The following is a 72089-nucleotide window of genomic DNA, read 5'->3' on the forward strand; positions in this document are numbered from 1 at the left end:
ACTCAGCTTGTATGGAAATCACTAATTTACTGATACGATTATATTAACCACCTGATTTTTCCCTTAGTATTTAGACAGCTCATTATTTTATTTTCATCTGTCCGTTTGATGGCCATTGATTGAATGGATATGATTGCTTGATCAATGTGATTTTAGAAATGTGCTCTATCCATAATAGGACCCACTATTTGGACGGTCTGGATAGCTTCACAGTGGCGCCACATGTGAGGAGTCTCAGTTACCATCATTTCTTAAATGTTGAACAACTAACACGGGAGTCTTGGCACTTTGGTTTGGACAATAGCTTTAAAGATTCTCAATTTCCTCCGCTTAGGCCGGCAACAAGAGTTATGATATGATCCTCGGTCCAGTGATATGCATTTCATCCTCTGGCCGGCCGGCAGTGGGCCCTGCCAATCAGGTTTCTTTTGCAATCTGGGTCTGTTATTAGGCCCGTAGGTTGACGGTGGGCCTCGTTTAGTTGAGTGGAGTGGTGACCGGGTAAGTGTGGCCCGCTTTTGGCAAGATCTTCTATAGGTGGCTAGAGATACTTATTATGAATGGGCCTGGGCTAACCTTGAATGGGCAAATGATAAATGGGCCTGGGCTAACCTTGAATGGGCAAATGGTAAATGGGCCTGGGCTAACCTTGTGACGTGTTGGAGTCAACTTACTCATCCAAGTCTTAAAACCATTGTCGGTCGTGTTGTGGTAGTGCTCCGAAACGTACGTTTCCTAATAAAAAAACACTTATATGTTCGTCTTTTTCCCCTATTTGTATTTGTTTTTAAATAGTGGGAAGCCTAGTTTGGACGTTGGCTCTCTCTACGGGGCATGTTGTCTTTTTCTCCTATTTATATTTAACTCAAACCTAAGAGGGAGTTTTCGACTCAAACTCATTAAAAACATGACTTACTATAAATGGTAAACTTATTATATTTTATAGACGGTCATGATTCCTATTAGACTTCATGCTTTTGGGCAAAAAATAATAAGTGTCCAATTTGGCCTAACAATGTATTTCTCTTAAAACTTCTAAGCCCTTTTCATATTAGGCACGGTTCCTGAAACTCAAATGATCAAAAGTAATGGTCGAATTAAAACTTACTATTTATAGTAAGACAAATAAAATGGACTTTCGACCATTGATCTGATGGAATCTCACAAATTTAGCATGGGTAACCCGGCATAGCAGGATTAGTTGGCTAAAATAACTTGTCCTACCCTAAAATCATATATGATATGTTGAAAAACTCATTCCGGTTTGCGAGATACGACTGTTTTGAGGTTTTGACAGTCTTGATCACCTTCATCTCCGATCGGACCTTCTTTGGTCCATCTTGGCCATGAAAGTGTCTGCCATTCTACATCAGTCTCATCCACTTCAAAAGAACTCGTCCTCGAGTTCTTGTCCCACTTCGATTCATGATACTTGGTCCGTGACATTAAAAGTACGCGGATCTCCATGTCATTCGGAAGATCAACAACATAAGCATTGTCATTGATCTTTTGGAGGATCGGTACCGGAACAATTTTCTTATTTTTTAACTTGTTGTAGGTCTCAGTTGAAAATCTCTTCTTGCGTAGATGGCCTATAATATGGTCCTTATCTCGAACACCTTTTGTCGTTGATGCTTATCGGCTTGCTCCCCGTACTCGTCATTCAAGGTATGCAACTTGACTTGCACATCTGCATGAATACCCACGATTTGGTCCTCCATATGTTCTGTTGTAATGCTCATGCTCGAAAGTTTGGGCAAAGGGAATAAGTCAAGTGTGTGGCAGGGCACTAGACCATAAACAATCTGAAATGGGGACTTTCCTATCGAGCAGTTCACCATGTTGTTGAATGCAAACTCCACTTGAGACAATGCCAAATTCGACTGCTTCGGTTCGTCACTTAAAATACATTAAAGGAAGTTTTCCAATGTGCGATTCACAACTTCAGTTAGCCCATCGGTCTATGGGTGGTAGGCACTACTGAATTGAATTTGTGTATTGAACCGATTCTATAAAGTTTTTCAAAAGTGGTTAATGAACTTCGTGTTATGGTTAGAAGTAATGGTCTTGGGAATCCCATGTAGCCCCACAACCTCTCTGAAGAAAAGATTCGTCATCTGCGTTGTATCGAGGGTCCTCTTACATCAGATAAAGTGCGTCATCTTTGAAAAATGATCTACCATCATGAACACTGAATCCATGCTGCACTGTGTTTGTGGGAGATCAAGTACGAAATCCATAGATAAGTTCTCCCAAGGGCAGTTAGACACAGGTAACGGGGTGTAGAGTCCCATATTCTAGGACTGCCCCTTGGGGGTCTGACAAACATGATAGCGTTGTACTGCTTTACTCATGTCACGTTCTAATTGTGGCCAGTAATAACGCTATTAAAGAAGAGCTCACGTCTTGTTTCACCCAAGGTGTCTACCAAGGCCACCTCTATGTAGCTCTTGAATAATATGTTCTCTTAGATATCTTTTGGGGATGCACAATCGATTCCCTTTAAAGAGGGGACCGTCTTACATATGTATGTCACTGGAATGACTCTCTTGGCACTTCATTCATGCATCCTTGAAGTCTTCGTCTTCGACATATAGCTCCTTGAGACAGTTAAAGCCGATTACCTCATTGCTCATTTTAACAAGTAGTGACGCAGGTCGGCTAAGTGCACCAACCACCTTATATTTTCGCTGCCCTGACTTGGGCTTCGGAACAAACATAAATTCCTACAAAAATACAGCCCATCTAACATGCAAATGATTCACGTTAGCTTGACTATTAATAAACTTTAAGGCTTGATGGTCAGTATAGAGAACAAACACTCTCTAAATCAAATAATGCCGCCAATGTCGCAATGCTTGAATAACTGCGTACAAGTTAAGCTCATATGTCGACAACTTCTTTCGGGCTTCACCGAGCTTCTCGCTGTAGAAGGCTATCGGCATGCCTTCATGTGAAAGACTCCTCCAATTTCGACATATGAGACATCACTCTACCTCAAATAGTTTGTTAAAACTGGGACGAACCATGATCAATATTGTGGACAATTGATGCTTGATTTCAGCAAAGCTCTTTTCAGCATCATCGGTCTACTGAAACAGGCCTTTTTTCATACAATATGTAACGGGTGCGACTATAGTGCTGAAATTACGCACGAATTGACAATGGAAGGTTGTCCACCTATGAAAACTTTTCACTTCATGAATGTTCATCGGGATCGGTCATTCCCTGATGGGTTACACTCTTTTATCGTCCACACAGATTCCCATGGACATTACAACGAATCTTTAGAACAACATGGTATCCGTTAAAAATCTGCACTTCTTCAAGTTGATTTATAACTTGTTAACTCTTAGGACCTGTAGCACCTGCCTAAGATGTTCCATGTGCTTTGTCTCACCTTGTTTATATATCAAAATGTCATCAATATATACTATCACAAACTGGCCAATAAATGACTTTAATACGTGATTCATCAGATGCATAAAAGTGCTTAGTGCGTTTGATAGACCGAATGACATAACCAGCCATTCATATAATTCTTTCTTGGTCTTGAATGTCGTTTTCTACTTATCATCGGGTCAAATACAAATCTGATGGTAGTCACTCATCGTATCTATTTTAAAGAACACCTTGGCACCTTCTAGTATATCGAGCATGTTGTCCAACTGCGGTATTAGGAACTGATATTTAATAGTAATCCTGTTAATTATCTGGCTGTCAACACACATGCGTTAGCTCCCATCTTTCTTAAGCGTTAACAATGTTGGCACAAAACATAGGCTCATACTCTCTCTTAGAAGACCCTTACAGATCAATTCCTCCACCTACCCTTGAAGTATCTCACATTCTTTTGGACTCATCTGATAGTGAGGGCAGTTGGGCAAGTTAGTCTCAAAGACAAGGTCTATGTGATGTTGGATGTCCCACATGGGGGGGCAATCCATCGGGTAAGTCTTCGGGCTAGATTTTTTGAATTTGTTCAACAATGACCTTAAACTTGGAGGAATGTCTAAGGGCTCCGATTCCTCATCCTTCACCAAAACGTCGTACACATTGCTGGTTTCATTGGATTCCTTCACAAAATTTTGACTTGTTAAGAGAGAGCTCCCCTTTACTTTAAAAGCTTCAGGGTGGTTCTCTAGTGCCATAGGGGCAAGGATCATCTTTTGACCATCCTTGACAAAGATGTAAACGTTGTCTTGTCTTTGGTGGGTTGTATCACAGTCCAATTGCTATGGTCAACCGAGTAACATATGACATGCTTCTATCTTGACCATGTCACAAAGTACTTGATCCTTATAATTCATACAAATTGAAAATGAGACAGTGCATTGTTCGGTTACCTTAGTCTTGTTAACCTTCTTTATATTGTCAATCGAGTACGGAAAATTATGCTTTATTGTAAGTAGCTGCAACTTGTCCACCATCACCTTCGATACAATGTTCTCGATACTGCCACTATCTATGATTACATCATAGACCTTGTCATTGACGGTACACCACGTACGAAATATATTATGTCGTTGAGGGTGCACCTCCTTCCTTGGAGTGTACAATAATCGCCTCACGACCAAGGATTCGCTATAATTCTCGGACAACCATTCTTCGTTAACAACTCCTTCCTCAGTATCTTATTTATCTTCATCAAATTCGGTGCCTTCTTCCCCTGCATCACCTTCAGTGCTCCATTCGTTAATGGATAAGTTAGCTACGAGGCGTTGAGGTGGCCTGATTGGACATAACGGTAACAATTGTTCGACATTGACCGATTTTAAGGATTTGGAATCCTACTCAGACTCGTTGTTGTATGTGTCACAAGTTGAGGCCTAGATGGGCCGCTCCTCGTGTCACAGTTTGCGGTTATAGAAAGTTAAGGATGCCCTCCTATTGGTTCCTTTTCTTTAACCAACTTTGAATCATGCGTGAGACCTGTTATGAGGGGCCGAGTTAAAAGATAAGGCCGAGTAGAGACTCTTGCAAGCTACGTTTTTGCCCTATCTGCCAACTGAACCGCTTCATGCATGGTCCCGACCGGGTGTATCTGAATTTGGTCCTGAATTGTTGATCGTAAATCGCTTATTAACCATACTATCTTCTATGATTTGGTCTCCGAGAAGTCATTCTGCTTCACCAACCATTGGAATTCTTTGGTGTAATCTGTGAGAGTTCGATTTCCCTGTTGATAATTTTGTTATTGCTGGAACAATAACTACTTGTAATCACTAGGGAGGAATTGTGATCGAAGAATGCATTTCATGTATGTTCATGATCGGATGGACGCCTTATTCTATCGGACAAGTGAGAGTTGTAATTGATCCCACTATGCAGAAACATTGGATTTTAATTTGAAAACAACCAATTTCACTTTTTTTATATTCTGACATGTCCATGTAATCAAAATATCATTCTACCTTGGCTAACCAATCGAGGAAGTCTTCTATACGTAATAAGTTATTAAAGCTGGGAAGTTTGGCATTACCTCGATAGTCTCTTTTAGCACGATCTAGTTTATTGTCTCCATGGATTGATAGTCAGGCCATGACGCCACTGATGTTCTCGTCGCAATAACTCGACTCATATGGGGTAGCCTTATGATTCCCCTTTAAAAGTGCTCTACAAAAATCGGAGTTGTGTTATTTAGCGATCACAGACGGTTAAGCATTGCCTTGGGCTCGGGATAAAATTAGCGCATTCGCAATACGGTCGAGGGTTACTTGTAACCCTTGTATGGTCAACTGACTCTTCCGGTGGAAAGCTTTCATTCTTCCTAATTGATAACGAAGTCTGGATTATCATACATAAGATTTTGGTTCATGCCGTCGTTACTTGCCATCAGCTTGGGGGGAGTCCTAGCTCCAATACCAATTGATGCAGGGAAGGGCGTAATGAGTTCGATTGCTATCTTGCTCAGGGATAACTACTCCGAATCCATAGAGCTTCTCTGGACTCCTCGTAAAGATTATTTAAATCCAAGAGTGATAAAAATAGAAATGATTTCTAATATTTCAAAATAAATTGATTGATGATAAAAAAAAAAAAAAACAAAATTGTAATCCTTTAAATAGAGAACTCGAACCTATGACGGAGTTTCAGACTCAAACTCCCTAAAAACGTGACTTACTATAAATAGTAAATTTATTATTTATAGATGATCATGATTCCTACTAGACTTCATGGTTTTCGTCCATAAATAGTAAGTGTCCAATTTGGCCTAACCATGTGATTCTCCTAAAATATCTAAGCCCTTTTCATGTTGGGCACGACTCCTAAAACTCAAAGGATCAAAAGTTATGATCGAATTAAAACTTATTATTTATAGTAAAAATAGAAATAAAATGGTCTTTCGACTGTCGATCTAATGGAATCTCGCGAATCCAGCAATGACAACCAGGCATAGCAGGGTTGGTTGGATATAGTAGCTTCTCCTACCCCAAAATCATATATGATATGTCGAAAAACTCATTCTGGTCTGCGAGATGCAACTGTTTTAAGGTTCTGACAGTCCTGATCACCTCCACTTCCAATCGGGCCTTCTCTGGTCCATCTTGGCCATGAAAATGTCCGTGACCTGCTCTACATCAGTATATTATTCACTTGTTCATCCATTTTATCATTTCATTTTAGGGCATGAGCCCAAAATTGAAGTGTATCCAAAACTTAAGTGTACAATGGAAAATAGATTCCAGACAAGACAAACAAAAGAAGTTAGAGACAGCTCAATAAATGTCTAAGCATCTCTTGGAGCTCTTTGAGAATTACCCAGCGCAAGCTATGACTATGAATGGGATTTCTTTCTTTTCTCTTTTTAACCATCTAGATGATGCAGATAATGATGTCCACCATTGAAACCTTCCTGGGGCTTACAGTGATCTTCATTTATCATCAAACCTGTTCACAAGGTCACACAGACATGGATGAAGAGAAAGCACAAATATCAGCTTGCTCCAAAACTACCGTGGCTCCCAAGAAAATTTCAATGGTAAGTATTCAATTCCCATTATTTCTACTTGAGCTTCGTATATGCTTCAATTTTTAGATTCGCTCCTTAAAATGAGCTAGAAAAATAGATGTACGGCCTGGATAAAACATATGCATCATGGTAGCCCCCCACGAAGCTTACTCAGTATGCAATCCTTGTCCGTTTCTATATAAGGGGGGCACATTTTGAGTGGTTGGATTCGGAATGCATAATCCTAGAATGACTTGATGGGAGATTTGCACATGGATTCGGAACGATCTTGTGGTTGGAAACAGGACAATGGAAGAGGAGTAACAGTATAGCTGTTGTAGTAGGATTAGAAGAGTGTTTTAGAGATGGGGCAATAAAATAAATCTCATGGTTTTTGTTTTTTGATTGAATGTACCTCTAACCGAAAGTTGCACTGATCCATCTGATTCCGACTTTGATCCGACGGCCAGGAGTGACAATGGCAGCTGCCAGTATCAGCTCTATGGATTGGATGGGCCATGAAAGATAAAGATTGGAAGGAATTAGTGCAACTTGTATTCGTATGAATTGTTGTAATCTTAGTGCTTATATGATCTTTATTAGATCTAGAAAGGGCTTAGTGTGTGGTGATTTCTCAGAGGGACATGGGGCCCGACCATGGTTCAACTATCCAGATCACTCATCTGATGAGCAGTGGGTTGCAGACACTTTCATGGCAAAGATGGACCAGAGAAGGCCTGTTCAGAGACAAAAGCGATATGGACAGTCAAAACCTTAAAACAGTCATATCTTGCAAACCGAGATGAGTTTTTTGACATATCATATATATGATTTTTGGGTAGGGAGAAGCTACTTAAGCCAACCAATCCCGCTATCTGGGTTGCCCATGCTGGATTTGTGAGATTCCATCAAATCAGCGGTCAAAAGTCTCATTTAATTTCATTTTTACTATAAATAGTAAGTTTTAATTAGCATATAAATTTTGATCCTTTGAGTTGTAGGAGTCATGCCCAACATAAAAATGGCTTAGAAATTTATGAGAACAATGTAGCTAGGTTAAATTGGACACTTATTAATTTTGGCCAAAAACCACGAAATCTAGTAGGAACTGTGACCATGTATAAATAGTAGGTTTACTATTTATAGTAAGTCACATTTTTAGGGAGTTTGAGTCTAAAACTCCCTCGGAAGTTTGAGCTCATTATTTAAAGGATAATTTCATTTTTTTAAAAAATCATTAATCAATTTATTTCAAATTTATTAGAAATTATGTGAGGAGTCCAGATAGCTATCTATGGATTCGGAGTAGTTATTCCTGAGGAAGACGGTGATCAACCTCATCACGTCCCCCCCCACGTCATTATCCGATGAACCCCTCCATGCCGGAGTGGTGGAAGTATCCATGTTGGATGATCCTCACCCTTGGCCTACAAGTAGACAATTAAAAAAAGAATACAATGGTACACAAATAGACTGAAGATTGGATGACTTGGGTCTTCTAATCGGCAAGATTTGCAGAGCATCCCTCATCCAGATCACCAAAAATGGGCCCTGCTCAGATGCATTAGGATCCTATAGTTCCTCAAAAGATGAATGTGAAAATTTAAAAGCTGGCTTACATTCATTAGAGTAACCTAAGGAGAGTGAACCATGCATTATATGGGTACATTGTTCAATACATGAAGGCCCACTTGATAAATTAAGGGTATGATACCTTTATATATATATATATATATATATATACACTCGATGTTTGGTACTGAGGTTAAAGTCTGTTGGATATGCAACAAGGATGGGCTACACATGGAATAATGTAAATGGGATGCTGACCACATGTTTATATGTGGGCCCATCATATGCAATATTGGGAGCAATTTTACATTGTTTCCATTTTTTGTAATCTATATGAATATTTTATCGGGCTAATATTTAGTATGTATGGTTTAAATAATGGTTCTTACTTCATTGAAATGTAAGACATGATGTACCTGGGCGCCCCTAGTGTTACATGATCTCCTTTTCATGCATAATGGGCGCAAAAAAGAGAAGTTGCTGCTACCAACATTAAAAGAAATTTATCCTATCAGGGGTCTTCTTTTCGTTCATGCAAGAGTGACTTATTATATACAATGGGATTGGAAACTATTCTAAGGGATCATTTGGAACGTGGGATTATGTGGTATGGAATTGCATTTGGTCTAATGTAAATTTCATTTGGCATTTGAAAATGATGGCAAGGGTTAGATTAATCTAAGATGTCATATCATTCAATCCCAATAAAAGACGCAACAAAATTTTGGGTGGATCTCAAAATCCATTACATCTATGGGCCCACGTTGATGCATGTGCTTTATCCATGGCATCCACCCATACATGTTCTTTACATGTGCTGATGGAGTTGCATATGCATGTAGTGACCGGCATTTGTGAAATTTGGTCCGTTGATTATAATCCTATGGTCCACCAAACGTAGGTTTCACTTAATACAATGCTTTACCAAAGGAAGAATTTGATCCCAATAGTGAAATTGGAGGTACTTCGAAATATAATCATTGTATAATATAATGATGTCAATTTCACCTATTACAATTCAATACGATTTAATCACATGTTCCAAACAAGGCCCAAGTCATATATCATAGACGGTTAGATCTTTGATAGGCAATATTGATGTAGAGCGGGTTGCGGACAGTTTCATGGCCAAGATGGATCAAAAAGGGCCTGATAAGAAGCCGATGTGATCCGGACCATCAGAACTTAAAACGGATGTATCTCGCAAACCAGAATGAGCTATTGGACGTACCAATATGATTTTGGGATAGGACGAGCTATTTTACCCACCAACCCTACTATGCCGGGTTTCCTATGCCAAATTTGTGAAATACCATCAAATCGATGGTCGAAATCCTGGTTTAATTTCGTTTTTACTATTTATAGTAAGTTCTAGTTTGAGTATAACTCTTCATCCATTGGGCTTTAGGAGTTGCGCCCAACATGAAAAGTGCTTAGAATAATTAGGAGAACATCATGGTTCAACTAAGTAGGACACTATTTTTGGCCGAAAACCATGCGCACTAGTAGGAATCATGACCGTCTATAAATAGTAAGTTTACTATTTATAGTAAGTCGCGAATTCTAAGAGTTTTAGTTGTAGTTTAATTCCGAAACTTCTTCCATGGCTTAGTATCCCTATTTAAAGGGAGTGTAAACTCGTTTATTCATTAATCAATCAAATTACGAATTTTATGGAATTTATTTTCTAATTTACTTGCTTTTGTCTCATGGATTCGAGAAGTCTTGTGAGGAGTCTAGAGAAGCTTCGTGGATTTGGAGTAGTTATCCTTGAGGAAGACAGTGACCAACCTCATCACCTCCATCCCTGTGTCAAATATTCATTCCATACACACCATTAATTACAAGAGCTTCCAAATAAACGGTCTGGATCATCGATTAGAAGGGAAGAAGGTGCCGGACATAATCCCAAACTTCAAGCAAAACATACCGAACAAGGAAAACCACTCGAACAAATCCAAACGAAAATGCATTAGCATACCAAAACATCCCAACAAAAAAACAAACATTACCATTTCAAACAATCAATTGCTTTTAATTCCTATTTCAAACAATCAATTGCTCTCAGAGCTCAAACTGTCCGAGGATGGTGTATCAATGTAAAATAAATAAGTAAAAATCATAGAAAACTGATAGCAAGGGTCAGATTTTCAACCATGGCCCATCTATAATAGTGCCCATACATGCCCCGGCTACATGTGTAGTTTCTACGTGGGACCCACTGTGATGCCCATGTGACATCAACTCCGTCAATCAAATCTGCCAGATCATGTTCAGAACATGGGTAAAAAATAAAACGAATTTAAAAGTCAAGATGGCCAGACCATGGAAACACTTAGGACCACTGACGAAACCTTAGTAGGGCACAGCATGATGTTTTCATGCCATCCAACCGTTTCATAAGATGTGTCTCGTAAGGATGAAGGGACAACACAAATTCCATCATAATTCAAAACTCTAGTGGGGCACCAAGAGGGTTTCAATGGTGGCCGTCACATCTCTATCATTTCATGTGGTTTTTTCCACTTGAGTTTTAGATCTGACTAGATTTTGTGCCCATGTCCTAACATAATCTGTCCAACTGATGGACCCAGCGAATGTCACACCAGCATTAATGTGGGTTAGTTTTCTACGCATGCTCCCCACAACCAGTGTAGTAGGAAATTTCCGTCCACTGCATAAATAAACCAGATTTGGTGAGGCTAGAAACATGAGATTTGAGTAGGTGCTGTGTTAAGATAAGTCCTCCTGCATGAACTTCCTGCCAACATGAAACTAAATGGAGCACATCACGATGTTGGTGAGAAATCCAATCTATCCATCTATTTTACCACATCATGTTATGATATAGACCAAAAAATGAGGTAGATCCAACTGTAAAGCTCATATGTCATTCTTGCTTTTTATAAGGTTATTCTTATTGGGACGAACTGAAAACACAAAATATTAGCTTGATCTTATGACTTTATGAATGTTTCAATAATAGACATTCAATTCTTATTATTTCTTATCTTGCAGCTCACTTGAGTTTTAAATCTGTCTCATTTTTTAACACATCCTAACATTATCCGGCAAAACAGATGAATAAAAAATAAATTTCTCAAAAATATCATGATGGGCAAGTTCCTGCAAAATGCTTTAAGACGAGCATACGAGGTACAGCCCGACCTCACCCAAGATGGTGCAGCCCTTACCATGGGCCCACCTTGAGTATGTATTCTATATCTATGCCATCCATCTGTTTTGCTGGCCAAGAGCCCAGAAATGAAGCAGATCCAATTCTCAAGTGGACCATACAATGGAAAAGAATGGTGATTGACTATTAATGAGCCATAAAAGTTTTGGGTCAAGCTAATATTTGTATTTTTTCCCCTTAATCAAAGCTTATGTAAATGGAAAATAAATCTTATGGAAACATTACAGTAGGCCTTAGGAAGTTTTTAATAACAGGTCATTCAATCACCACTTTTTCCTATAATATGGAATTGAATCTTCATTTTTGGGTTCATGTCATAAAATAATCTGAGAAAAACGAATAGACAGCATGGATATAGAATACATACATCAAGGGGGTGGGGCCAGGCCGCACCTGACCCTCTCCCTTAGTAGACAATCGGCAGCTCTTGGAGGATATTTGAAGTGGTTTTCACGGTGGGATAGACCAATCAGATCTTGCCATGAGAGCTTGATGTTCTTCAACACCGTGGAATTCAATTCCCTCGTAAACATTGTGGGCCCCACTGGATGGTCGAGCAAGATTTGGTGAGGCTGGAAAAGGAGATGACCTTAAGGACTTCCATTAGTCTATCCCATGTCGGTGGAGTAGGTACTCGATTAAACGACTTTAAAATATGATTTTCTTTGATCAAGAGCAGATTAGGTGAGGCCAGGACAAAGAATCTAATGAGGCTATGACCGTGGAGTCCATTTTGATGTATCTGTTGTATATCCACCCCATCCTAGCAAATTTTCAGCTCATTTTAAGCCATGAGTCCCAAAATGAAGCAAATCCAAATATCAGGTGGACCATACTACAGGAAATAGTGGTGATTGAATTCCCACTACTAAAAACTTTCTAAGGCCCACTATAAGGTTTATTTTCCAGCCTTGGATGAAAGTAAAACATAAATATTAGCTTGATCCCAATTTCCCAGGGCCTACCATAATGTTTATTTTCCAGCCAACATATTGATAAGGTCATATAAACCTAGATTAAAGGGAAACAAACACTTAAATATGAGCTCGATACAGAACTTTTGTGGCCCACAAAATGTTTTTAATGATGGGTGTTTAATCACCATTCTTTCCTGTGGTGTGGTCTACCTGAGATTTGAACCTATTTCATTTTTAGGGTAATACTCTAAATGAGATGGGTGAAATTGATGGACAACTTAGATATACAACACATACATCAAGGTGAACCCCACGGTCACAATCTCACCGAAGGCTGCGTTTCCTGGTCTCACTGTATGACCTCTGGCTGGGCCAGCACGTGGCCAATCAAATCTCGGCCTGCTCTGAACTCAGTGTTTCCTGGCCCCGCCGAATCTGTTTCCCCGTATAGCAATGACACCGTTCTGTAGGTGGGCCATGCTTATCACCACAGCTGTACAGTCAGCAATTCTAATCCATCCATCTCATTGTTTCTGGTGTTAATATATGACATGGATTGCATGCAAAAGTCGCATGAACTTACTGCAAAGGGTAGCTAGGTGGGGTCCACCATGATGCTTGTGAGATATGCACTTTGTACATCAATTTTTCCGGATGTGTCAAGACACGGGCCAAAATTGAGGCAGATTCAAACCTTAAGTGGGCCGCATGACAGGAAAAAGTGGGTAAGGAAGTGCCGTTGAAACCTCCTCAAGGTCCACTGTGATGTTTTTATATATATGCCATCCATACCGTTCGTAAAGTCATTTTTATAGGAATGAACTGAAAACAATGATCCAGAACTATTGTGTCCCCACCTTGAGAAGGTCGTGACAGAAAGGGACCACGTGGCCTCACAATTGGAAGAAGCCAAGTTGGCCTTCGAGGAGGCCCCCACGGAATGTGCCTCGGCTTACAAGAAGCTTTAGGAGCTCGCGGCGGGGAACAAGGCCTCTCTCACGATTGTGAAGGTTGAGGCGGTGGAACAGTATCTTTCAGCTTCAGCTTATGAGGAGGAGCGAGTCTTTGTCTATCGACAGGGCTACACAGAGTGTATCAAGGTGATGAAAAAAATCTTTCCCCCATCTAGATCTGTCCGGCTTCGACGAGGGTGAGTGAAGGTCCGGTGATGAGGCTAAGGTAGATCTCGAGGCATACACTTATGACGCCTCCACTATTGCTCCTAATGTAAGTCCATCAGCATCTTCTGGGTTAGCTCCTGGTGCGGCAGGCGAGGCCGAACCCTAAAGTTAATCCGGTGGAGTAAAATTCATTTTTGCTCCCCACATCTGCTTTAGGCACTTCAAGCATACCAAGCTTCAGGGCCGAGCATGTCAATAGTGGCGAGCGTTGTCCTTTATTGATATTTGAGCGTTGAGCATTTATTCTTTTGTCAATACGATACAATTGTAAACAATGAATTGATAATGTAATACTTTACTGATCAATGAATATATGTTTTTTACTACTTATTTGTGCATTCTACATTCTTTCCATGATTCTTCTAAGTGTTAAAAGAAAACGAGCTGAGTGTAGATTGCTCTTTGACTGAGCTAAGGATAGTATATCTTGAGATGCTCGACATTCCAAGGATGAGGCAAGAGCTGCCCTGTTAGGTTTTCTAGTCGGTAGGTACCTGGTTAGACAGTATTTGCGATTAGGTAAGGGTCCTCCCAATTGAGCCCTAGCATTCCTGCACCACTTTCCTTGGTATTCTGAAAAGTTCTTCGGAGGACTAAGTCCCTCGCTCGGAATCGTCTGACTTTGACTCGGGTGATGTAGGATCGGGACACCAATCGTTGATAGGCGACTGTCTGAAGTAGGGCCAACTCTCTGATTTTCGTTTAGGAGGTCTAGGTTGAGGGTTAGCAACTCCTCGTTATCTTGCACGTTGAACGAACTTACTTGGGCGGTAGGTAGGCCGATCTCCACAGGGACAATTGCTTCCGAGCCATACACTAGTGAGAATGGAGTCTCCCGTTGCGGTTCGAGCCGTAGTTCGGTGTGCCCAAAGAATTTTAGGAAGCTCTTCAGCCCATGCCTCTTTGGCTCGGTCTAGCTTAGTCCGAAGGTACTGCTTTATAACCTTGTTAACGACTTCAACTTGCCCGTTCGCCTGTGGATGATGCGGGGGCGAGTAAACGTTCCTGATTTCGAGGTTCTGACATATTTTCCAGTACTACTTGTTGTCGAATTGTCTCCCGTTGTCGGAAACAATAGTCCGAGGTATTCCAAATCGACAGATTATGTTTTTCTAAACGAAATCTGTGATCTTCTGCTCGGTTATCTTGGCCAAGGGCTCGGCTTCGGCCCACTAGGTGAAATAATCTACAGCGACGACAACGAACTTAGTCTAACCCTTCCCTAAAGGGAATTGTCCGATGATGTCAATTCCCCATTGGGTAGAAGGCCAAGGGCCGACCATTGGTGTCAGTTCTTCAGGTGGTTGTCGGGGGATAGTGGTAAACATCTTGCACTTATCACAACTCTGAACGAACTTCCGAGCATCCTGCTGAATGGTCGGCCAGTAATAATCTTGCTGAATAACCTTGTGAGCCAGGGATTGGCCTCCCGAGTGATTACCGTAAATGCCTTCATGAATTTCACGTAGGGCATAGTCAGCCTCACTCGGCCTCAAGCATCACAGGAGGGGGCGTAGTATCCTTTCTTGTATAGCAATCCATTGAGCATGGTGTAGTGGGCTGCGCGATTCTTCAATTGTCGAGCCTCGGTGCGATCTTCGGGGAGTACACTGGTCTTAAGATATCTAATGATTTAGATCGACCCAAGATGGCTCGGCATTGATGGGGAGCAGGGCCGAGGGATTGGTTCCTTCGATGCTTGGCTCGGCCACGAATTCAATGGGAACGGACCTGGGGATGTTGTCTTCGTCGGCTGAGGCGAGCTTCGTTAGGAGGTCGGCTTTGGCATTCTCAACCCTCGGGATCCGGGTAATAGAACATTGGTGGAATCTGACGATCGGCTCTTTTGCTTTCATAAGATAGGCTTTTAACCTCTCCTTCCTAGCTTGATATATATTGGCTATCTAGTTTACGACTAGTTGGTAGTCACTGTACACGTTTAAATGAGTGACTCCTAAGCTGGCTGCTAGCCGGAGTCCTAGAAGCAAAGCTTCGTATTCAGTTGTATTATTGGAGTCTTGAAATCGAAGTCTTAAGGCATATTGTATAACTATGTGATCAGGAGTCTCCAGAACTACCCCTGCCCTGCTTGCCTTAGAGTTGGATGAGCCATCGACGTAGAGAGACCATACAGGGTGGGAGGGAGGGGATTGATCGGACAATGCCTCTGGGCTAGTAGAAGAGATTTCTTTTTGCACTGTGACTTCAACGATGAAGTCTGCCACGACTTGTCCCTTAATTGCTACCCTGGGCTTGTAATGGATGTTAAATTCATTGAGTTTGATCACCCATTTTGTGAGTCGTCTTGAAGCCTTTGGTTTTTGTAGTACTCGGCGGAGAGGTTGATCAGTCATGACAATGATCGAATGAGCCTAAAAGTATGGCCGTAGGCGTCATGATGATATGACTAGTGCCAAGGTCACTTTTTCTAAGGTCGGATACCTTGTCTCCACCAGGACGAGGGCCTTATTAATGTAGTAAACAGGAAATTGTCTGCCTTCATGCTCGCGAATCAGGGCCGAGCTTATAACTACATCGGATACTGCCAGGTAAATCAGCAGAGGCTCACCTAACTCGGGCTTAGAAAGTAGTGGTGGCGATCCTAAATACTCCTTGAGTTGCTGGAGGGCGATCTCGCATTCCTTTGTCCAATCAACAATTTGCTGGCCCTTCAACTGTTTGAAGAAGGGAAGACATCTGTCGATAGATCGGGACACGAAGGGATTTAGGGCCGCTATCCTTCCAGTTAACTGTTGAATATCTTTGATCGTCTTAGGGGATTCCATGTTGAGCAAAACCTTGGTTTTCTCCTGATTAGCTTTGATTCCCCATTGGCTGACCAGGAACCCGAGGAATTTCTCTAAGCATACTCCAAACGCTCATTTGCTCAAGTTGAGTTTCATTTTATATTGTCAGAGGACGAGGAACATTTCTTCTAGGTCGGCTATATGGTCGGTCGCCTTAACGCTCTTGATGAGCATGTCATCGATATAGACCTCCATCGTTCGTCCTATCAGTCGGGCGAACATTTTGTTGATCAACCTTTGATAAGTCACTCCAGCGTTTTTTAATCCGAACGGCATCACTCGGTAACAATAAAGACCTTTGTCAGTGACAAAGGTAGTTTTTGATTTATTAGACTAATGCATTACAATTTGATTATAACCAGAGTAAGCGTCCATAAAGCTAAGTAACTCATGCCCCGCGTTACTATCAACCAGCTGATCGATCCGAGGAAGGGGCAAACTATCTTTAGGACAGGCTTTATTTAAGTCGGTATAGTTTATACAGACTCACCACTTCCCATTAGCCTTCTTGACCAACAGAACGTTGGCCACCCACTCGGGGTAGTATATTTCCTCAATGAAATTGGCTCCGAGGAGTTTTCTAACCTCTTCCTCGATTACGGCGTACCTCTCGAGGCCGAGTACACACCGTTTCTGACGGATCGGCTTATATGTTGGGTCAATATTAAGGCTGTGAGTCATAACCGAATGGTCAATGCCCGGCATGTCTTCATGAGTCCATATAAAGACGTCGGCGTATCGACGGAGCAATGCTACTAGCTTCTCCTTTAATGGCATTGCCAGGGACGAGCCAATCCGGATGGTCTTCGAGACGTTCGACTCATTCAACGGCATGTGGATGAGGTCCTCCACGGCTAGCCGCGTCCAAGAGATTCATCGCGTAGATCTAGGGTCTCGATTGTTGTAATTTTCACAGGTGCTTGCAGAGCAATAGCGTAGTATCGCCGAGCGTCGTGTTGATTTCCTTTTACGACCCCGACGCCGCCTTTAGTTAGAAACTTCATAAAAAGGTGATAGGTTGAGATGATGGCTCGAGAAGACAAAGGGAAGGTTGATCGAGGATCGCATTATAGACCGAAGATTGATTGACAATCAGAAAGTTGACCATAATAGTAGCTTGATTTGGCACATCCCCGGCAGTGAGCGGGAGCTGAATTGCTCCTTCGAGAAGAATCTGTCCACCCGAGAATCCGATCAATGGAGTCCTTACGGGTCTTAGAGTCGAACGTTTGGCACCCATCTTGTTGAACACCTATGTAAACAGTACGTTCGCAGATGAGCCTGTGTCGACGAGGACCCTGAAGACTCGACTGTTGGCGATAGTGACAGTGATGACCAGAGCGTCGTCGTGTGGGTGATGAATGCCCCTCGCATCTGCTTCGGTGAATGCTACATTATATTTTTCGAACTTTCTTTCTTTTGGGGAGCGAGCTAGAACCATAATTTCGGACTCAGGTCAACCAACATTCCTCGCATGGTTTTTTCGAGCGATATTTGAGTTGCCTCCGCCTAGATGGCCACCGATAATAGTTCGGATATCTTCAGTAGGTCGGTTATCATTCAGACATTCTTCCGTGGTTCTGGCTCCTAGGTTAACGTGTTCACCGAGGTTGCCCTCTTGGATAAGCCTCTCAATCTCCTACTTTAGATTATAGCAGTCACTTGTGTTATGTCCATGATTGCGATGGAAATGGCAATACTTACTCTTACTTCATCGGTGCGGATTGCTCCGGAGTTTGTCTGGCCAGTTGACGAATCCTTCGCCCTTGATCTCCATCAGCACCTGCTCTTGCGGTTTGTTGAGCGGAGTGTACGTTGAAAACTTGTGGTCGGGCTGCTTACTCGACCTACGTTCGTCGCGGGACCAGTCATCCTTCCACTCCTTACCACCGGCCGAGTCAACTTCTTTTTTCACTGGCTCTTTGGTCAGGGTTTTTGCATTTTGAGCGGCCTCGCACAGGATTCGGGTTTCCTCGGCATTTGCATACTTCTCCGGCCGGACAATGAATTTAGCTAGAGTAGTTGTCACGCCCCAAACTCGGAAACTGGGCTCACAAAATTCTCGATCGCCGAATCCGGCGCCGACAGCCTCCGTAGAACCCCATTCTCAGCTCCCAGCGCCCATTCGCCAGGTTCCGATCCTGGGATGCTACGAGGAGAATTTTTTTAACATCAGTTTAATTCGTAATAAGCATAACTAAAGGCATCACCCACAACAACAACCAAAAACTCCATCACATTTCCACTATGATAAAAAACTATACAAGTACAATGAGCATAAAGGGAAATACAATGATGATAGACCAAAAGCTCCAAAATGATCTGCCACGGCTCAAGCCTCAGCACTGCTGCGATCCAACGTCACCTGCACGCAACGGTCGTGCATAAGCTTATAGAAAGCTTAGAGGGTGGTGAAAGTGTATGCTCAAGGTGGTAATGTAGCTATGCAGTATCAGAGTAATGCGGAACATGCTGATGAATGTCAAGAATACCATAGTCGTACCAAGGCCATGCGGTGCAAAGCATGAATGATGTCGGCCCTACCAAGGCCATGCAATGCGAAATGCAACTCAAGCATACAAATCCTCATCTAAGTCCACATCAATACAGCTCAAAAATCTGAAATATCACCGGGGTCTAGTACACTCCAAGCCAGATTGCCGCCCCATCGCGCGCAATAAGATGAGTGGAAAAGACCTCACTATCCGCCTGCCAATATCGGGCTCGGCTCGTCAATAGCGGACCCATTCCTCGAGCTGGTCAGACTCAGCCTAGCATTGCCCCTTACTCTCGGGCGGGTAAGGCCGCACCCCCTTCCAACTGACCACGACACAGTGGAAAGCACAACCGTCTGGTAATCGGCACTCGGCGCTCATGCACCCACTCGGTTTAGACGTTGGAGCAACCTCTTGGTACCATAAGGGTTTATGGACTTTCACCCAGGGATATCTATCGCACCCCATGTAGAACAGTATTTCCGATATCCAATCCTGCCAACCACGATACGTCTGTGGAGGCTACGGCCCTGATGTCGTTAGGGCGTACAGTAATCCATATCACACAATGCGAATGCATGAATCACACTATCCAGTCATACAGCAATCCTGCGCGTATCGTGCGCTCATATAGGGCAACACCCCCTGTACGGGAGCTCCTAAACAATCTGCCCGAAGGCATATGCGATGATTAGTCATTTCTCATATCAAGCATACGTATGATGCATATGATCATAAATCATAGAACTAAACATGTTATATAGGATGGATAATGTTCATAACAAAGATGGGCCTAGACGGCCTACACATTACACGCATGGGCCCTAGGAAAAGTCATAATGTGGACATTTAACCAACACTATACTTGCAATGGGGACGTCAAACCGTCATTGCTCCCAAGGTATAGCTCGTCGAAAACATCATTACATAACCCACGTTGGGATCGTACATTGCAATGGACCTTAGGTACATCCCATTGGGCCTTAAATACATCAAATGGGCCATATCATATGGGCCTTATATTCATCAAGTGGGCCACATCATTGGGCCGCACCAATGGGCCTTATGTTCATTGCAATGGGCCATAACCCGTGGGCCTTAGAATGCATCAAATGGGCCTAATCTTATAGGCCTTATATTATCAAATGGGCCTCGCCAATTGGGCCCCCATATGTACATCAAATGGGCCTCAACCCATAGGCCCCAATACATTTTTAATGACCTTAACCCATGGGCCCTTAATACATCAAATGGGCCTCGACCTATGGGCCTTACATATATATATCAAAGTGGGCCTCAACTATGGGCCACAAGTAAACCGAGGTGGACCTTACATATATATCAAGGTGGGCCTCAATCACAGGCCACAAGCAAACTGAGGTGGGCCTCCTATATAATACACATATATAATATTATATTATATATAATATTGTATGTATTGTGTATATATATATTATATACTATATTATATATATATATTTACTGGTGTGGGAGGCCCACCTCAGTTTGCTTATGGCCTGTGATTGAGGCCCACCTTGATATATATGTAAGGCCCACCTCGGTTTACTTGTGGCCCATAGTTGAGGCCCACTTTGATATATATGTAAGGCCCATGGGTCGAGGCCCATTTGATGTATTAGGGGCCCATGGGTTAAGGCCATTAAAAATGTATTGGGGCCTATGGGTTGAGGCCCATTTGATGTACATATGGGGGCCCAATTGGCGAGGCCCATTTGATATATATAAGGCCTATAAGATTAGGCCCATTTGATGCATTCTAAGGCCCACGGGTTATGGTCCATTGCAATGAACATAAGGCCCATTGGTGCGGCCCAATGATGTGGCCCACTTGATGAATATAAGGCCCATATGATATGACCCATTTGATGTATTTAAGGCCCAATGGGATGTACCTAAGGTCCATTGCAATGTACGATCCCAACGTGGGTTATGTAATGATGTTTTCGACAAGTTATACCTTGGGAGCAATGGCGGTTTGACGTCCCCATTGCAAGTATAGTGTTGGTTAAATGTCCGCATTATGACTTTTCCTAGGGCCCATGCGTGTAATGTGTAGGCCGTCTAGGCCCATCTTCGTTATGAACATTATCCATCCTATATAACATGTTTAGTTCCATGATTTATGATCATATGCATCATACGTATGCTTGATATGAGAAATGACTGATCATCGCATATGCCTTCGGGCAGATTGTTTAATGAGTGCACGATACGCGCAGGATTGCTGTATGACTGGATAGTGTGATTCATGCATTCGCATTGTGTGATATGGATTACTGTACGCCCTAGCGACATCAGGGCCGTAGCCTCCACAGACGTATCGTGGTTGGCAGGATTGAATACCGAAAATACTGTTTTACATGGGGTGCGATAGATATCCCTGGGTGAAAGTTCCTAAACCCTTATGGTACCAAGATGTTGCTTCAACGTCTAGACTGAGTGGGTGCATGAGCGCCGAGTGCCGATTACCAGACGGTTGCGCTTTCCACTGTGTCGTGGTCGGTTGGAAGGGGGTGCGGCCTTACCCGCCCGAGAGTAGGGGGCAATGTTAGGCTGAGTCTGACCAGCTCGAGGAATGGGTCCGCTATTGACGAGCCGAGCCCGATATTGACAAGCGGATAGTGAGGTCTTTTTCACTCACCTTATTGCGCGCGATGGGGCGGCAATCTGGCTTGGAGTGTACTAGACCCCGGTGATATTTCAGATTTTTGAGCAGTATTGATGTGGACTTATATGAGAATTTGTATGCTTGAGTTGCATTTCGCATTGCATGGCCTTGGTAGGGCCGACATCATTCATGCTTTGCACCGCATGGCCTTAGTACGGCTATGGTATTCTTGGCATTCATCAGCATGTTCCGCATTACTCTGATACTACATAGCTACATTACCACCTTGAGCATACACTTTCACCACCCTCTAAGCTTTCTATAAGCTTATGCACGACCGTTGCGTGCAGGTGACGTTGGATAGCAGCAGCGCTGAGGCTTGAGCCGTGGCAGATCATTTTGGAGCTTTTGGTCTATCATCATTGTATTTCCCTTTATGCTCATTGTACTTGTATAGTTTTTTATCATAGTGGAAATGTGATGGAGTTTTTGGTTGTTGTTGTGGGTGATGCCTTTAGTTATGCTTATTACGACTCAAACTGATGTTAAAAAAATCCTTCTCGTAGCATCCTAGGATCGGAACCTGGCGAATGGGCGCTGGGAGCCGAGAATGAGGTTCTACGGAGGCTGTCGGCGCCGGATTCGGCGATCGAAAATTTTGTGAGCCCGGTTTCCGAGTTTGGGGCGTGACAGTAGTGGTCGGGTTCTTGTCAAGGGATGCAAGAAATGACCTGTCTCTGACACCTTGCATAATAGAATTGAGAGCTGTCTCGTCCGAATGCTTCCGGACTTGGAACGATTCGAAATTGAAGTGTTTGATATAATTCTTAAGTAGCTCTCACTCTTTTTGGATTATATTGTTTAGGTGCGCGGATGACTTTAACTTTTTCTTCCCTCCGATGAAATTAGCGAGGAAAGCGTCGCTGAGCTAGGTGAACGAGCTAGTGAATTTTGGTTTCAATTATTCGAACCAAAGCCGAGCTACATCGGCCAAAGTAAGAGAGGAGGCCCGACACATCACAGCATTCGAGGCATCGTGCAACTCCATATAAGTCCGAAAGGACTCAATGTGCTGGTTAGATCAGTTTTACCGGTGAAGGGCGTGATCTGAGAAAGGTGGAATCATTCCGATGGTCAAGCTTGCATGATCTCGTCTGTGAACGGGGATGGCTTCGCCTCAGGTCCTGCCTAACTAGCATGACCACTTTACTTCATATATGTGATTTCCTCCCGCAGTTCCTTCTATAGGTCCTGGAGCTCAGCCTTCTAGGGTTCGTCGCTGTTAGCCGTACCCTCAACCGAGGGCCTGCTGCGCCTTTTCCGATCTATTTCGTGTCGTAGATCGGTGGCAGGCAGCGGGGCGGTCACGAAGATATGGGAGGGCGCAGGCTTAGCCGGACCCTGGTGTTGACTTTGCTCAGGAACAGTGAGCAAAGCTACGGGCTGAGGATCGACGAATTGTCGTGGGGCATTTGCCCGACCATCGTCCTGTTGAGCCAACTGGACTTGCTGGTAATGAATCTGTTCCAGCATTTGCTTCATGTAGTTCATGTCGGTCCTGAGTTCTCGGACCTCCTTATCCAATCACCTACGGTCGGGTTAAGCGCCTTATGATTGGGCTAAGCGCCTCACGATTCGAGCTACGTCTCTTCATTCAGCGTTTTATGGACTTTGGGTTTTATTCGGACTCAACGCCCAACGAGTTCGAGCCATCGCTTCGCTGACTCTTCTAACCTTTAAGTCGACTCAAGGACTTGTCATATTTTTTCCCCAACAATATCCTAATCAGACTTTGATTTTTGATCACGTCATAATCTCCTCCTAATTATAGAAGAATCCGTTTCTTACTCATTATTAATCTCTCGGAAAACACCAATCATCTCTAAAAACAAAATTTCCTTCATGGTATGGCTGTAAGAAACAACTTTGTCGTGCATATTTTAAATAGTGAGAAATTTGACATCCACATCTTTTTATACAGCTTATTGAGTATACTGCTCAGTTACACATATACTAGTGTAACAATCACATATAACGCGTCACTGACGAAACCGGATCGAGAAATTATCTTAGTGTCCGAGTGAAATTATGTTCCTTACTCGTGCACTGCGTCACAATGTGGCAGCATTTCACTTGGCATAGACCCAGGACAAGTGTGAATTGAACGTCGTCCGTTGCAATTTTATATAAAACTACAACGGCCGGTTTCAATGTCCGAGTGAAGCTATCCTGATAAGATAACCAGTGTTTTCTCTAAAACTATATCCGGGTGGGAACTGCCTCAATAACAGCTCAGATGTTCTGCATACCGGAAGGATTAGCACGTGCGAGATGTCATATGTGTACGTATGAGATCTTAAGGGGGTGTTTGCCGCCTGGTATTGGGAAGGATTAGGTGGGACGGGATTTTAAAAAAATATAATTATTACATAGGGCAGGAATTGTCCCTGTTAGCATGGGATAAGCTTAATTTCATGCTATGTTTGTAATACGGTGGTACATTGAATGGATATACCCACCATCATTTGAAACTATTGAGAATAATACGTATGTTATATCTAAAAGGTTCATGTGTTTTGTAACCTTATTTTATGGCATGGGCCTATAAATGAGGCAGATCAAAAACTTATGTGGCTGCAAAGAAGTTTTCAACAGTCGGTATGTAATCCCCGCTGTTTTCTATGATGGGTTCCACCTGAGCTTTAGATCTATCTGATTTTTTGGCCAATGCTGTAAAATGATCTCGAAAAATGAGTTGACGGTGTGGATATAGCCCACACATCATGGTGGGACCTACACAACTTGCTAACATTGAGTGAAATTGGCACAGGACCCAATGCAATTCCATGTAATCTAATTCCAATCCTTTTTCATTCTTTCCAAACATTGAGGGAAATTGGCACGGACCAAATGCAATCTAATCCGACCTAATCCATCTAATACCGTGCGCCAAACGCCCCCTAAACGACAGTCGAGTGTCTGCTCTGTAGCTGATGACTCCGAGTCAACCCCTCTCTTTTCTCTCTAATCACGTGGGAATATTCGATACGGGATTGGTGAACCGGACCACATCAAACTCGGCCCGTCCTGAGAACCCACTTTCTTTAACGCTTCACGAGAAAATGGATCCAATGTTTCCATCAAGTGGGGCCCACTAACGTATGTTAGACGGTTAAAACTATCTTAATTAGAAGAAACTAAGGGCTTGTTTGGGCATTTGTGTTAGGGTGGATTAAATGGAATGACACTGTGCTCTCAGCAACATTTATGATAGACAGTGAATTGACTAGGAATAGAATCTGACATTATGTTTGGAATTCATGGGATTCCTTTCATCCCGGATGTCACGGTGGGGATGTTTGGATTGCTCATGAGATAAAATATATGGTAAAAATTAAGATAAGCTTTATCAATGGTCCACGATCAGTACTCAATATCATCATCGGGGATTGTTGGATGGGCCTCGTTTTTTGACACAATCACATCCAAGGTGGGGCCTACCTGATGTCCGCCTTGGATTCATACCCCACCATGTGTGTGATTGGGCCATGCCCTAAATTGAGCTGGAAAATAAGGGATGGATTTGGATAAGACACATAGAGTACGGTGGGTCCCATAGTTTACTCAGTAAGCTATAGCGTGCTGAGTCACTCAGTATGCAATCCACGTTGGATTGCATGTGCAACACGAAAAGTCCAATCTGGTCCATTAAATAGACGGCTAAAATTAACTGGTCACATATACAAGTTCAATCGGAAAAAATGGATGGTTAGTATCATCACATCTGAAGTGGTTTCTGGTCTCCGCTCTGTCCACAACAGGGTCGTGACTTGGACGGCCTAGATTGCCTTAGGCACATCCCACACGTACGATTAATGAATCATCAGGAAATTTCATGCTGTTAAACACGGGAGCGGATTAGCTGTTAGTCTGTTACCGGTAACAACTTAGTGGGTATTGTCCTAACCTATGGGGCCCACCTTGCTGTATTTTTGTATATCCACGCCGTCCATCTGTTTTAACATCTTATTTTAGTACTCGATCGAAAATATTAAGAATATCCAAACCTCATGTGCACCACACCACTAGAAAGAGTAACGAATAACAATTAAAAAAACTTTTTGTGGGCTACAAAAGTTTTGGACCAATCTTATCTTTGTATTTTCCCTTCATACAGGACTTCTTGACATTATAAACAGGTTTGATGGAAAATAAACATTACAAAATCCTTACAATTGGCCCTTTGAAAATTTTAATGGTGAGGCACTCAAAAACCACTGTTACCTGTGATGTGGTCCACCTGAGATTTGGATCTGCTTAATGTTTCGGAATACGTCCTCAAATGGGCTGAAGAAACGGATAGATGGCATGGATATACAACACATAACCAAGGTGGGCCCCACGGCAAGGGTAAGGCCCACTAAGGTATTACCCGGGCAACACCAAATTCGCTCCCATTAAGCACACGGTATTCTAGCCTGATCAACCACTCCCAAGTTTTTAGGATGGCCCTGTGTAGATCCCTTGTATACAAGATAAATAGATGATCAAAAGAAAATGACAAAAAAATGGCAAGTACACGTGTCACTCCACAGATGAGCAGACAAACCTGATTTTATACCAGGGAACCAACATCCTGGGACCCACCCTGATGAGTGGATCAGATAGCGCGTGCACACGGAAGTACCGAAAAAAAGTTGCACTCGTGTCGACCAACATTGCAGGTAGCATAATAAAGCAACGTGATCCAAACCGTCAAAAGTGCGGGATCTATTACCATTTACCAATGAAGCATGGCCAAGAATCGCATTGATGGGACGATACTAAGATCCAACCGTCAGATTAATGACCATCAAGCGAGAAATTAGAAATCAACTATAATTATTCAAGTACGTATATGGCCCACCTGATGAGTGGACTGACATGCATACTGGGAAAGCCGATCACGAAGGTGACCGCACATGGTCAACGGCCTGAACTGTCGTAAAACGCGTTCCATGTTTGCCACGAGTGCCTGCAAGTCTCCTCCGCAACTGCCCACACGTTATATGTTTGCCACGAGAAGTCTTTCGAAAACCCTCCCAAGCTCACCCGCGGGACCACCCGAATCCCGTGCCCCTGACGGAGAATTTTGGAAGTATAAAATGGGACGGTGGCTAAGTTGACGTACGTGAAATGAATTAGGGGAGGACTTTACAATTTGACCCCTTGTAAGACTCCGTAAATCAAATGCCCCAACAGGCCCTAAGGACTTTCAAGGCTGCAGTTACGTGGTAGCCGTTCAAGAGTATTTGAGCGCGGATCCTCTATTTCGTGGAAACAGCGAGCCGCTGAATCCAATATTATTATTGGTCGACGTCACTATAAGTGCTACATCACCAGCCTTTCCTTTTTAATGTATTAAAATATATTTACGTATCAGGAAAAGCATATTGCATACCGACTACGGTGGGCTCTTGCTCTGACCGTACTAAGTAAACTCAGTTGGGCCCACTTTGTATGTATGTAGTCTATCTAAGCTGTCCATCCATTTTTCATCTAATTTAAGGAGTTGGCCCAAAATTGTGGTATATCCAAATATCAAGGAAATCATTCCTCGGGGCTGCAGTTTTCATCCAGGAAACAGTTGAATTGAATGTTTGCAGTTGAAAATTTCTCAGGGGCTATGGAAGTTTTGGATCAAGCTTATATTTGTGTTTTCTCTTCGTCCATGCCTGTATGATCTTATGGGCAGGTTGGATGGCAAATAAACATCACTGTAAGGCCTAGCAAGGTTTCAATAGTGGAAATCATTATCCCCACTGTTTACAGTGGTATGATCCACTTGATATTTGGATATCCTTCAATTTTAGGCTCAACCCCTTAAATTAGATGGAAAAATGGATGGACGGCCTGGATAGACCACATACGTACAAGGTGGGCTTAACTGAGTTTACTTAGTACGGTAAGAGCAGGAGCACACCGTAATCGGTATGCAATCCGATTTCCAAATCAAACCGTCTAACGGCGTTATGCTTTTTCTGAAACGTAAATTTTTTTTAATATATTAAAAAAACCCAGTGATGTAGCACTTATAGTGACGTGGACCAATAATAATATTGGATTCAGCTGCTGGCTGTTTCCACGAAACAGAGGATCCGCGCTCCCTTCCACGAAACAGAGGGTCTGCTCTCTATCTTAATATGTAGAAACCAAGGTGGAGGCTGTATGCTTTTGGGGCTTTTGTTTTTCTTTTTTCTTTTGAAAAAAAGGACTTCTGTAGATGGTAGCAATGCTTTCAAAGCTTCTGGCGTTCTTTCTCCTCGTTAAGCTTACATCATCATCATCATCATCAGTGGACGGCCATGATTTCACCTATAACGGATTCCGCGGTGTGAACTTGACCCGAAGTGGCGTGGCGGAGATCACATCCGACGGACTCCTGAGGCTGACCAACACCAGCCCGTTTCAGATAGACCGCGCCTTCTACTCCGTTCCTGTCCAGTTCAAGAACTCATCCAACGGTGATCTTTTCTCCTTCTCTACCACCTTTGTATTTGCCATCATTCCCGAAGATCCTATAGTGAGTGGCAATGGGATGGCATTCGTCATCTCCCCGTTGAATAATCTCCCCGGTACAGTACCCGGCCGGTATTTTGGACTCTTCAATTTAACCAACGTTAATGGAAATTCATCAAACCACATCGTGGCCGTCGAATTCGACACTATCCGGAGCCCCGAATTCAATGATATCGATAACAACCATGTTGGAATCGATATCAATGGCTTGAGATCTACCATTTCCTCTCCTGCATCCTACTTTACTAACAGGAACGGTGAGTTGAAGAACATAAGCCTCGTAAGCGGCAAACCAATACAAGCTTGGATAGAATATAACAGTGTAGAGAATCAACTCAATGTAACAATATCTCCCATCGACGTCCTTAAACCAAATCGTCCACTCTTGTCGACGAGCATTAATCTTTCATCAGACATCTTGAATGAAATGTATGTGGGGTTCTCCTCATCACCGGGTTCCGAGCTCATATCCCATTACATTTTGGGATGGAGCTTCAAAATCAACGGACCAGCTACACCGCTCAATCTCTCAACGCTTCCGATTCTTCCTCGACGACCCCACCACAGTGAAAAGAAATGGATGATTCTGGAAATTGGGTTACCATTATTTATCGTTTTTGTGCTAAAGGCCATCTCTATCGGCGTTTATAAGGTGAGAAGAAAGATCAAATTCGCTGAAATACTCGAAGACTGGGAGCTTGAATATGGGCCCCAAAGGTTCTTCTACAAGGATCTCTTCATCGCCACCAAGGGCTTCTCAGAGAAAGCGCTTCTTGGTGTCGGCGGCTTTGGTAGAGTGTACCGAGGCGTCCTACCAACGTCTGGGATTGAAGTTGCAGTCAAGAAAATCTCCCACGAATCACGGCAAGGAATGAAGGAGTTCATCGCGGAGATAGCCAGCATCGGACGGATCCGACACAGGAACTTGGTCCGGCTACTTGGATACTGCCGCCGGAAGCGAGAGCTCCTGCTTGTCTATGATTTCATGCCAAACGGTAGTCTCGACAAGATGATCTTCGACCATTCAGAGTCAGTGCTACAATGGAATAATCGGTTTCAGATAATCAAAGGAGTAGCTTCGGGTCTTCTCTATCTGCATGAAGATTGGGTGCAAGTAGTCCTTCATAGAGATATTAAAGCCAGTAATGTATTATTAGATCATGATTTAAATGGGATGTTGGGAGATTTCGGGCTGGCGAGATTGTATGATCATGGGACCGATCCTCAGACGACTCACATGGTCGGGACCTTTGGTTACATTGCACCGGAGCTGGCTAGGACCGGTAAGGCGATGACGAGCACTGATGTGTTTGCTTTTGGGATCTTTATGCTCGAAGTAGCTTGTGGGCGGAGGCCAATATCGTCGCGGGCCATGTTGGCAGAGGAGCCGATCTTGATCGATCAGGTGCTGGAGTGTTTGAAGAGAAAAGCGATCTTAGAGGCGGCGGACCCGAAGTTGGGAGGTGATTATGTGGTGGAAGAGATGGAGCTGGTGTTGAAGGTTGGTTTGCTTTGTTCGCACCCGTTGGCTGCGTCCAGGCCGACTATACGGCAAGTGGTGCAGATTTTGGAGGGTGATGATTCGGTGCCGGAACTGTCACTTGATAGTTTCGATAGTAATGAATATGCAGTGGGCCATGATGAAGGTTTTGACATGATCTTGTGATATTGTTTCCTTCGTTGGATTGTATAGAATTAATGTAGATTTTATCATGTTTGTGTGGTTGGTATAACATTGGATTGAGTTTTGAAATGCATGTGTGCTGGTAGAATATATCTGTTGGGAACAAAAGATATAAGTCCGTAGATTCGGACTTAATGCCTCGGCCGCCTAAGAATGTGCCAAACTCGAGGCATGATTCGCAAAACCGAGACAAAGGTTGAGTCGGTTTCGACGACAAAGGTTGAGTCGGTTCGGACGACTCATCCGCACTCCGGGCATGCGTCGGGCGGACCACCTTACCAGATCGGCCATCGCAAGATCAAGCCTCATCTCGGATATCTTGGGATAAGATCTCCAACCCCGAAGCTCACGGGATCGGATGAAGGCTCCAGATGGGCACGACCCAATCTCCGGGATACTAGGAGAAGATCCCGCGCACAATATCAGGAAGAGAATCCTCGTGCGATTAAATGCCCCAGCAGCTATAAAAGAGGGACCCCGATCACCCTGAAAGGTACGAAAGAAATTCTCTCTAAAAAACTCCTCAATACTCTTAGACCCAGAATCCAGGCCTGACTTTGGCATCGGAGGGTCCCCTGCTCAAGCCAGGGTCTCCTTTGTCCCCTTTTTGTGCAGGTACACGAAGGTCCAAGAGGAGGAACCGGACATTTGCATCAACAATATCTATTCTACCTGACTTTGGGTGGGTCCACCGTAATGTAAAACAGTTGTAATTAAAATCAGGATGATCGAATATAGATATCGGCCACACCATTAGGAAGAGTCTGGATGGGGACTACCACCATTAAAAGCTTTCAGATTGCGTGTGGAGCCGAAGGTGTTTTTTTTTATATGACATCCAGTCCATTCATAAGATGTGCCCTTCGAGGATGAATGTCAATCCCAAGATCAGGCCTTTCAAATGCAAATGTGGGCCCACATGACGGGCTTATGCTACGAACGTTTAAGAGGAACACTGGCCCTGATAGAGAGATGGGAAATTGTTCAGCTGGTTGGTATCCATTGCGTACGTTCTTCCCCTACCTAAGATGGATGGCCAGGAACGGTGAGTCATGGCCCTCCATCTAGGGACCCGAATCAAACTTTTGTAGCCCAACCTGTTGTGTGTCATCATTCCCTACATCAGGTAGGCCCCTCTATAGGCATCTCGGCAAAACCTCAACTGAGGTGTGGGCCACAACACGGGGACAATGTAGCAGGGGACTAACAGTGGTGTGAACTAACAGACCCTGATCCATAGCTCAAAGTGGTAGACTGAGCCCTCGTTGAAGTGTGAACTAACAGTGGGTGGGGTGTACTAACAAGCTAACAAACAAAAAATAATAATAAATGCGGCAGTTGACACGAACCATATATTGTTGGTGAGACGTACAAGGGTGGTGAATATTCCATTCGTAGGGCCCACCATAACGTTTATTTTCCATCAAAGAAGAAAATTTTTTTCGTATTGATCACTTCTTTGACCCGTAGAAGGGTTTCAATTGTAGACGTTCAATCCCCCACTGCTCTTTTCAGTGTGGTCCACTTAATAATTAGATTTGCCTTATTTTTCTTCTCAAGCCTCAATACAACCTCTCTAAATGGATGGACGGTTTGGATATAATACATACCTCATGATTAGACCAACAGAACTTGCTGACGTCAATACACCAGTTATATAGTTGGTGTGTGGTACACCAGCCAATCCGCTTCCCTCCGTAACTGCTAAGGGTTCGCACCTGTGTACGAAGGGTTAATTAGCACCTATGTACATATGAGATCTTGAAAGGATTTTGACCGTACTGGCCTTGATGTTTGATCTAATTACCTAAACGGATTCAACCTTTCAGATATTCTAACAGCAGGCTTTCGACAAGCTTTCGATAAAATTTTGGACCAAAACACCCTTGCCCTTGGTTCAATAGTTGTACGGTTTAGAGTACGAAAGAAGTGATGTGTTATTTTAATTTCGAGAAAGTAACATGGACAGAAGCCCTTTTTAGCGCAGGCATGACTCAACTCATGGGGCCCCACATTAATGTATTTGTATAATCTATGCCGCCCATCCTTTTTGTCGTGTCATTTTAGAGTTACGGTTCAAATATCAAGCTCACTATGATGTTTGTTAGAAGTGGACACTGTCCAAGTCAGGATTTTTTGAGCCCACGACGAGTTGACCGACAAGGTAGACGGAACAGATAACTCCATTGTAGGCCTCGACTCCTATTATTTAAAAATAATCATGTTATTAATTACATCAACCGAACAACTACGACCCTTACCACATTACAGCCACGACCCTTACCACATTACAGCCACGACCCTTACCATGTTATATTGGTATGGACCATGGTTGTAATGTGGTAAGGGTCATGGTTGTCATGTAGTAAGAGTCGAGGTTGTTATACTATATGGGTCGGGGTTGTCATGTTATATGGGTCGTGGTTGTCATTGGCATGGGTAGAGCCCAACTCGTGGGGCCCACATTGATGTATGTGTATAATCTATGCTGCCCATCCTTTTTGTCGTGTCATTTTAGAGTTATGACCTAAATATCAGCCTCATCCAGAGCTCGTGTGGGCCACATAATAGAAAATAATAGTGACAATGACCCCCACTGTTGAAACTTTCCAGGCTCACTTTGATATTTGTTAGAAGTGGACACTGCCCAAGTTAGGACTTTTTTTGCCCGACAGCGAGTTGGCCGATAAGGTAGATGGAACGGATCACCTTAGTAGGCCTTGACTCCTATTATTTAAAAATAATTAAGTTATTAATTACATCAATCTAACGACCACAACCCTTACCATGTTAGATTGGTATGGGTCGTCATTGTAATATGGTAAGAGTTGTGGTTGTCATGTGCTAAAGGTCGAGGTTGTTATGTTATATGGGTCGGAGTCGTCATGTTATATGGGTTGTGGTCGTCATGTTATATTGGTCATGGTTGTCATGAGCATGGGTAAGGCCTAACTCATGGGGCCTACATTGATGTATGCGTGTAATCCATGCCACCCATCCTTTTTGTCGTGACATTTAAGGGCTATGGCCCAAATATCAACCTGATCTAGTGCTCGTGTGGGCCACATAATAGAAAATAATGGTGATAATGGCACACACTTTGAAACTTTCTACGCCCACCGTGATATTTGTTAGAAGTGGACTCTGTCCAAGTCAGGAATTTTTGGCCCCACAGCAAGCTGGCCAATAAGGTGGACGAAATGAATCACCCCATTATGGGCTGTCTACTCTTATTATTTAAAAATAAACAAATAATGAATTATATCAACCTACAACCACGACTCTTACTACATTACAACCACGACCCTTACCACATTATAACCATAATTCTTACTATGTTATATGGGATCGTGGTTGTAATGTGGTAAGGGTCGTGGTTGTCATGTTATATGGGTCGTGGTAGTCATGGGTCAAGGTTGTCATGTTACATGGGTTGTGGTTGTTATGGTATATGGGTCGTGGTTGTCATGAGTCATGGTTGTCATGTTAAATAGGTCATGGTTATCATGTTATATGGGTCGTGGTTGTCATATGACGTGTGGAGTTCATAATGGTCGAGGTTTTCATGTTATAAGGGTCCTGTCGTAATTTCTGTCGAATCTAATTTGTTCATTAGATTTAGAATTTAATTTATTGTCATAGGCTAAAAAATGAGTTATATACAAAAATTTTATGGCCTCCAAAATGTTTTCAATGGTAGGTTAAATATGCCAAAATTACAAATTTGCGATGGATCAAATCCGTTGTAAAACTAAATTAACGACGGATTTCGTCCGTTGCTTGGTTCGTGGCAATTTATTGGGTCGCCTTTTTTATGACGGATAAAATCCGTTGCAAAAATAATAATCTGTCGCTAAAATTCGAAAAAAGCCACCGGAGGAGAGCGACGAATTGAAATTTGAACGGTAAGAAATTAGCGACGGATTTGGTCCGTCGCTAAAATATCTGTGCCTAACATAGGTTCTTTTTTTTTTTTTTGGGAATCTTACACCTGATTAGTCATTCAAAAAATAATTCACATGATGGTTTAATAAGAATCCTATTCACAAAATTGTTAACAACTTGATTCGATAAAGAGGAAAATAAATCCTATTCACACGATTGTTTAATAGAATCCTATTCATCAAACTAAAAAGTTAAAGCATAATGAAAATAAAAACTCCCTGCCAAAGCATTATATAATACCTCATATGAAAAATACATGCACATAAATGAGATCTACTAAATATGATACCTCATATGACAAATACCTCATATAACAACATATAACCATTGACTTACAAAAGGCTGCAACTCCCTAATGAAATCTAATATATACTTTCATACCTCTAGGAGATGGGAGCTTTTGATGGGACACTTCTTGCTTCCAGCTTGAATCCACAGCTGTCTACCATGGGAACATGTTCATCAAACTCTAAGAAACCTGCCTTTCCAGCTATTTTAGCCTGTATATTGATGAAAACAATCATAACAAGGATGAGTATCTCTAATCCTTGATATCTTTCTTCTGATGTTTCCTACTTTATACTCCAAACACTGACAGTGTAGATATAGATTTCTATAGATACTTTAATTTTACAATTTTCATGTGATAATAATGATTTTCACTAAATAATGAATCTGTATGTCTGTGTATCCATCTTTTCTACACTGATGCATTGGAGACCTTGTATCTGGGCTTAGCTATGGTAATAATAGCATCATGTGTGCCAGTGATCATGTATTTTTGAGAGTTCATATGTAGTATAATTCAGAGAAGGTAATCAGACCAATCACAGGATCCCTCAACTACAATAAAAGAAACATTTATGGAAGATCATGATCTGGGTCAGGTGCAGTGTCAAGAAGCCAATAAAACTCAAATGTTATTGATGGAATGCAATCCTTTAAAACTTTCCCGAAAAGATGGTAATTGTGTTATGAATTCACTATAATATACAGATTATGGTTCAAGGATGAACTCTTATCAGGAATGATTTAAAAATAAAAAATAAAAAATAAAAAATACTAGCAACACTTTCAGAGGAAGCAATGTCAGTTAAATGAGCAGAGAATTTCCTCTCATAACATGATTTTGGCCAAGCTCTCTTACATGAGAAATCTCCACTATAAAAATAATGAACACCTACTTCTTCACGAAGAGGAGTCAACCGAGGATGTGAAATATAACTCCACAGTGCCTTGGGGGAAGACGTGGGTTCAGCTTCTGATCCAGACTCAGCAGTAGACATATCACCACCTTTTATCTGGCCCAAACCAAGGAAATCAAATGCGACAATCCTAACTGAATCCAATATTTGGTCATTTCTTGATGCAAATAGCTCAGGATGATTAAGAGTCTTACTGCTGGATACTGTGGCCTAACATAAGTGATCTTCCCATCACTATTTGAAAAGGTCACAATTTGTCGGGCACATCGTGCTTCACCATTAAGAACCATCTGCATGACAATGGACATGCACACCATCAGGTTTTCGCTAAAACATTAAAGAAGGAATGAATCACATTCAATGAATAGAAAGCCCAGCAGACCAATCTCATAACATTTAAGCAATAAAAGTTCCCATAAGACATTATGAAACCTTCAATATGTTCGGGTCCTTCCATGGACCTTTATCAGACCGAAGGCAACCTCCCTGATCTGCACAGGTACAAGTACCTCCGAGAAATTCTGGCAACTCACTGGATAACAACAAAGAGATGATTTAATGCAAGTATTAACAAAAGTTATTATGAATGTACAGAGAATAAATGTCAATTCCATGATCAATATCTCAACTCCAAACGCAAGCGTGTAAAAAATTACATAGCATCAATTATTTCAAGCAACTTACTCTGGTATTTGTCATAGCATCAATTATTTCAAGCAACTTACTCTGGTATTTGTTGTAGCATCAATTATTTCAAGCAACTTACTCTGGTATTTGTCATAGCATCAATTATTTCAAGCAACTTACTCTGGTATTTGTTTCCAAGAACCTGGATACAAATTAGAGAAGCATGTCAAAAACTACTGCTAGACACATTGTCACAGTATTTCTAGAAGACGGAACAATAATTAATTAAATGCAAAAAGAAGAAAAGCTTCATTGAGAGTACATGAATCTTTGAAGTGGTTTTTGGATCAATAAAAGACTTCACAATGCTCCACAACAGCCTAAAACCACGGCCAGCATTGATGATAAACATTCAGCACAATGTCTGTACAAGAGCAAGTCCAATGTTATAGGCAAGCAATATCCCGATGCACATTTCCATTAACAACTCAAATTCCTATTTAATTTCTGGTTTTTACCAAATTATAATCACAAGTGACATCAGGACTCCATACCTCAGGGTAGTTGTCACCGTCAGTCATGTTTGGGTTGACCCGAACCCAAGTTGCAGCCCTACCAAATGTACATAGCACAAGTTATGCCATGAAGCTCATAGTTGCATCCAACCAGTAGGCCTACTCTTTTGCATCTCACACCTCTGTGCTACACTGAATGTGCAATGATATTGCCTTGCACAAACAATCATAACCAACAGCTGAGCATGAATGTCTCTTGACCTCATAACCATACTCATTGTGAATCATCATATAGAACTACCGTTAAAACGTTAGAGTTGTATCCCTAGTGACCTAGGGGTGAGATTTGACTGAACCATGTGCCACAGTTAGAGAGAAGGCGATTGAATACATACTTAATTGAATAACTTTCAAATATGTTGTGTGGGATCCATCCTTCGTAGTGGTACATGGCTCAATCAAAACCCACCCGTGGAAAGTAGCTAGAAATATTTTGGGTGATTCTGTTATGTCCTTCTCAAATGCCTATTAGCTTAAAAGGTTGCTTTTATCAGATGATGAAAATAACATTAAAGGCCAGGCCCCGTCAAAGAACACATTGAGGATTTGTTGGCTCATGAACCCAATAGTAAATGTATGGTTCAATTGCTTGGACTAGTGATTTTACAGTGGACACGGTGAATGAGACATGCACCACCATTTCATCTAACGGCTAAAAATAACAATTGTGGGAAATGTAAAAAAGTCATATGATGGAGCCACAAAAAACTGAAATTCTAATAAGGTACAATCCATGGCTCAAATTCTAATACTTATGTATGGTGCTGTTACTAGCAAATTAATTGATATTTAATGGTCTATCTTTATTCTTTTTCTTTTTTTTTTTGTTGTATAAAGATATTTTTCTCATTAAAAAAAAAAAAAAAAAAAAAAAACCCATTTAAGCTAACCTGCTTTGCTAAGCGCCTGCACCTGTGCAATAAAGCTTATGTACCCACCACACTTCATAGCACATAAGTGTGAGATCCAAATCATCCATCAGGTCAGTCAGACCTTGTAAATGTTTTCCAAAAGTAATCTGGTCCACTCAGAATGTGGGCCCCAATATTTGAAGTGCTCCTAACCAGCGAATCAACCAAATTCTTAGTCTGGTGCATCATTACAGCTGTGCCTTTCTGATTTATGGGTTGGATCTGAGACACATCTTGCCATTTTTTGGACATTTGTGGCGTGTACATGAGCTTTACTTGCATGCTTGTACGGTTAGCAAGCCTCTAAGCTAACACAATGCAGAAGAATTGGACTTTGCTGCACTGTCAATTAAAAAGTACCAGAATGCTAAAACCCAAATTAGTAGGTACCAATTTATTAAAATTCCAGCCAAAATTACACCTTCGTTGTTATGTAACAATCAGCTCGACAATTGGGGTCTTGAACAAAACATTATCCAACGGTTATCTTTCAGCGAACAAGTATGCACAAATCAGTGGTTTGGTTTGCCATGCGTAGAGTTTCTGTGTGCCTGCGTATCAGGCATCATGTGCAGCCAGAGTATCCTGAATTTCTTTCCTTTTCCTTCTGTAAGGCCGTCGTGCTGGTCTCCACACGCATCCAGATATGCCGTCTTGGTGCATGTGACAATCCGATCAGTGGGACCCGCATTCTAGATTATTTGGCCAAAACTCAAGCTGTTTAGGTGGCATGGTAAAAATTAGAAAGGCTGATGGTTCCACGTGCTGCATGGCTCACTTTAAGAGCAGACTAACCCGACATTTAGGGCTGGATACATATGCCTGGGCGCACTTGATGAATGACTTAGATCTCAAACTTGTGTTGGCACATGTGACAATATGTCGCTATTCAAAATTTCTTAAAATTTCTATAGATGTGAAAATTTTCTTATAAGAAGAAAATCAATGATGATGAGGACATCGTGCACACGCACGCCCGCACACTACCACCCCTACGCACGTACGTACGCAGAAGGAGGACCCCACCATCGATCTGACTCGATGACGACGTCCAGGGAGGGCCTCCTAGCTAGAAGACAAGTTTTGGTTCAGAAAAGTGGCCCGATAGTCAAGAAAAGCCCACTATGGGATCTCATGATCGTGGCCCACTCGTCGGATTGGTTTTATATTTTAAGTTTTGCTTATTGTTATTATTTAGAACATCGTGAATGCTTTAGATTTCCTTGTTTGGTTTTTATTTTAGTTTACTTCATCGCCAAGTAATAGGTGTCGCACATGGTGCGAGTTTTTGGGTATAGGGTTCTCCCTATAAATAGGCACCCTTTGTAGTTCTTTTCATTCATTGAAGTTAATAAAAAATTTCTGCTTTATTTTTTCTCCTCTCTTCGTGAGTTGTGGAAGAATTCAAAAGTGGGTGCGAAGCCTTCCCTTTTCGAAGGGCTAACTACCGTGGTGCGAAGCCACATCGATCCCAATTCACCCCCATCTTCCATCATCTTTTTTTTTCCATCTTCCCCCACCATCCGTACTTTGAATTTGTCCTTTTGTTGCATCAGATTTCTTCATTGAAGCAGGTTTCCAGATTTCGGCCCGCAGGCGAGCTGAAACTTTGGCGGAGCACCACGCACAAACCGTACATCGGATCGAGCTGAAATTTAGAGGTTTTGGAGTCCATCTCTGGCTGACCAGGGCCAAGGTGGCTTTTTTCTGAATAGTGGGCCCCACACACGTGCGGCCGGGATCACATGCACGTCCGTTTGAGCCATTGTTGTTGTCCACACGCGGGATCATCTTTTGGCTCAGGTTTTTATCCTCTTTATCCTCTCATAGTCATTTTTTCATGAATCCTAACCCTATATTACATGATCCCTAATTGATTTGCCCCTTTTTATCACCTTAGGGTTCCTTGAATTGAAATTAGGGAATCCCTTGGATTAGAGACTGATTTTTATGCATGAGTAGTTGATTTTATTTCCCTTTGACATTGTTTGGTTTATAATTTTATTAGTCCAGTCCTAACCTGTGTCGGTTTGGACCCGCATAGATTCCCCTTTAATTGAATGTTTGGATTTTCATGTGGGATGTGGAATTTGTGTGATTGTTTCTGAATTGGTGTGATCTAAGCCTGCAATCTTGCATATCATATTTAATTTTTCATGTCCTTCATCAAATTTGGTATCAGAGCCAAGTTTTCTTATAGGGGAATTCACCACATATTTAGGGTTTTGTTTGTTTGAGTCCTTCATGCATTCAGTCCATCATATATAGCTGAATTTTAGTAACAGTGTGTAGTCTCCTTCATATAGAGTTTCGTAGGGTCATTTAGTTTTTAGACGCATATATTTGTCATAGCAGGTCCTTAGGTTGAGCAAGTCAGTGTATGCCCACACGTACGGGTCGCGGCTTCGGTTTGCACCCCACACTAAACATGGAGCAACTACAAGAAACAGTGGCCAAGTTAGCCCAGCAAGTTGAATCTTTGAATAAGCATTTGGAACAACACATAGATAAACGTCTCGAAGAAATAGAGGCCTCCTTTAAGGCAAACCTCACCACTGGGGAGGATGCCCAATCTCAGGCAGTTGATCGGGAGGTTAGACCAAGGAATGGAGGCGGCCAAAGAGCTGGTCATGGGCGCGTACCTGTGCACCCACCCCGTGAGGGACATCATGATCAATATGACCCAGATGCACAACTCCTCAAGGGAGTTAGGGTAGATGCTCCTACTTTTGATGGTCACTTGGACCCTAAAGCTTTTTTAGATTGGTTGGCGGATATGGACCACTATTTTGAGTGGTATGATATGTCGGATGCTCGACGAGTCCGATTCGCCAAGATGAAGCTTGTGGGTCAAGCAAAGAGGTTTTGGGCGACGGTTGAGCGAAAAAAAGAAAGAGCGAGGGAACTTCCAATAGTCCATTGGGGAGAAATGAAAGAAACGTTGAAAGAGAAGTACCTCCCTTTCTCTTATCGCATGCGGTTGATTGAGGAGTGGCAGTCTCTTCGACAGGGTTCCATGAGTGTTGCTGACTATATTGAGAAATTCGAAGAGTACTCGACCCGCTGTGAGGTTGATGAGGACCCCGTACTCACCCTTGCTCGTTTTAAAATGGGCCTCCGTCCTGACATTAGGAGAGAATTGCTCGTCAAAGACATAGACACTATCGAACAGTTGTACCAACTAGTGTTAGATGTCGAGAATACCTTAAAGCATCTGTGGGAAGGCGGTTTGACTTTCGCGAATCTGGTACTAAGGCCAACCCCTCTGGGGCTAGACCTAACACGGGATTCCAAAACAAACCTTCCCCTAATGTTCAGCCCAGACCTAAGGATGATAAGGGTAAAGAGATTGTCGGGTCTAGTTCACGTGGAAGTGGGGCCACTAGGTGTTTTAGGTGTCAGGGGTTTGGTCACTTTGCTCACCAGTGCGGCACGAGAGAGGGCACCAAAGTACTCCTTATTGATGGGCAAGTAGAAGTAGTGCCCCCAGAGAGTGATAGTGATGAGGAGGAATATGAGCCAGTCGGAACCCCTAGTGATGAGGAAGAGGGAGCACAAGAGTCTTTGACCCTCGCAATTGTGTGTTGCGCCCTAGCTCAAGCCAAGAACACTGATGACTGGCGCCGCAACACGATCTTCTACACTTATGCAAAGTGTGGGGAAAAGAGCTGTAAGATGATCGTGGATAGTGGTAGTTGTGCCAACGTGGCATCCACTAGCATTGTGAGTCGTTTGGGCTTGAAGCTGGAAGCCCATCCTCAGCCCTATAGAGTCTCCTGGGTTGATGAAACATCCATTCCAGTCTCGCACCGCTGTCTTGTCCCTATTCAGTTCGGATCTTATAAAGACACAATTTGGTGTGATGTTGTTCCTATGGATGTGGGCCATGTCATTCTGGGTAGGCCGTGGCTCTATGACAGGGATGTTACCATATTTAGTCGTTCAAATGTGTGTACATTCTGGTTTGAGGGCAAGAAGGTCAAGCTAAATCCTCTACCACCCAAGAATACAACTGGAAAAGAGTTCACCACACAGAGTGGTGTGAGCGGCCCAAAAGAAGTGAAGGAGTCGAAGTCCAAGTCCAAACCACTCCATATTTTGAATGCCAAAGACTTTGAGCGAGAGACGGAGGCGGACTCGATGATATACGCCCTTATGGCTAGGGAGAGTGTACCAGATACTAGCGTAGAGTTACCTACTGAGGCCATTCAGGTAGTACATGAGTTTCGTGATATTTTTCCTGATGATTTACCGAATGAGCTTCCCCCTATGAGGGATATACAGCATGCCATTGATTTAATCCCTGGGGCAACTCTACCAAACCTCCCACATTACAGAATGAACCCGAAGGAGCACGCTGAGTTAAAGAGGCAGATTGATGAACTCCTAGAGAAGGGTTTCATTCGAGAGAGCTTGAGTCCGTGTGCCGTGCCCGCCCTTCTTACACCTAAGAAGGATGGCACATGGAGGATGTGTATTGATAGTAGGGCCATCAACAAAATTACAATCAAGTATCGATTTCCCATACCGCATCTTGATGACATGCTAGATATGATGGCTAATGCTACTATCTTCTCAAAAATCGACCTCAAAAGTGGGTATCACCAAATCCGTATACGCCCTGGTGATGAGTGGAAGACGGCCTTCAAGACGAAGGATGGGCTATATGAGTGGCTAGTTATGCCTTTTGGGTTAACTAATGCCCCAAGCACTTTCATGCGTGTGATGACCTAAGTGTTGAGACCCTTCATGGGGAAGTTCCTGGTCGTATACTTTGATGATATCTTGATTTATAGCATGACTAAGGAGTAACACCTCAACCATTTGAGGCAGGTTTGTGGGATCCTTAGGGCCGAGAAGTTATACGGCAACCTAAAGAAGTGCGCGTTCTTGTCTAGTAGTGTGATCTTCTTAGGTTTTATTGTGTCAGCTGAGGGCGTATCGGCGGATTCCGAGAAGGTCAAGGCCATCGTTAATTGGCCTGAACCCCGCAATATTCATGAGGTGCGCAGCTTTCATGGCTTAGCCACCTTTTATAGGCGGTCCATTCGAGGCTTCAGTTCCATTGTGGCTCCCATCACGGACTGCATAAAAAAGAGAGAGTTTCAATGGACAAAGGCCGCCTTGAAGGCCTTCAAGGAGATAAAGGTCAAGATGACCGAAGCTCCAGTTACGCGACTTCCAGATTTTTCAAAAGCTTTTGAAGTCGCATGTGACGCGTCAGGAGTCAGCATAGGGGGAGTACTTAGCTAGGAAGGACACCCTGTCGCCTTTTTTAGTGAGAAATTGAATGAGGCGAAGCAAAGATATTCCACCTATGACAAGGAATTCTACGCGGTAGTGCAATCACTACGCCATTGGTGACATTACCTATTACCGCAAGAATTCATCTTGTTCTCAGATCACGAGGCCTTAAAATACTTAAACTCTCAAAAGAAATTAAGCCCCAGGCACGCTAAGTGGGTTCAATTCCTTCAAGAGTACACTTTTGTGCTTAAGCACAAGGCCGGTGTAGAGAATAAACCTGCCAACGCGTTGAGTCGTCGAGTCGCATTACTCAACTCCATGAACGTTGAAGTTACGGGCCTTGAGCGCATCAAAGAAGAGTATTCTGAGTGTCCAGATTTTGGAGTTGTGTATACGTCTTTATTAGAGAGTCCATCAGGAGCTAACAGTGAGTATTTGATTTTGGACAGATATTTGTTTAGGAGTGACCGCTTGTGCATACCACGCACCTCCCTTTGCGGTTTTCTTGTCTGGGAGTTACATTCAGGGGGGGTTGCAAGTCATTTCGGTCGTGACAAGACCATTGCCCTAGTGGAGGATAGATTTCATTGGCCAAGCCTCAAGCGGGACGTGGCCAAAATTATAGGGCAATGTCGTACTTGTCAACTGGCAAAACAAAGAAAACAGAATACAGGATTATATACACCTTTGCCAGTCCCATTCATCCCTTGGTAGGACATCAGTATGAACTTCATGCTTGGACTTCCAAAGACTATTCGAAAGCATGACTCCATATTCGTTGTCGTTGACCGTTTCTCTAAAATGGCCCACTTCATTCCTTGTTTTAAGACCTCCGACGCCTCTCATGTTGCCAAGCTATTCTTTAGTGAGGTTGTCAAACTGCATGGGTTACCAAAAACCATAGTGTCTGACCGTGACGTGAGATTTATGAGTTACTTTTGGAAGACACTATGACACATGATGAATACTAGGCTCCAGTTTTCTTCTGCTTACCACCCTCAGACAGATGGCCAGACTGAGGTGGTTAATAGGAGCCTAGGGAGTTTACTTCGATGTTTAGTGGGGGAGCATACCAGGACATGGGACGCCGTACTACCCATAGCCGAGTTTACATACAATAGTTCTGTCAATAGGTCCACAGGTCTAAGTCCTTTTGAAGTCGTTACTGGTTATAAGCCTAGGAAACCTATTGATCTTATCCCCATGTCATTGTCTCATAGGCCATCAGAGTCTGCAGAGTCTTTTGCGCATCACATACATTCATTGCATCAAGAAATCAGGCGAAAGATCACTAATAGTAATGAGCATTACAAACTTTCTACAGACCTACATAGACGTTTCAAAGAGTTCAATATTGGGGACTCTGTGATGGTCCGTATCAGGCCCGAGCGGTACCCTCTAGGGGCCATTTGTAAGTTACACGCGCGTAGCGCTGGGCCCTTCAAAATTATAAAGCGAAACGGTCTTAATGCGTATGAGGTAGATCTTCCACCTTCCATGGGAATTAGTTCCACATTCAACGTGGAGGATCTAGTTGCTTTTCAAGGACCCACTGATACTTTGTCCAGCCCTTCGCCCACCCATCTTGATGTCCCAACCTTACTCTTTGATCCATGGCCTCTTCCCGACCTTTCATCCCAGCCTCTGCCTTCCATACCTAGCCTTCACACACCCAGAGAGGAAATAGAGGATATCTTGGACCATGAGATAATTTCCACGTCGGATGGTGGGTTTAAGAAATACCTAGTTAAATGGAAGTCACGCCCAACTTCGGACAGCACGTGGCCCACTGAGGAGGAGCTTCAGAGACTTGATCCAGACATCCTAGAGCGGTTCAGGAGTTTTATTTTACCAGTGGCGAAATCTTCGCAGCCGGGGAGAGTTGATGAGGACATCGTGCACACGCACGCCCGCACACCACCACCCCTACACACGTACGCACGCAGAAGGAGGACCCCACCATCGATCTGGCTCGATGACGACGTCCAGGGAGGGCCTCCTAGCTAGAAGACAAGTTTTGGTTCAGAAAAGTGGCCCGATAGTCAAGAAAAGCCCACCATGGGATGTCATGATCGTGGCCCACTCGTCGGATTGGTTTTATATTTTAAGTTTTACTTATTGTTATTATTTAGAACATCGTGAACGCTTTAGATTTTCTTGTTTGGTTTTTATTTTAGTTTACTTCATCGCCAAGTAATAGGTGTCGCACATGGTGCGAGTTTTTGGGTATAGGGTTCTCCCTATAAATAGGCACCCTTTGTAGTTCTTTTCATTCATTGAAGTTAATAAAAAATTTCTGCTTTATTTTTTCTGCTCTCTTCGTGAGTTGTGGAAGAATTCAAAAGTGGGTGCGAAGCCCTCCCTTTTCGAAGGGCTAACTACCGTGGTGCGAAGCCACATCGATCCCAATTCACCCCCATCTTCCATCATCTTTTTTTTCCATCTTCCCCCACCATCCGTACTTTGAATTTGTCCTTTTGTTGCATCAGATTTCTTCATTGAAGCAGGTTTCCAGATTTCGGCCCGCAGGCGAGCTGAAACTTTGGCGGAGCACCACGCACAAACCGTACATCGGATCGAGCTGAAATTTGAAGGTTTTGGAGTCCATCCCTGGCTGACCAGGGCCAAGGTGGCTTTTTTCTGAATAGTGGGCCCCACACACGTGCAGCCGGGATCACACGCACGTCCGTTTGGGCCATTGTTGTTGTCCACAAGCGGGATCATCTTTTGGCTCAGGTTTTTATCTTCTTTATCCTCTCATAGTCATTTTTTCATGAATCCTAACCCTATATTACATGATCCCTAATTGATTTGCCCCTTTTTATCACCTTAGGGTTCCTTGAATTGAAATTAGGGAATCCCTTGGATTAGGGACTGATTTTTATGCATGAGTAGTTGATTTTATTTCCCTTTGATATTGTTTGGTTTATAATTTTATTGGTCCAGTCCTAACCTGTGTCGGCTTGGACCCGCATAGATTCCCCTTTAATTGAATGTTTGGATTTTCATGTGGGATGTGGAATTTGTGTGATTGTTTCTGAATTAGTGTGATCTAAGCCTGCAATCTTGCATATCATATTTAATTTTCCATGTCCTGCATCAAATGAATTCTCATTGAATCCACACCCCCAAGCATGGAGCAGATTCAATGAGGCTAAGTGGCCTCACCAAACACAATAACGAGATTTGATTGGTAGAGCCCAATACGATGCTGATCTAAACCACTTTCATCTCTGACAGCAACAGATGACATAATCAAATCTCTTTAGCATTTATGGCCTTCAGTTTTCAACTAAATCACTTTAAAACATGCACTATGTGGCTGCATTTCTGCCAATGGTACATGATCCATTCAAATCTTATTAATCAAATTCTGTTGGGGTATTTTGGTCTTTTTTGTGTTTGGAAATATATAGGGCTTTTAGGGTTAGGGATTTGGATGTTGATTTCAGATGATCATGATACGTGAACGAAGAAAGTTTTATTTTTCATGAAAAAAAGAAAGAAGGTATCCTCTTTGTTCTTTTGAACGCTCTTATTGTTTTTTATTGAGTTTCTTAGCCTATTTGGGTTTTCTGGGATTTTGGTATGGCTGATTTCATTGAGAATTTGATGGGTTTTTGAAAAAAATAAAATAAAAAATGCTGAGGATTTGAAATCTTCCATAGACATTTGTTTATTGCTTTCTGGTATGAACATATTTCATTTGCCCATTTTTCTAGTAGTATTTAATAAGTTCATAAGAATGCCTAGTAGATGTTTGTGGAAATGCCAAGGAGAAAGCCAGTAGCCCTGGGGTGTACCACCTTGATCAAAATTTCTTCTCTTTGAATTTGGTCAGTTTGGATTCAATTAATTATGTGAATTTGTTGATTTTTTTTTTTTTTAATTTAATACGTTGGTCAGTTGATTTCTGTTTCTTGTTGGCTATAGTGGATGTTACTATCATTCTCTGTAAGTTGCTATGATTTGGTCAGCAAATGGGATTAGTGGGTCGGTTTTGAAGAGTCTTATGAATCAAATGTGGTACGATCTTCAAGCTTTAATGGGAGACATTATCCCACGAACAGGGTTTGGTAGTAGCTATAAAGAAGGAAGGTGGAATTTTCAACTCCAAACTGAACAATCTAAGGTTGTTATATATCTAGGCTCTGTAGAGGGCATACGTACCTGGTTATGTTTGTGTTCTGAATTTCCTCTTGTTTTCTTTCTTTCATTTCATTTTTTCCTTTGCTGCATTCTTTCTATTTCGTGTTTGGATAAATAGAATCCAAAATATGAAAATGGAAAACCTCTAAAGAATCCTTAAGGAATGGAAAACTGCAAAATCCAACCAACCTTAATTCCATTGTTTGGTTATTAGTGTTGTCTTTTGTGTAAATGTGAAAAGGTCAACAGTTGAACGGTGAGACCTGTCTCTCGCATAAGGGAGTGTGGAATGGTTTTCCTCATTATGCGAGGAAAAGTTAGGAAAAGGAAATTGATTTTTCCCTCATTGCATTCCTTTCAAATCCAACTTCAATCTTACATGATTGCGATTTTGAGCAAAGAACCTGAAGATGCAAAATGAGGAAGGGTGGCTAAATTTAGCTGAGGAGTATTAATTTTCAGTACCCATTATGCTTATGGACCTACTTCTGACTATGTAGGATTCCAATTGTTAATTCTACCATCAATTGAAATCTGTGTTTGGATACTCTAGAAATTGAATTACAATTATCGGTCCCATAAAGTGGAAATGCAATTATCTTGCTTGGCATACATATCAAGGAACTAGGCTCCACGTAACTATAGTCTAACCACTGCTTCTCATTATTACAATTTGGTCACTCCTTTCGAAAATAGAGATTCAAATGATAATTTATTTAAATTTCATGTCATGTGCACTATCACATTGCAGGTTCTTGCCCATGAAAGAAAACGTGAAGAGAAAGAAAATCATCAGAGAAGTGCAAGATACTATGATGAGTAGGATTGAGAAGAGGAAGAAATGTATCAAAACAGGAGAAGCCAACACTGATGAATCCTTGCAATGAATCTTGAGTGGTATGAGATTGTTCTTCTTTTTCTGGTCTGTTTCTTTCTCTTTTCTTCCTTTCTTCGATTTGGGTTTTTTCATATTATTCTTAAACATGTATTTATGTATGTATTTATATGTATCTATGTTTGTTTTATGCATGCATGTATGTGTGTGTATGATGCATTCAGAAGGTTGTCGAATTCTCAATTGGAAATGTGTCCAAAATTCCCCTATGCTTTCATGAAATTATCCAAAAAAATTTGCTTGTTTATAACTTGAGCTGATCTAGACACCCTTCATCAGCTCTTCCCATAACCAACAAGAATCAGTTATTAACGGTGTCTAGTTGTACAAAAATATCATGATATTTGGTTCAACCAAACACACCTTAAATTACAATTTAATTAGCTTCACTTGGACGTAAGTGCCTCACTCAAAACAAGGTGAATGTTGGATTTCAATTAATATTTTGAATTATTTCTCCTGCTTGAGACATTTTTCAAATTGCTAAAAGAAATCATTTTGTGTTATTTCTCATGTAGTTACGAGGACTTATGAAAACATTGATTTATGGTACTACTATTTCAACAGGGCCAATGCTCAAACAGAGAGGCTATACAACAGAGACATTTATTCATATATATAAGTGGCAAACTAATAATAGTTAAAAAGAAGAAGCAAACAAACTTATCAAATAGTGCTTATGCATGGATCGCTTTTATAGGGTAATCGTAAAATGCATTGTACTTTTCTTAGAAATCATGTTTCAGATATTGTATACTCTTTAGTGCACATTCACTGTTTTGTTCTATTTAGAACAAAATGTTACGAGATTAGATCTTTGATTTACTATTTATCTATTACAGTAGGCTTAATTTTTGGTCCATGACCTTCATCTAATGATTTGGCAAGTAATGCCAGTACGCAGAAAATGAAAGAAACTATTCTCTGTTTCTGAATAAGTAAAAGCAATTCTTTTGCACAACTGCATTGGTAGATATTATGAAGGGGGGATTTCATCAGTATACATGTGGAAAGACAATGAGGACTTTGTGGCTTACTTCCTAATAAAGAAAGGCCAGTTTTTCAACAAAGAATGCATGTCCTTTTGTTAAAAAAAAATAATATGATTGCACTAATTTGTGATGGTTGTTGGGGATGAAGATGGCTCAAAGTCAGGGCATGGCCGAAGAACTTATTTGCAAGAAGGTGCATGGGATGCTATTCATGTTATTGAAGTAAGCTCTATTTGCTTGTTGCCTTGTCTATTCTAATTTTGAAGTTCTTATGCATGCATAGTACTTCCCTTTCTATTTGATGGTTCCCATCATGGATTCCATCCAATCAATGCCATAAAAGATGAATTGTATAGTTCAAAGGTCTAGAGTTCACCTAGAATACTACAACTGGCAAACCAATAGCTACAAAAAGAGAGACATGGATTTTGAAGGTTAGAATCTTGTGGTCACCTTAGGGTTGTTATGATAGCCCATGAGTAGTGGGGCTATCCTAATGGCCATCCATATGAATGATTTAATTGTGCACATGTCATGTTGTACTAGGGTTTACCAAATAGCCTTATTGCAGGGTAGGGATCATGTGAGCTTTTCCCTCCTATCAAGGGAACTGATATTTACACCCAATCTTGTTTCACCAATCAGTAAAAACAAGAGAGTTATGGTATTGTTTACCGCTATCATCTGTGGTTCGGGTTCAGGATCGGGTTTAGGTTTTTGGTTAGGGTTTGGGCTGAAAGTACGAGTGCTGGAGCCGATGCTTTCGGAATCCAAACTCATTCTTTTGAAAAATAGAAAAATGAAAATATTAGTAAATATGGATTTTCTTGTTAAGAAGAAAATGGAAGATATATTGAAAAAACATAAAAGAGATTTTTTTTTCTTCTTTTTTGCTTCAAGAGAGAGAGAAAAATGAGAGTTATGGTTTGTTTACTATGCTAAAGTTAAAAAGAAAGTATTGAATGCTTTAGGAAAGAAGACTTGTGATGCATGAAATGGATGATGAATGTATTTGCAAATGTAAATGAAAATAAATAACTTATAATATATATATATATATATATATATATATGATATATGTAATCAATGGAGGATACTTTGTTTAGGGGGACATGAAATTCTTGTAGCTGATGGTATGGTGCCCCAATATTGGTTGTATGTTACTAGTATGTAGCAGATAAACTAGGTTCGATAGTAGATAATACTAAAGAATACCTAAACCTAAACCTATAACCTATTCTCAATTCCCTAAAGTTATAATTAACCTATAACCCAAACCTAAACCCGATCCTGAACTCGAACCCGATTTCCTAAACCTAAACTTATAACCTTCACCTAAACCTATTCTCAAATCCCAAAAACCTATAACCTAAACTTAAGCCTAAACCTAAACCTTAACCTGTAACATAAACCTAAAACCTAAACTCAATTCTCTAAACCATAACCTATAACTTAAACCTATAACCTACACTTATAACCTAAATCTAAATATATAACTTAAACCTATAACCTTAACCTAAACATAAAACCTAAACCTAAACCTATACTTATAACTTAAACCTATTCTTATAATCTAAACCTATACTTAAACTTGAAAACCCAAGCCTATAAAAATAATTTTTTTTATAGCATTTTTATGGTTGAGGATTTTTTTTTTCCTTTTTTTAATTCGATTTGATGTTGATTTCATCAGATCTGATGGTTTAGTTCTGAAATTCTTTGTTCTTATTTATAAAGAAAGCAAGGTAGTAACTCCCAACTATGTTCTTATTTATGAAGACAATGAAGGAGATCGAATGCTTGTTGGCAATGTGCCATGGGAGTATGTCTATTACATTTGATTTTGTATTTCTGTTATGACATCGTGTGTTTTCCGCTGCATCTCGATCATATTTAAAATAAAAATATAACTCATTCATACATGTGTGATAGTATGAGTCAGGATGATCATCAAATGACTGAAATTCTAACTCTATAATCTTGACAAAATTATAGTTTAGTTGTTTGTTTGTTTTTAGTTGGAAATCTATGTGTGGACTAATCAGATTTTAAGCTTAAAAAAAGAATATAATTTGCCCATTTTAAAGGTTGGAAAAATCTACTAAGATCCTATAATGCTTTGAACTGAATATTGATTCTAGATCAAGCTCCTAGATTTAATCTCCATTACTTGTGTATGCATGTAAATGTAAAAGGACACTTCTCCTATTTATTAATAAAAATTCTAAGTATGTCATAGTGAGACATTTCTATGCATTATAATAGTTGAAACTTGAATTTGGGGACTGCCAAATGGACTCCATTTTTGCTTGCTTTGTTGTCCCAATAAATCTTTGTGGTGGGCTGAGTTTCATGGGTGCACTCCTGCTAAATTTTAGGGCAACTTGTATGGAATGACAGTCCTAATAAAAAACACGACTAATATGCACCTTGGAAGCATACAGTTATTCATTATGTGAGAGGTTTTCAGGTGAGATGAATGAGTTTTAAAATAAAACAGTCTTCGGTTTTGAGAAGCGATTCCCAGAATGTATGTGTGTTTCAGGGGCCATCTATACCTTGGAAGCATACAATGGAAGGTAAGAAAAACCCTGGAGTTTCCTTCTTTGAATCATGAAAACGTATTTATCCTGAATCCCATGCATTGACAATATTAGGCATGCTCATGAGTTGGACATGCATAATTCCGTAAAAATTGATGGAGCAGACCCGGATGTGTATAGGAGCTATCCGGATGTTGAGCGGGGGTCCCTTGAATGTGGGAACCTCTGTTATGACTATAATGAAGCTGTCAATTTTCTATGGACAGCATTGGAGTGGCCTGACCATTTGGACAGGCCCTGTTTATGTATTTTCTCGAAATTAATGGAGCAGACCCGGATGGACGTCGGAGCTATCCGGATGAGCGGGGGTCCTTGGAAGGTGGGAACCACTGTCATGACCATGATGAAGCTGTCCATTTTCTATGGACAGCACTAGATGGGCCTGGCTATTTGGACAAGCCGTGTTTATGTATTTACTCGAAATTAATGAAGCAGACCCGGATATGCGTCAGAGCTATCTGAATGAGCGGGGGTCCCTGGAAGGTGGGAACCACTGTTATGATCATGATGAAGCTGTCCATTTCCTATGCACAACATTGAAGGGGCTTGGCCATTTGGACAGGCCGTGTTTATATCTGTATTTGCAGGTATCACGCCCTTAACCTAAACCACACCCTAAACCTATAACCTAAACCTATTCTCAATTCCCCAAAGCTATAACCTATAACCTATAACCTAAACCTAACCTTAAACCAAAACCTATAACCTAAACCTTGACCTAAACATAAACCTAAACCTAAACCTATAACCTATACTTATAACCTTAACCTAAACTATAACATTAACCTATAACCTATACTTATAACCTTAACTTAAACTTATAACCTTAACCTAAATCTATTCTTAAATCCCAAAATCTATACTTATAACCTAAACTTAGACCTTAACCTAAACCTAAACCTATACTTATAACCTATAACCTATAACCTAAACCTTAACCTATAAACTAAACCTATAACCTATAACCTAAACCTATACTTAACCTTAACTTATAACCCAAACCTATAACTTAAAACCTAAACCCAATCTCGAACCCGAACCCGATTTCCTAAACCTAAAGCTTAACCTATAACCTATACTTATAACCTTAACCTAAACTTATTCTCAAATCCCAAAACCTATACCTATAACCTAAACTTAGACCTTAACTTAAACATAAACTTATACTTATAACCTATAATCTAAACCTAAACCTATAACCTATACTTATAACCTTGACCTAAAACCCAACCTAAACCTTAACCTATAACTCAAACCTAAACCTATTATAACCTATAACCTATAACCTAAACCCAAACCTAAACCCGATCCCGAATCCGAACCCTATAACCTATACCTAGAGCTTAACCTAAACCTAAACCTATACTTAAAACCTAAACCCAACCTAAACCTATACTTATAACCTAAACCTATTCTCAAATCCCAAAACCCATAACCTAAACCTAAACCTTAACCTAAACCTGTAACCTATAACCTAAACCAAAACCTATAACCTAAACCCGAACCCAAACCCGAACCCGAACCCGAATCCCTAAACCTTAACATAAACATGATCCATTCAAATCTTGTTAATCAAGGCTATTGTGTTCAACTAAATCACCTAAGTATTATCTACTACATACTAGTAACATACAATCAATATTGGGGCACCATCCCATAAGCTACAAGAATTTCATGTCCCCCTATAGCAAGGTATCCTCCATTGATAACATATATATATATATATATATATATATATATATATATATATAATTTATATATATATATATATATATATATATATATATATATATATATAATAAGTTGTTTATTTTCATTCACATTTACAAATACATAATTCAAGATTAATTTAAGGTTTTGAGAACTTACAGTTCCTTACAGATTTATAGGTTCACCAAAGAGGAAGGAATTGGACCTGAACATAAACATGATTAAATATCATTTTGGGTGTGCTTGGATGCTCAGTTAGTGTGAATAGAAAATTGAACTAAATATAGAGTAAATAGCCTAAATGAAGTGTGGCAACATTGCCATCTTACCATGAAGATGGTCTTCCAATAAGAACTCCAAAAATAAAAATAAAAAAATTCCTATTTCATTCGAGCCCATCTCCATCCCGATTGTTTTACAACAATAACCTACTTAAAGAAGCACACATTCTCATTAGTAAAATGCACACAATCCACATTTACTAGAAATTAAAGTGATTAACCATGTAGGAGCATATGTTGATAACAACTCATTTATAGGGCAACTGGCCCAATTTTATAAAAAACATATCAGCATTTCTTTTTGGGTGTTCCTCATCTACAGTTAGACATGTGCATTTTTTTTAGCACCACATTCCAATTACTACGGTCCCTATCCCTATGAATCCTATTGCAATACTTTTGGGGGCGCTCTAATAAACTTCCATGATTTATGGATTTGTTGCAAGGAAATGTAAGGAGCGAATCCATGGAGCCACAAAAGCATAATGACTTGTTGTTAGCCATGTTGTGGGCCAACATGTACTTAAGGTGGGCTCTAGATCAAGCGAAACAATTGGAAGAGATACTTCCATCCTTGATTTTAAATGAAACCTGCTCCAACCATTAAACGCAACACACACACACACACACACACACAATGCCCATATGCAATTCGGGTGGGCCATACTAAAGGAAATAGATTCTAGGATGAACCTTGTTGCTGGTATACTATTTCTAATTCTATTGTTCACCTAAACAGCCAATGGGGCTGTCTTTTAGGTCTTGAGCCTGCCTAATGGCATGCAATATTGTTCTAAGTTAGATGCAAGTAACTCAAATTGAACCATCCAAATTGTGACCCTAAAAATTTACATTGACTTGATTAACTAGCTATCCAGATTTGCAGACATTTAACTGACAGTTGAATGAAAAGCATCACATGGTCCTAATTCAACAAAAGGGTTCAGGAATCAAAGTATAAATCCATTAATTATATAAGTCTGATTTTTGGGATACCACCTATATACATTGAATTCATAGCACGGATGGTTTAGTTTGAGTTTACCATGTGCGAACCATGAAATGCATATGCAAGCATATGTTACCAAGTCCGAACCATGAAAAGCAATGCATTTTTCATTTCCTGTACATTAAGCTGATAGCCTGATATCTAATGGACTTGTGGCAGCTTCTTTGTGTTAGGTACTTGACATGTGCCTCCTTGGTTGCACCTGCGTTGTTAATAATTTTTAGGATAACCCAGATAATAGAAAGTAACAAGGTGACTTTCACTTTGGCATAGGAATATCTGGAAATCAAGTCAGTTGGAGTCACATAAATCCGGTCTAAAGAGTTGGGGTGGGTCCGGGCATAGGCTGGCCAAGCCTAAACCCGGCTCATTGTTACCCTAAGAGATGAGATGAGTTATAGTGCCAGAGGTTCCACATTTAACTTACTGAGTCGGCTTGATCGAGTTGTGCTCCTAACCCAAAAATCGATGAAAGTGCTTGTTAGTTGCATCATGCAACATGCACTACGTTGCTTCTTAGAGCTGGAACTGTGGGTTCAACTCAACCTGAACTCAGTTTGGGTCGGGTTGTTAGGGTCTTTGGATTGGGCTTCCCAACCTGATTTGAAATCGGGTTGGTTTGAAGTGAAGCAAAGTCAGGTCGAGTTGGGTTGGAAATAATCACAATATTTGTTGCCGTTGGGTTGGCTTGGATTCATTTTCAGCTAGGGCTGAGTGCAGAGGAAGTCAGGTTGAGCACAATGGGTTGGAATTTGGGTCCTCTTGAAGTTAGTTCAGGCTCAGGTTGACTCTCAACTCTGACCCAACCGAGCCAAATGGTCCACCTACCATATAATTTTACGTCCTAATGCGAGAAACGAAATATTTCCAATGTTAAAATGGACCACACCACAGGAAACAGTTGAATTGGACATCTACAGTTGAAAATTTCTTGGCGGCAATAGAAGTTTTGGATCAAGCTTATATTTGTGTTTTCCCTTCATCCATGTCTCTATTATCTTATGAACAGGTTGGATAACAAATAAACATCACCGTGGGTCTTAGAAAGGTTTCAACCGTGGAAATCATTATACCACTGTTTCCAGTCGTATGATTTACTTGATCTTTGGATATACTTCATTTTTGGGCTCAGCCCCTTAAATTAGATGAACACGGATGGACGGTGTGGATAGACCTCATACATTCAAGGTGGACCCAACTGAGTTTACTCAGTACGAAAAGAGCGTACTGAGTATCAGTACGCAATCCGATTTCCATCTCCAGACGGGAAGACAATTGGCTGGTGTACCACGCACCAGCTATATAGCTGATGTAGATACGTGTCGCGCGAGGACGAGCACCGACGCTCCTCGAGCTCCCTGTCATATGAACGGTTCAAAGGACATTAAGGTTACATGGACCTACAATGATGTATTTATTATATCCACACCGTTCATCCATTTTTAGAAAAGAATAAATCATATCCAAAGCTCAAATGGACCACACCAAAAATAGCAGGGACGATAATGATTTTCCCCATTAAAAAATTCGTAGGGCCCACCTTAACGTTTATTTTCCATCCAATCTGTTAATAAGGTAAAAAATACATGGATGAAGAGGATAAACAAATTTCATATTGGTCTGAAACTTCTGTGACCCCCAAAAGGGTCTCGATGGTAGACGTTCAATCTCCCACTGCTTTTTTCAGTGTGGTCCACTTGATCTTTATATTTCTCTTATTTTCCTCAAGCCTTAATACAAGATCAAAAAATGTATGGATGGTTTGGATATAACACATACCAAATGATGGGACCCACAGAACTTGCTGACGTCAATACAGCAGCTATATGTAGCTGATGTGTGGTACACCAGCCAATCCGCTTCCGTCCGGAGGGACGGGGTTTGCATAATGACGCTGCCACTAGGCAGGTGGCTAGTGGTCGGTGCTATGTGTGCCGACCATAATCTATGTGTTTTATCCTCACCGTCCATTCATTTTCACACATAATTTTAACAATTTATGCCATAAGTGAGAGAGATCAAAATATCAGGCTTACCACACCATCGGAAAACAGTAGTGATTGAACATCTACCATTGAAGACCTCCTACAGCCCACTGTAATGTTTATTTGACATCCAACCGGTAGATTAGGTCATACATACCTGGATGAAGGCAAAAAACAAATATCAGCTTGATCCAAAACTTAATGGTGAGAGTTGAATCGACACCGTGTGGCCCACTTGAGATTTTGATCTGCCTTAGTTTTGGGTTCATACTATAAATTTATCTGGAAAAAATGGATGGACGGCATGGATGAGACAAATACATCATGTTGGGGTACACAAAGCACTAACCAACCATCAGCCATTGGCTGGTGGCAGGGGAGTAGCCAATCCCTTTCCATCTCGATTAATCTAAGTAAGCTTAGTCTGTGGAGCCCACCGTGGATGCGGAGTTTATCCACTCCGTCCATCCATTAAACCACATAATTTTAGATCATGAGCCGAAGAATGAGGAAGATCCAAAGTTTGAGTGGGCCCCACCATAGAAAACAATGGGGATTCATAGATCCAGCCCATTCATTACGTGTGTCCCACTTAGATGAGGGGTCTGACCAAGTTTCAACCACATCCAAAACTCATGTAGGCCCCACCAACTGTTTTTATATGTTTTAGTATGTCTTCACATAGTTTTAGATGCTATGGCCCACCTAAGTTTTGTATACGGCTGATTTTTGGGATATCCCATACCCTAAATGGTACACATCAAATGCATGGTGTTGATGTTCTACACACATCATGGGAGGGCCCACACAGTTCGACTCAATGGGAAGTTTCCATGAGGTCAACCTTATAGTACCATTTCCCTATTTAGGGAACTCCTCCACATTGTTGTTGGCCTAATGTGTAGGACCTGCCTTTATATATTTTCTGTATATTCACACTCCATATGTTATTCTATCATATTTTAAGATGTGATTTCAAATCATAAAAAGATCTAAATCTCAGGTAGGTGGGCCATATCAATCACGAGATCAATAAGTTGTGGCACAAATTTGACTTGAATATTTGGCCTGATTTAGAAATCTGATCCATTCACTATATTCTATTAATCAATAGCTTTGATTTGACTGGTTTCTCACCCCTGATCAGGCTTAAGATGAGAAAGATATTAGGTAGACAAGATTAATCAACAATATGATGGGCCTTATCTTGCGATCCAATGGTCAGATTTGAGTGAAATTTAATTTAATCATCTAAAGTTATTTACTCTTCAATCTGGACGTATCAGATTGTCTAAAATCTGATCGTGCCCATTTAAAGAGTGTTTTAGACAAATTTAATTCGTTTCAAGTCATGATGGGTTGAATTTTGTAGTCTGTCTTAATTAGCAAGTTAAGAACACATCTGACCGTTAAAATCAACTTTAGGATGGCTTGATCATAGAATTTAATCAATCTCGTCATTATAAGTTATTCTTGCAAAATCTCTCTCTCTCTCTCTCTCTCTCTCTCTCTCTCTCTCTCTCTCTGCTTTTTTTTACCTAACTTTTCAATTTTTTTCAAAATATAAAATCTCAATTTCTATATAAAAATTTCAATTTTTTTTTTCAAAATCACTTCTCTTTTTATCTTAATTTATTTTTTCAAAATCTCAAAATTTCTCAAACATTCTAAAATTTGATTTGATTTTATTTATTTTTAAATGATCACAATTTTAATTTTAAAACTTCTCAATTTTCTTTTTCAAAATGTTAAATTTTTTTCAAAATCTTAGTCTTTTTTAAATCTCTCTCTCTCTCTCTCTCTCTCTCTCTCTCTCTCTCTCTCTTTTCAAAATCTGATTTTTTCTTAATCATTATCTTTTTCCGAATTTTTAATTTTTTTTTCAAAATTTATCATTATTTTCGAACTTCTAAAAAAATAAATAAATTTCAAACTCACAATTTTTTTCAAAACCTCATTTTTTATATCAAACTTCTTAGTTTATTTCAAAATACAAAATCTCAATTTCTATATAAAAATCTCAAAAAATTTTAAACTTATTAATTTCATTCGAACTTCTCAATTTTTTTGAAAATGCCAATATTTTATATTTAAACATCGTTTTGACTAGTCACTCTCCAGGATGAGTTTCAAATGAGAAAGATATTAGGTGAACAAACTTGTTCAACAATATAATTGGCCATATCCTGTGATCCAACCGTCAAATTTGAGTGAAATGTAATTCAAACACCTAAACCTATTTGCTCTTTAATCTGGACCAATCAGATTGTCCAAAATCAGTCTAGATCTGGATAAACTGATCATGCCCATTTAAAGAGTGTTTTGGATGGATTTAATTCGTTTCAGGTCAAATTGAGCTAATTTTTGTTTTCTATCCTAATTAGCACACTCTGAACATATCTGACCGTTCAGATCAACCTTTGGACGGCCAGATTATAGAATTTGATTAATCTCATCATTAAAAGTTATTCTTGGATTACACTTCTTTGTACTTGCTATAATTTTTTCACAAGTGAATCTTTGTGTGTATAAATGTTTAAGAGGTTCAATTAGTGGATGTCCCTACTAGTTTAGTAAAAAATCTCAATTTTTTCCACAGATAAATCTCAATTATCTTTTTAAAAATCTCATTATTTTTTTGAAATGTCCATTTTTCCAATATTACTTTTTCTTCAAACTTGTCAATTCTTATCGGACTTCTCTCTCTCTCTCTTTTTTTTTTTGTTCAAAATGCAAAATCTCAATTTCTATTTCAAAAAATATATATTTTTATTTTCACAATTTTTTAAAAACTCTTCATTTTTTTTTCAAAATATCATTTTTAAAATCTATTTTTTTTTTTTCAAAATTATCAACTTTATTCAATATTCTTTTATTTTTCTTTTTTGAAAATCTAGATTTTTATTAACCCATAGTTTTTTTTTTTTTTTTTTCAAAATCTCAATTTTTTTCGAACTTCATTTTCTAAAGTCTCGATTTTTAATAAAATATGAAGGATGTAGAGTGGGATTTTTCCTCTAATATTGTAAAGCATTTAAATCATTTTTAGAGCATAATAATAGTAATAATTTCCACTAAATTGATATAAAAAAAACACAAAAACGTTGCATGTAATCGATTGATACAAAAATAATCTTAAATACAAATAAATGAAATAAACTAGTGAAATTCTATTAAAAATAAAAAAACACTTCTTAAACTATAATAAAACTCAAAATTTCACCATATTCTTTTTTTTTTAAAAATGTGGTTAGGGGCAAAAGTTAATTTATGATGGACCATGGTCCGTTGTAAAAGCCAAAAAAAACTCTCTTAATGTTTTATTTTGGTTTTGGGCAGTAATTTGTGACAGATCAAAATCCGTCGCTAAATCCCGCCACTTATTGATGTTATTTCCTTAAAAAAGTAGTGCGTGACGGACTAAATCCATCATTAAACCAAGCATTTTTTGTGACGAATAAAATCCGTTGCAAAATCACGATTTTTGCGTAGTAATTCAATATCACTACTTTCTTTGGTGTGGTCCACATGAGCCTTTGATATGCCTCATTTTTGGGCTTATTGCTTAAAATAATATTTCAAAATGAATGGACATGTAATGACCCGAAAAATTTCGTGCAAAGACCCGAGTATTACCTCAAATTCATTAGAAGTTAATGTGGGTTAACTAACGTTAATCTCGATTGCTTGTGAAATTAGCACCAATCACTTTAAATTTGATCTGCAAGACTCAAAACCTATAGAATCGTTAGCGTTATGTTACCCTGAAATCTAGGATTCAACGCTAAATCCAGTTGCTCTCGGGAGTACTTAGAAACTTTGTATCGGACCTGGACCGCACGTCGAAAGTCCGATAGCGATAATCTTAGACATTTATGATCACCTTGTTGGGCTTGACTATCACCTCAAAAATCAAGTCCAGATGATGTCCTGAGTCGATTTGCTTGAGTCCGAAGTAAAGAGTGTGAGAAAGGTGAGAAATTAAATATGAATTTATGAAATCTGAGTCGTGTCACTTGCACGACGATTTTAAGCAATCTGACCATTAGATTCTGACCCAAATTTACCCTCGGATCAGGGAAGATGGCCCAGGCATGTCATAGTGCCAGTGGACCTGATCGAGTTTCGGTGACCGTTGAATTGAGATTGGTCCGCCATGAGCGATCTGTAAATCCGATCGGTACAAAAACTGAGTCTGACCTAGATTTATAGTCAGTGAGCTTAAGTCCGACCGCACGTGGAAAAGGGACCACCAAAAGCTCTCTGTTGGACCGAAATAGACCTGATTTGGTTATAACCTAAGTATACCTTGGCTCGGGGCTATTTTCATCAATTTTAGGCCTATATAAAGACCTTAATCCCTACTCTCAAATTCCATATGAATTTCCTAAACCCTAGCTAAAAGAGAGAGAAAGTGAGAGAGAAGTTGGTGAATCAACTTGAGATTCTTCCCTGTTATCCTGCGTACCTAAACAATCACTTCTGAATCGTTATTCCGGCGATTCTAAGTTCATTCTTGGGTAAGTCAATCAAACCCTAACCTATTTTGGAGCTTAGAATAGTCTAAGTGTTGATGTAACTCTTTTTCTTCATGCCTTTGGTTATCTAATCGCCGTTGACGAAAACTTATCGTCTGAATCAGATCTGTTGCGCACTTTCTGGTTTAAGGTGCGGACTATATTCATATAGGTTATAGTTTTCAAGGCTTTCAATGTCAGTTAATGGTTTATTCTTGTTATGGGTACAATTTCACATGCCAAATGCGATGTTTATATTGCGTTCCTGATATATATGAGCTATATTGAGATTTGTGTATTCCTTGTATATGTAGAAAGTATCGTATACGTATGAAATACGAACATGTGTTTGCCATGATTAATTGTCGTGTATTCGTGCTAGTTGTATATGTATCAACTCCTTGGCGAAAAGAATTGTCTAAATGTGTGTTATCACCAACATACGTCATGTATGTTGGAATATGTAGTCTAAGTATTTGTAGAAATGTCTGAATGATCTAGTGTGTAATATATTATCCTATTGACGGGCGTTGAGAAGAGATTCTCAACTATCTTATCGATGTGTATGATTTCCTACATACAATTTACATTCTTTGTTGTTTACTTCAGACACTACTTATTTGTAAATCTATGTTAAGTTGATATTCATCAAATGCTCATATACTGTATGATTAGAATTGTTAATCCATTACCGTTTGAATTGCTAGTATGATTATCTGTTATACCTGAATGTGTTTGGGACTATGAAATAGTCTAGGAAATCGGTAACAAATCTTGAGTTCATGACCGAGGTTATTTTCCCCACGTAGGACGTGTTTGACGAACCCAAGTCGTATTAGGGTTGACGGCAGTGGTTTGGCCATACAGAGTGTTTGCGCACTCTATGTCGTTCGACTCAACGTGCGCTCGTGCTAGTCGAGCTCGTCAAGTAACCCAATTGTCCCGGTGGATGTGCACTATGTATGGACGCTATTGTTTGAATCTAGGGTACCAAATTTACCAATGCAATCCCGTTAACCATTGTACCTCAATCCACTAAGACTCATGAGCCGGGCATGGTGGAATGAGATACCGTGGTCGAGCTGTCGGCCTACGCTGGGGTGACGAGCCTCCCCATAGTGATCAATGAGCACACTAGACTCTTGAGCCCATTATGATGGTATGGGACACTATATTCATGCCGTCGGCCTACATTGATTGGTGACGAGCCCTTTGTAGTGACCTCGAGCATACCTTGATACTGCATTGAGGCGACGAGCCTTAGGGTAGTAACTAAGGTATGATAGGCATGCATTGATTGGTGACGAGCCCTTTGCAACAACCTAGAACCATATAATCGTATGAGATTGTCTAGAACTGATGACCCTAGAATGGATCACCGTTTGGAAATTGATATGAGGAAGGTACCTTAGCTTCCCAATCCTGCTGTATGAAAAGGACTAATAACAACTTTGTAATCATGTTCATGCACCGCATTGCATGTGCTTTGGCGTCGTGGGCACTGCGAGAGGTTGTCATGCGTACCGTAAGATGAAGACGCTGAGGGAGTGCAGGCGAGAGCATGCATCATTTTTACATACATCTTTGCATTAACAAGAATAATTAAGATGTGTTTGATTGTATTGCCTTATCATTACTGCTTGATTGATTTGATAACATGTTAACTTTTACTATATAGTTCCACTGAGTTGATCACTCACTCCCACATTTTGGGACGGTGTTTCAACACTAACCAGACTCTGTCTTAGATGTAGATGATGATGCGACCCCTGAGGCAGAGCAGGAGTATGAGGATGATGAGGACGCGTTTTCTCTTATGCAGTTCTCAGGCGGGTTTTGACAGCCCAGAGCAGGCAAAAGAGTTACGCTAATACGAGGTTGAAGATCATGTATTTCTTAAGGTTTCCCCTATGAAGGGAGTCCTGCGGTTTGGTAAGAAGGGGAAGCTCATGACGAGATTTATTGGTCCATTTCAAATACTGGATCGAGTGAGAGCGGTAGCGTACCGCCTTACTTTGCCCACACCACTCGCGTGCGTGCATAACATATTTCATGTTTTTATGCTAAAGAAATACATTCCTGATCCTTCGCATATTATTAGTTGGGAGCAGGTGCAGTTGAGCGAGGATGCCACATATGTACTGCGACTTACACGTATCTTAGACAGGAAGGAGCAGGTATTGCGTAGCAAGGTCATCCCTCTTGTGAAAGTATTGTGGACGCATCGCAGTGAAGAAGAGGCTACTTGGGAGACTGAAGCTGAGGTCAGAAAGAGCTACCCTCAGATCCTTGAAGAGTATGAGAAGGTACAAATTTCGAGGATGAAATTTTTCTTTAAGGGGGGTAGATTGTAATGACCCAAAAAATTTCATGCAAAAACTCGAGTATTAACCAAATCGGGTCTATTTCGGTCCAACGGAGCACTTTTGGTGGTCCCTTTTCCACGTGCGGTCAGACTTAAGCTCACTGACCATAGATCTAGGTTAGGTTGAGTTTTTGTACCGATCGGATTTACAGATCACTCATGGCGGACCAATCTCAATTCAACGGTCATCGAAACTTGATCAGGTCCACCGACACTATGACATGCCTAGGCCATCTTCCCTAATTCGAGGGTAAATTTGGGTCAGAATCCAACGGTCAGATTGCTTAAAATCGGCGTGCAAGCGACACGACTCAGATTTCTTAAATTCATATTTAATTTCTCACCTTTTTCACACTCTTTACTCCGGACTTAAGCAAATCGACTCAGGACATCATCTGGACTTGATTTTTGAGACAAGGTGATCATAAATGTCTAAGATCATTGCTATCGGACTTTCGACGCGCGGTCCAGGTCCGATACAAAGTTTCCAAGTACTCCCGAGAGCAACTGGATTTAGCGTTGAATCCTAGATTTCAAGGTGACATAGCGCTAACGATTCTACAGGTTTTGAGTCTTGCAGATCAAATTTAAAGTGATTGGTGCTAATTTCACAAGCAATCGAGATTAGCGCTAGTTAACCCACATTAACTTCTAATGAATTTGAGGTAATACTCGGGTCTTTGCACGAAATTTTTCCAATCCTGCTGTATGAAAAGGTACCTTAGCTTCCCAATCCTGCTGTATGAAAAGGACTAATACCAACTTGGTAATCATGTTCATGCACCGCATTGCATGTGCTTTGGCGTCGTGGGCACTGCGGGAGGTTGTCATGCGTACCGTAAGAAGAAGACGCTGAGGGAGTGCAGGCGAGAGCATGCATCATTTCTACATACATCCTTACATTAACAAGAGTAATTAGGATGTGTTTGATTGTATTGCCTTATCATTACTACTTGATTGATTTGATAACATGTTAACTTTTACTGTATAGTTTCACTGAGTTGATCACTCACTCCGACATTCTGGGACGGTGTTTCAACACCAACCAGGCTGTCTTAGATGCAGATGATGATGCGACCCCTGAGGCAGAGCAGGAGTATGAGGATGATAAGGACGTGTTTTCTTTTATGTAGTTCTCAGGCGGGTTCATGTGAGTCGTGTCCTGATCTACGGGGATTCTGGGTTTTCTTTTGTAATAGATGATTTCATTTTGATACTTATATTTTGAAAACAAACACTTGTAATTATGACCTGGTAGAGCATACATATCTCAGGAACTTACATAGATATACTTATATATTTCTTTAACTCTTCCGCTTGCATATTTCACTTATTCCGGGATTATGTTTGCAGTTTGGCTTAATCTACTCCATGTTTTATGCACTCATACAGACAACATACATCCATCATTACATATGTTGCATAAGTGATGTTTTGAAACTCGGGAGCTGAGTTATGCTCGATCCCCGAATTTCAGGGCGTTACAGGACGGCATGGATAAAATATATACATCACAGTGGGCCCAGTAAGACCATCCAACTCTACATAGGTCCGGTTTCCTTACCCACGTACCAACTTACCATTGAAAACTTTTTGGAGGCTATAAATTTTGTTTGGATAAAACTCATTTTTTGGCTCATGACATTAAATTAAATTCTAAATCATATGGATGGATTGGATTCAACACATAAATCATGACAGGACCCTTATAATATGACAACCTCAACCCTTATGAACTCCACTTGTCGAATGACAACTACTACCCATATAACATGATAACCACGACTATGAAAACTATGACCCATATAACATGACAACTACGACCCTTACCACATTACAACCACGACCTCATATAACATGTTAAGGCTTTTGGTTGTAATGTAGTAAGAGTCGTGGTTGTAGGTTGATGTAATTAATAACGTGTTTATTTTTAAATAATAGGAGTCGAGGCCCACAATGGGGTGATCCGTTCCGTCTACCTTGTTGACCAGCTCACCGTGGAGCTAAAAAGTCCTGATTTGACAGTGTCCACTTCTAACAAACATCACAGTAGGCGTAGAAAATTTCAACAATAGGTGCCATTATCACCATAATTTTCTATTATGTGGCCCATGAGTTAGGTCTTGCCTACGCCAAAAAAGGCTTTCGTATGCATTACTTTCTCAGCATTAGATACAAAATCCGTACAACTATTGAACTAAGGACAAGAGCATTTTGGTTTGAAAAATTTTGAGGCTACCATGGGAATATTTGAAATGTTGAATCCCTTCGTGGAATACCATGGATGGAGGCCAATACGGTAAAAATCCCTATCTTAAACGACTGTCGGGCGTCTGCTATGAAGCCCAACACTCCGAGTCAACCTTTCTGTTTCTCTGTAATCAATCACGTAGGAATATTCGATATGGGATTGGTGAACCGGACCACATCAAACTCGAGCCGTACGGAGAAGTGGGCCCCACTTTCTTTAACGCTTCACGAGAAAATGGATCCAATGTTTCCATCAAGTTGGGCCCACTAACGTATGGTAGACGGTTAAAACCACCTTAATTAGCAGAAACTAAGGACTTCGAGGCTGCAGTTACATGGTAGGCGTTTAAGAGTACCTTGATAGAAACTAAGGACTTCGAGGCTGTAGATGGTAGTAGCAATGCTTTCAAAGCTTCTGCTGTACTTTCTCCTCATTAAGCTTACATCATCATCATCATCAGTGGACGGCCTTGATTTCATCTATAACGGATTCCGCTGTCTGAACTTGATCCGCAATGGCGTGGCGGAGATCACATCCGACGGCCTCTTGAGGCTGACCAACAACAGCCTGCATCAGATAGGCCGCGCCTTCTACTCTGTTCCTGTCCGCTTCAAGAGCAAATCCAACGGTGATATCTTCTCCTTCTCTACCACCTTTGTCTTTGCCATCGTTCCCGAAGATCCTAAACTGGGTGGCCATGGGATCGCATTCGTCATCTCCCCGTCGAATGATCTCCCCGGTGCACTACCCAGCCAGTATTTGGGACTCTTCAATTTAACCAACGTTAATGGAAATTCATCAAACCACATCGTGGCCGTCGAATTCGACACTCTCATCAGCCCCGAATTCGAAGATATCGATAACAACCATGTTGGAATCGATATCAATGGCTTGAGATCTACCAATTCCTCTCCTGCATCCTACTTTACTAACAAGAACGGTGAGTCTAAGAACATAAGCTTCATAAGCGGCAAACCAATACAAGCTTGGATAGAATATGATAGTGTAGAGAAGCAACTCAATGTAACAATATCTCCCATCGACGTCCTTAAACCAAATCAGCCACTCTTATCGACGAGCATTAATCTTTCATCAGACATCTTGGATGAAATGTATGTGGGTTTCTCCTCGTCAACAGGTTCCGTAGTCACATCCCATTACATTTTGGGATGGAGCTTCAAAATCAATGGCCCAGCTAGACCGCTCAATCTCTCAGCGCTTCCGATTCCTCCTCAACGACCCCACCACAGTGAAAAAAAATGGATGATTCTGGAAATTGGGTTACCGTTATTTATTGTTTTTGTGCTAATGGCCATCTCTATCGGCGTTTATGAGTTGAGAAGAAAGATCAAATTCGCTGAAATACTCGAAGACTGGGAGCTTGAATATGGGCCCCAAAGGTTCTCCTACAAGGATCTCTTCATGACCACCAAGGGCTTCTCAGAGAAAGCGCTTCTTGGTGTCGGCGGCTTTGGTAGGGTGTACCGAGGCGTCCTACCAACGTCTGGGATTGAAGTTGCAGTCAAGAAAATCTCCCACGAATCACGGCAAGGAATGAAGGAGTTCATCGCGGAGATAGCCAGCATCGGACGGATCCGACACAAGAACTTAGTCCGGCTACTTGGATACTGCAGGCGGAAGGGAGAGCTCCTACTTGTCTATGATTTCATGCCAAACGGTAGTCTCGACAAGATGATCTTCGACCATTCAGAGTCAGTGCTACAATGGAAAAATCGGTTTCAGATAATCAAAGGAGTAGCTTCGGGTCTTCTCTATCTGCATGAAGATTGGGTGCAAGTAGTCCTTCATAGAGATATTAAAGCCAGTAATGTATTATTAGATCATGATTTAAATGGGATGTTGGGAGATTTTGGGCTGGCGAGATTGTATGATCATGGGACCGATCCTCAGACGACTCACATGGTCGGGACCTTTGGTTACATTGCACCGGAGCTGGCTAGGACGGGTAAGGCGACGACGAGCACTGATGTGTTTGCTTTTGGGGTCTTCATGCTGGAAGTAGCTTGTGGGCGGAGGCCAATATCATTGACGGCCACGTTGGTGGAGGAGCCGATCTTGATCGATCAGGTGCTGGAGCGTTTGAAGAGAGAAGCGATCTTAGAGGCGGCGGACCCGAAGTTGGGAGGTGATTATGTGGTGGAAGAGATGGAGCTGGTGTTGAAGGTTGGTTTGCTTTGTTCGCACCCGTTGGCTGCGTCCAGGCCGACTATACGGCAAGTGGTGCAGATTTTGGAGGGTGATGATTCGGTGCCGGAACTGTCACTTGATAATTTCAATAGTAATGAATATGCAGTGGACCATGATGAAGGTTTTGATGATCTTGTGATATTGTTTCCTTCGTTTGATGCTCAGTCTTTACTCTCTGGTGGCCGTTGATTGTATAGTATTAATGTAGATTTTATCATGTTTGTGTGGTTCGTATAACAGTGGATTGAGTTTTGAAATGCATGTGTGCTTGTAGAATATTTGTATTCTACACCTCTTTGTGTGGGTCCACCGTAATGCAAGACGGACATCCAATCCGTCCATGAGGTGCATCAGTTCAAGTTCACTGCTTATAATTTAAATCAGGATGATCGAATTATTATTTTAATAAGTACAGGATCATCTCCGATCTGACTTGTAACAAGGAAGTTATGATTGTTTCATGAGATCGCACAATGTTGAATACAATAGCAAATGTGATTAAATGTTATAATGATTTTAAAGCTATTTGAAAGTTTATTGAATAATCTTTTCAAAAGAATAATATCATCCAAATTCAACTAATTATGAGGGAGTTATAATCATTTTCATGGGCCCGTGTAATGCTAAAATCAAGAACCAACGCGACCAAATAGCATCATGAACTTTGAACTTACTTCTAAATTGTCAAATAGTGTCTAGATAAGATATTTCTAAAAAACTATCTGAAAGATCTTTGAATTATATTTCTAAGATATATCAGATCACCTTGATCGTGGGATCACTTAAAATTGATTTGATCTTATATTTACCTTCGTGTTCCTAAAAGTGAAAGTGAACGCGAGTGCATACTCATGTTAACATTCTCCCCGGATGAAGGTAAAACACAGATATCAACTTGATCCAAGCTTATGTGTTCCAGAGAAGTTTTCAACGATAAGCATTAGATCCCTATTCTTTTTGTGGTGTGGTCCGCTTCTTTTAGCTTTGGATCTGCATAAATTTTGGGCTCATGCCCCCAAACCAGAATGATCTGAAAAAACGGATGGACAGCGTCGATTAAACGCATACATCACGGTGGGCTCATGGAATCGGGTCACCAGGCAATCGGGTCCTGTGCAAATGGGAAAGAAGGTATAGAATCCGGTGTGCGTTCACCATCGTTAAAAGCGATGGCTCATCCCCTTCCCCGTAGTGTCGTCATACATGGCCTCAATCCATACCATTCAAGATTATTGGCCCCACTGTGGATACAGTATAGGCTGAAAGTCAGATCGAACACATTTGTTAGGCTTCTTTGTAACCGTTCATTTGAAGCACGGCAAGTCGCGTTCGTCAATTGCTGTTTTGCTACGGCTATTCTCTAGACTGAGTCAAAATCATTAAAACGATGGAGGGGATCTGTCATCTGTCCAATTCATGGGACCCACGCTTGTATTTGGTCCAATACATGGCAATATATTTCAAGAGCAGAAAACGATACATCACTCAATCTCCACCCTATACATTTCTAATTGAACGATAATATGAATAATTCATCTGGAAGCCTGGACTGTCCACGGATTGGCCCAGTGGTTGCACCAACCGAAAGATGGCAACCGTCTGATCACTGTCATCTGGGCCAATGGTTCAGTGATCTTGCTATAATGGCCCTGACGCAGGGATGAAGGTGATGAGGTAGATCACTGTCTTCTTCAAGGATAACTACTTCGAATTCATGGAACTTCCCTTTACTCCTCACAGAGATCAAGAGGAAAAAAGTAAAGAAAATAGAAAATAAATTTTATAAAATTTAGATTGATTTAAAAAAATAAAAAAAATAAAATCTACAACCCTATAAGTAAGTATACAAACCTTGAAAAAAGTTTTGGAATTAACCTACAAATAAAACTCAACAAAATCCGTAACTTAAAATTACTATTTATGGTTGTTCTCCTAATTTTTCTAAATATATTTTTTTAAAATGTTGAACACAACTTGTAAAGCCTAGCAGATGAAGAGTTACAATCAAACCAAATTTATTAAAAATACTAAAAACAGAAATAAAGATGAAATTTGACTGTCAATATGATGGAACCTCGCAAATTTGATGTAGGCAACCCGCCATAGCTGGGTTGATCGGCTAAAGTAGCTCGTTATACCCCAAAATCATGTATGGTACGTCTGAGTAACTCATTCCAATTTACGAGATATGCCTGTTTTAAGGTTCCGACAGTCACGTTAAATTCTGCCGCCTGTCGGGCTTTCTTTGGTCTATCTTAGACATGAAAGTGTCTGCAACCCGCTCTACATCAAGTCCGTGCACCAAAAATATCCCATTGATTGGATCATCTTTTTTTTTTTGGTTATGGTTAGCTTGTTAGTACACACACTCCACGTTAGCCACCCCTGCTAGGGATAGATACCAAGACCCCAAGTGTTGAAACAAGGTATCTCCACTCAGTCTGCCAGTTGAGCCATGGATCCGGGTGTAATTGTCGTGTATCAAATGCACGGTTAAAACAAAAACTTTTTTTTCTTACAGCCTATGTTCATCCACAGTACGGCCCACGATTTGGAAGGTCTGGATTGACGCACGTTTGCCAAATGCCACATATGGTACTCACCATTTGACGCTGTGGTAAACAAACATTAGAATCCATCTTCTTCATCTAACGCGGGTCATAGGGAGCCGATTAGGTGCTGCCCTTACTGTGGGCCCACCTTCATGCATCTACTCTATATCCGCACCATCCATCGGTTTTTCCATATCATTTTCGGGCATCCCAAAAGCGAAAAAAATCTAAGCCTCAGGTGGACCATTCTATAGGAAACAGTGGTCTAGTATGGTCCACCTAAGAATTAAATTTACTTTATGATCCGTTTCGCATGCGCATTTAATACTTGAGCTTAAAATTAAACAAATTCAAAGCTTAAGTGGACCATACCATAAGAAATAATGGAGATAATGACACCCACGGTTGAAACATTCCCACGGGCCCACCATGATAGACCTAAACAAAGGGAAATACAAATAGGAGCTTGATTTAAAACTTTCTTACTATGCGGTCCACTCGAAGTTTGGATCTGCTTTGTTTCTGGGCTCATGGTTAAACAAGCCGGCAAAAACAAATTGACGGCATGAATACATCACAGTGAGCCTGGATGGATATACCTCTCCACCCAGTTCTGGTCTGTCTAAATGGAGAGTGGATTCGGTGAGACCCCGGCCTCACCCAAGATGGTGCGGCCCTTCCCATAAGGTTATTGTGGGGCCCACCTTTGATGTATGTATTATGTATTCACACCGTCCATCTGTTTTCCATATCATTTTAGGTCATTGTCCCAAAAATGAAGTAGATCCAATTGTCAAGTGGATTATAATACTATTAAAAACTTCTTAGGGCACAGCTTAATGCTTACGCAGTGTTTGTTTGCCATTCAATCTGTTGTTAGCTTGATCCAAAACTTTTGTAGCCTATTAATGGTCAATCAATATTATTGTTTCTTATAGTATAGTCCACTTGATAATTATTGGATATGTTTCATTTTTGGTATAATGTTATAAAATGATTTTGAAAAATGGATGGACGGCGTGAATATATAATACATACATCAAAGTGGGCCTGTGGTAAACCCACGGTAAGGGCCGCGCCATCTTCGGTGTGGCAGGGTCTCACCAATCCACCCCCATCTATATGTTTTTCCACATCATTTTAGGTCAGTAATTAGGTCAACCATACCATAGGAAGCAGTGGTGATTGACTATTAATGTGCCACAAAAGTTTTAGATCAAGCTTTATATTTATTTATTTTTACTTCATCCAGGCTGATGTGACCTTACCAACAAATTGGATGTTAAATAAACAATATAGAAACATTAAGATGTGCCTTAAGAAGTTTTTAATGGTATGGCATTCAATCACCACTGTTTCCAATAGGATGGTCCACCCAATAATTGGATTGCTTCATTTTTGGGACAGTGCTCCAAATTAATCCAAAAAATAAAAAAATAAATGGACAACATGGATACAAAATACAAACATCATGGTAAACCCACAGTGAGGGTTGCACTGTCTTAGGTGAGGCTGAGTATCACCTGATCCTCTTCCAACATGCAGCTAGAGCTATACACGAACCAAACCGAGTGGAGTTTGGCCCAGCTCAGCTCGGCAGGCTACCCAACTCAAATTCGAGCCTGATTGGCCGGTAGTTTGGTCTGGCTCGAGCTAAGTTCAAGCTGAGTTCAAGTTCGAGTTTAGAATTTAGAATTCTTAATTAATATAATATATATTATATATTATAATATATATAATATATAATTTATTTAAATATAAATATTTATGAAATATTTATACTAAGTGAACTCAATTCGAGTCAAATCGATTTGGATCTTCTTCATTTTTGTGATCATGACATAAAATGGTCTAGGAAAATTGATGGACGGTGTGGATCCAGAATACATGCATCAAAGTGGGCCCCATGGTAAGGACCTCACCATCTTGGGTGAGCCCGGGGTCTCACCTAATCCGCTTCCAAAGATTCTCAATTTCCACCGCTTGGCCCGGCAACAAGAGTCATGATATGAGCCTTCGCCAAATGACATGTATATCATCCTTTAGCCGGCCGGCAGTGGGCCCTACCAAT

General features: G+C 40.9%; 2 protein-coding genes and 3 long non-coding RNA genes across 6 annotated transcripts; 3 read left to right on the plus strand and 2 right to left on the minus strand.

The window, feature by feature from the left end:
- Positions 1-28011: 28011 nt before the first annotated feature.
- On the plus strand, positions 28012-29992 carry LOC131252819 (L-type lectin-domain containing receptor kinase SIT2-like). Its single transcript, XM_058253546.1, has one exon. It carries the CDS (start codon positions 28012-28014, stop codon positions 29971-29973), a length of 1962 nt encoding a protein of 653 aa, XP_058109529.1. The 3' UTR covers positions 29974-29992.
- A 5108-nt stretch (positions 29993-35100) lies between these two features.
- Positions 35101-35837, minus strand: LOC131253863 (uncharacterized). Its single transcript, XR_009175313.1, has 4 exons — positions 35798-35837; positions 35574-35673; positions 35336-35431; positions 35101-35237 (listed from the first exon to the last, which is right to left on the minus strand). It is a non-coding gene; the product is annotated as an uncharacterized LOC131253863 (long non-coding RNA).
- Positions 35838-35920: 83 nt separating this feature from the next.
- On the minus strand, positions 35921-36347 carry LOC131253864 (uncharacterized). The gene is made up of 3 exons (XR_009175314.1): positions 36323-36347; positions 36091-36192; positions 35921-35970 (listed from the first exon to the last, which is right to left on the minus strand). It is a non-coding gene; the product is annotated as an uncharacterized LOC131253864 (long non-coding RNA).
- A 9887-nt stretch (positions 36348-46234) lies between these two features.
- Positions 46235-48684, plus strand: LOC131253865 (uncharacterized). 2 transcript variants are annotated; one of them, XR_009175316.1, is made up of 5 exons: positions 46243-46337; positions 46435-46633; positions 47402-47547; positions 48064-48184; positions 48388-48684. It is a non-coding gene; the product is annotated as an uncharacterized LOC131253865 (long non-coding RNA). The 2 variants fall into 2 exon arrangements; XR_009175315.1 differs by having other exon boundaries at positions 46235-46633.
- A 16885-nt stretch (positions 48685-65569) lies between these two features.
- LOC131252820 (L-type lectin-domain containing receptor kinase SIT2-like) lies at positions 65570-67723 on the plus strand. The gene has a single exon (XM_058253547.1). The coding sequence runs from the start codon at positions 65646-65648 to the stop codon at positions 67653-67655; it is 2010 nt and encodes a 669-aa protein (XP_058109530.1). The 5' UTR covers positions 65570-65645; the 3' UTR covers positions 67656-67723.
- Positions 67724-72089: the final 4366 nt, after the last annotated feature.

Source organism: Magnolia sinica, chromosome 8 (genome assembly GCF_029962835.1).
Source record: "Magnolia sinica isolate HGM2019 chromosome 8, MsV1, whole genome shotgun sequence".
Taxonomy (NCBI): domain Eukaryota; kingdom Viridiplantae; phylum Streptophyta; class Magnoliopsida; order Magnoliales; family Magnoliaceae; genus Magnolia; species Magnolia sinica.

What these genes read in the sequence shown, in the direction of transcription:
- LOC131252819 (XM_058253546.1), top strand. Translation starts at nt 28,012, where the DNA reads ATGGTAGCAATGCTTTCAAAGCTTCTGGCGTTCTTTCTCCTCGTTAAG.
- LOC131252820 (XM_058253547.1), top strand. Translation starts at nt 65,646, where the DNA reads ATGGTAGTAGCAATGCTTTCAAAGCTTCTGCTGTACTTTCTCCTCATT.